Source organism: Medicago truncatula, chromosome 5 (genome assembly GCF_003473485.1).
Source record: "Medicago truncatula cultivar Jemalong A17 chromosome 5, MtrunA17r5.0-ANR, whole genome shotgun sequence".
Lineage (NCBI taxonomy): Eukaryota > Viridiplantae > Streptophyta > Magnoliopsida > Fabales > Fabaceae > Medicago > Medicago truncatula.
Window position 1 is genome coordinate 40,366,484 of NC_053046.1, and position 54,663 is coordinate 40,421,146.

The following is a 54,663-nucleotide window of genomic DNA, read 5'->3' on the forward strand; positions in this document are numbered from 1 at the left end:
TGGATACCCTCCGACGCGCAACTCTAGAGACTACTTTTTTAAACTAGGTACGACTAGAATGGACAGCCCTTAAAAGATTTAATCACATGTTTTAATTAATCAAATTACAAAAGAAAAAAGGTTTAGAGGAAATAGCAAATGGAACGTATATTTATATATTTCGGATAGAAAGACTTAAGGAAAATATATCTCTACTAACTCTCAAATCGATAATGAAAATATAAACTATTTATCCTTTTGAATCATGTACTATCCAATCACATTATTCCCAATGCATTGCACTGATAGAGTATAATACATGAAAGAACAGAAAAAAATAATCTCAAGAATAATTCATGTGACTCAAATTCTTGAAGGGATTAGAGGAACATTGTTCAGTAAATAAGCACTTGCAGCAGTAACTCCACTTCCAAGCTTGACCGGGTAACCCACATCTTTGAGTGTCATCTCCACACTAGACAACCCAAAATTTGCAATGATTATAATTTTTTTTATAAACGACAATTTTTATATTATAAATTCTTGACATCGCCTAATGATTTTTTTTAGTTTGTCCTTTGATTTGTTAAATTCATGCACTAGTATAGAGAACACCTTCAACAATAGGTTTATGCTATTATGATTCAATAAAAGCTAGCTTATGCATTGGCAATAGTTAATTTAAATTATCAATTATACATATAATTATCAAAATTCAAATATCCATCACATCAAGTATTTTAACAAAACTACTATGCCCTAGATTAAGTGAGTCATTTGTCCATTTCACACATATTAAGAAAAATGTATAAATGAAAAAGAGATAAAAATGATTTTAAGTGCTTTCGTTAAGTATTGATGAATTCTCCACTATCATAAATGCAAAGTGGAATATATTGAATTGAGAGTGATGAAAGTAATATTAATTAGAGTTATAATTGAAAAAAGTAATTAATATTGTATTGAAAAATAAAATGAGTTTTTTTTTTTTTTTGAATCAGCAAATTTTATTAAAAACCATATCCCTATTCAAGACGAACAAAGATCGGTAATTCAGAATACAAATCACAGGTGTCGTATATAGACAGAGCACCCGAAAATAACCATCATAAAGACACCCCTCCTCATAACACTTAGTCAACCCTACCTTCAACACCCTTGAGGACAACACCCACTAAAATAAAGATCACCACCTAAAACAGACTCTATCACGAAACGACCACTGAAAAACGGTATCCATAACCAACATCGCCACTACTTATCCCAAAATAACACCCCTCTTAACGAATCACCATGTCCTCAACACCAAAGCTGAGCCACTATTCAAAAGATCAATCAGCTTCCACTACCTCACAACCTCTGGTCCACCGAAAGAACACCAAAAAAGCTCAAAACCAAATGCTTGAACCAAAGAACTGACTTCCGATCTCGAATCAAAAGTGATCGGCCCACCAGACCACATGATCAAATCAGAAGGGCACCCCAAACCGTCGGTTCACCAGAGAAACACTGTCGCCAACCAAACAAGATTGCAACTAGACGCCAACTCCCGATCTCGAATCAAAAGTAACCTGCCCACCAGAATCCAGCACACAATAAATAAGACAGACGACCATGCTTTGCGGTGGTGCAAAACATCAATCAAAAAGGAAAAAATGCTCAGCTTGAAGAACACACCCTCACAACACCCTAAAACCCCTTAACAACCCCAAACTAAAACAATAGCCAGCGACACCGAAAATGGACCCGAATAACTGAGGTGGCATCCAAAAGAAATCACCAACAACAACCACAACCTCCACGATCACACATCAACACCAGGGCCATCACCACCACCACCACGCCTCACCCCCACCACCAACACCAACAAGACAACAAAGTTGAAAGACTTCAAGGAAAGCGGCCACAACGCCATAGCATTCCGAAGAAGCAGCCACGAAGAATATACCCACAAGCCAACGATAGAGCCAAAACTACGCCGCCAAACCGCCTCACCAAGAAAACAGACAGCAACACAAAACATATATATAGGAAGACGAAACACAACTACAAAACATAGGCAACGACGCCAGTTTGAAGCAGAATCACAACCTAAATCAGAGAAATGCAGCTGCCGGTGACATGGAGAAAACATATGTCGCCGGAGTAAACAACCAACCCCATGAACCTGCGGAACTGACCGAATGGAAGCTGATCTCAGCAACAAAATCACCAAAACCAGTACCGAACGTGAAAGCACGTGAGACACCCAGAGAAAAAAGTCGATATATACCTAAAACCACAAAAAAAAAACCAAGCAACCAGCACCACTACCCACCGTGTATGGCCGTCGGAAAGCTGGTGACAACACCACCAAACAGTAACACAAAAACTTAAACAACCCAAAAAAAAAAAAAAACCAAACGCTGGAGACCCACAGAAACAAAACAACAATCGACGACACCAAAGCCACAAAAGGGTTTTACGACAAAACAAACAACCAAAAAATAGAAAGAAAAACTGAAACGAAATCTGAAAACAGCAATAGCAGCAAGTCTCAGAGACCCAACAGAACGATAGAAACCCCAATCCTAAGAGACCCAAACTCGAATTCAAAGATACAACAACGAATCTGAAACAAAAACACAAAACACAGGTTCTCTCTATCTTGGAGTCACGTGAAAATGAGAACAAGAGAATGCTAGGGATTATGTATGTGGCCTTAGAAATTATACCTTTTGGATGGTACCATCGGGGGAGGCGTATGAATATGTGTGATATAAAAGATATCTATCTATTATTATTGTTAGGGTCTTGTTAACGAGTGCCTCCGGACTCCGGGGCACTCTTTAAGGATTCTAAGAAAATAAATTATTCTATAAAAAAAGTGAAACATTTCAATTTCCAATGCGCTAATGACATAAATTTTTAAAATAAAATTACTATTTAAACGTCTTAAAAAGTACCCCAGGATACTCGTTAACATTTTCTTTATTGTTATTAGGGTCTTGTTAACGAGTACTCATGGAGCACCCTAAACATTCCAAAATAAATTTCGGTGTATAGTTGAGATTTTTTGTTTTCATAAAATTTGATGCTACAAGATTCTCACTATCTTGGAGTCATGTGAAAATGAGAACAAGAGAATGCTAGAGATTATGCATGTGGCCTTAGAAATTATATATTTTGGATGGTATCATTCGGGGGAGGCGTGTAAATATATGTAATATAAAAGATATTTATCTATTATTATTATTATTATTAGGATCTTATTAACGAGTATTCCCGAAGACATCCTATAAACATTCCAAAATAAATTTCGGTGTATAGTTGAGATTTTTGGTTTTCATTTTATTTGGTATGGAGAACATCAAACAAGGGATGGAATCACACCGAGCCATATAAAAAGAAAGTAAATCCAAAGAACCATAATGACTCATCACCACTGCTGAATGTGTCTAAGTTTCTCATTTGTCAAGTCTCCAACCCCACAAATCACGTGTAGCCAATCTTCTATATTATGTCAATCTATGACTATGGTTTCATTTTTAGGATCGATTTTTTCTGAATGTGTTAATAGTCATCCTACATATAGTTGGAAGTCATTTAATTCAAATCAACTACTTAATTCTAAATTACTGCGATATGCATGTATTAAGAATTTTGCAACTTTAACCTCTTGTTTGGGTTCCGAGTAATTTGTTATAGTTCACTTCTAACAAGGGACAAATTTATGAACACTTTATTAGGTGTTTTTTGTGCTATACTTAATTTGAAATACAATTTTTTTTAACTATAACATACTTTTCAGAAAAATTATAAATTTGAAGAAATCGGGAGTGATGGATATTTCAAAGTGAAGAATTGCCAAAAAAAAAAAAATCTAATAAAATGCACATAAGTTACCACAACTACGTCGAAATATAATTTCAATGGTATCATATTGCTTTATAAAAAATGCATGGATTTTTTTTCCCAAATTTATGAAAATATTGAAGACAAGGTCAAATATTTCCATGGGTTACAACATTGTACCTTATACCTTAGAAACAATTGGAGACTATCAAATTTTTTCACTGTATCTACTTTGGTTTATTACATGAATAAACTTATTTTATTTAAGTAGTAATAATTTAAAGTATTGATGATCTACCTAAAGATTGATATGATCTACCTACAGTAGCTCTTTGATGAAACTAACGTGATAGTTTGGTAAATTTTTCAGGTGTGATCTGCAACTAGAGTTAATAACTTCAAATTCATTATGTTATGCTTTATCCACTTAGAGCCTTTAAAAAAACCTAGAGTGTCTACTTCGTATGTACACAATGGTTTTGGATATGGACACACAAATTAAAGAGAGATCGAACATAATTCTCATTGCTCAAGTAATAAAAATCCACCATCACTTAAACAAACTTCCCAAAGAAAACGAATAAAATTCATGTACTATCCAATCACATTATTTCCAATGCATTGCACTGATATAGAATTAATACATGACAAAACAGAAAATAAATAATCACAAGAATAATTCATGTGACTCAAATTCTTGAAGGGATTAGAGGAACATTGTTTAGTAAATAAGCACTAGCAGCAGCAACTCCACTTCCAAGCTTAACCGGGTAACCCACATCTTTGAGTGTCATCTCCACACCAGCAAGACATCCCAAAAGTTGCAGCTAAAAATATATAACATATGAAATTATTATAATTTTTTATATTATACATTTTTAACATTGTCTAACGATTTTTTTATTTGTACTTTGATTTGTTAAATTCATGTAATAGTATAGATGACAACATCAACAATAGTTAGTTTATGCTTTTATGAATCATATTATCCGTACCCATAGGTATCCATTGACATCCCTAATTTATGATTCAATAAAAGCTAGTCTATGCTATTAGATAATTGAATAAATTAATGTCTCTATCTAAAGAAATATGTGACAATGATGGATGTATGAGAAATAAATAGTTTACCTCATTTAGATGGCCAACATGTCCTATTCTGAAAACTTTTCCAGCAACTTTGTTCAATCCACCTCCTAAGCTTAAATTGTATCTCTTCCATGCCCTACTAACTATTTCACCACTGTCAATGTTAGGAGGAACAACAATAGCAGTCACACTTGCACTATACCACTCCTCCTTTTGGCAACAGTTCTTCAATCCCCATGCCTCTACTGCAAGCCTACATTATAGTAGATAAGACATAGGAAACATAATAAATTCAAGTAATAGAAATAAGAATTTTTTGAGCCGCATAAAAAAAACTTTGACCAAATCTCTAGTCAATGTGCGATTTCAACATATCTCTCTTGCTCAGAACTGGACATTAAGTATGAAAAATACCTGGTTGCTTTGGCTAAACGCTTGTGCCTTAAAATCACATTTTCAAATCCTTCCTCAAAAACCAAGTCAAGGGCTGCCCTTAGACCATAGAGCAACTGAATGGAAGGAGTGTATGGCCAATAAGTTCCCAAGTTGTAGCATTTCAAGTAACCATTCCAATCAAAGAAAGATCTAACTGATGTAGCAGATTTTGTAGCCTCAATGGCTTTAGGACCTGCACATACAATTCCCATTCCTGTAGGAAGAGAAAGAGCTTTCTGAGAACTCGTCACTACCACATCTACACCCCATTCATCCATGCGGAAATCAAGAGCGCCGATTGAAGACACCGCATCAACAATAATGAGTGCTGGGTGCTGGTACTTGTCTGAGTAAAAAAAAAAAGTGAGGATAATCACTTTGTTTAAGATAAGTAAAAAAATGAAAAATATACGATAATAATTAAAACTACATGCTTGAAAACTATTGATTGGAAAGGATGATACATAGTTTTAGACAAAAAAAATTGTCCTAAGATTATGTCATACATGTTTTAGACTTATTTTGAGTTGAATCATGAAATCATTGCCAAGTCAAACAATTGTAATGAGACCACAAATATAACATTTGAAATCAATTATGTTACACCTTATTGCAATGCAAATATATGACTATATGTAGACACTTCATGTGCACACAATCAACAAGGTATTAAAAATTTGGGTATCACAAATATATGGAAAATTTCAAAGTTTCACCAATGCCAATAATCAAACAAGCATGATTTAAAACTTAAAAATAAGACAATGTTCCGACATATTCAAATATCTCTCAAGATATAAACATGCAAAGTTATGATGATGACTAAAATATTACATAATAATTTAATAGCAATCATAATTAGAAGTATTCTCACCAAGGATTTTTCTCACTTTAGTCAAGTCATTTGTGACCCCTGTTGTTGTCTCATTGTGAACAATACAAATTGCCTTTATGGTATGTGTTTTATCCGAAGCAAGTTTTGATTCTAGTGCATCAAGATCGGCACCCTGTCCCCATTCACTTTCTACAACATCAACTTTAAAGTTGAGCCGTTTTTGTTGTTCAATCCAAAGCAAGCTGAATTGGCCAATTAGAAAAGATACGGTACGATCCCCAGGAGACAATGTATTTGTCAATGCACTCTCCCATGCACCGGTACCTGAGATGAAAAAGAAAAATAAATGAACGATCATAACATAAATTATAAGTGTTGAAAAACTTATCTATAAAATTAACAAAATTTCAATATAATTTATGAAATTGAAAGTTTTCAATCATACCAGCGCCTTATTGACTTTGAGTCGGTCAATAGAAATTGTCCGATACGGATTAATGTGATCAAGATTTTTCAATTTCAATCTTAGTAGGATGTGTTTAAGTCCTCGATGTAAAAAGGTAAAAGATCTAGTCAACTAGAAAACATTCTAATGACTAAGGAAATATATTAGACTAACATCAACTAAACTATTACAATGAAGTAATATATAAACAACTTAATGAACAATTTGACAAGTCCAATTATACAATACCAGTTGTGGGGATGAGAAATGGAATTCCAGAAGTAGTCTTGAAAATTTTCTTGACATCATCAAGTAAAGTTTTTGTCAATGTTGTTATTGCCGGAGTACGATGGTTCTCGTTGTTTCTATTCATCGCACGAATAACATGTTCAGGGATGTTGGTAGGCCCAGGAACAAAGAGATGATTTCTTCCAGGTCCATAAGCAAAATCCATCTTCCTTCTATGCTTCAAATCTCAATCTTCAAACTATTTCAATTCAACCAAAATATAAAATCCATTAAAAATAAATATTTATCATATTAATTACAATGATCCTTGATATCATTAATCGCTTTATATATAAGAACGATTTTATGATTTCCAAAACTAAAATTCTTTGTTGAAGAAAGCTCAAATTTTTACAAAAAGAAAGAAAGAAAAAAAAATTGTGGTTAGAACAACCTAGAATAGCTACTATGACATGTCACAATTTCATGTGTTATATGGACTTGCTACTAAATAAATCTCCAATTGTAAAATTCAATTTTGGTTCTTAATAAACTATCTCTAAGTCTACATGTCACATAAAATATCTACCTATGTTTCACAATAAACTTGGATTCTTTAATCTGGGGATCGCAGCTTTGACCCTAATATTGTTACAAACAAAAATCGGTACCAATGTAACTTTTTGTTTACAATGATTAAAAGTGGTAACAGTGTGATTTATAAACAAGATCATCATCTACATATATCCTCAAAACTTGAATTTTTCAATTCCAAAACATTTTCTATTGGAAAGCGAATAAGATGATAATGAAATGAGAATTACATAGACACAAATGCATGACAAAACAAAACATAAAATACATGCATATATATCAAATAACACGTGATATTTCTTTTGTGTACAAAATAAGTACATGAGAAAATGAGTGTAGGTAAGTGGCGGCGGAAGAAGAAAGGAAGATAGAGATGAGAGTACCTATCGCCCTATTTTTTTGTTGGTAGAATGAATGAATGCCTTCTCTCCTGTGATACGATAGAAAAATTAATTGTATGAAAAGGGAGAGAGAGAGAGAGAGAATGAGTAAAGCCTCTTTATAATATGGATGTTAAACAGATAAGTAACGTATTAGGCCAATAAACTCAATTTATTTTCAAATTTCCTTTAGGAAGAGCCTCCTATTATGCAGATAGGATCCTTGTCCATCATACGTGGCTTGTTACGAGAAAGAAAGAAAGAAAAAAAACGGTCTTTTACCATTTTTGAACTGTTTTTTATGAGGTGTTTTCTTTCTTTTCTTTGACTACAATAAGTTTTATTTGTTAAAAAACTATAATGAAATGAAAGAGGCGGAAAGATAGGATCAAATACCTCATATGCAGCTCATCGATGTCTATCTATGAGTAATTAAGACTCCAAATAATAAACATTAATGACACTCCTAAAGTCCTAATAAAAGATAATTTCAAATAATCTTTTCATAATACTTTTCATTTTCTAAATAAAATAATAATAATAATAATAATACTTTTCATAATAACAACTAGCGAAAAGACAGGCCTCACGTCGTCTTTCCGCTCTTTTTATTGCGCTAACGTTTTAATGAAACCAACAACGATCTTTATTATACAACTATTTATTTAAGAGTATAATCTATATTTATACTATATGACAGTCAATCATTTGTTATTTTTAGAGTCTTTTTATGATACTTTTGAGTTCACAAGCAAGCTTAAGCAGCAAGAAAAACAAGAAAAAACTGAAGAAACTTGAAAGACGACATCGTGTCACGATTGTTGAAAACGTGTCACAATTTAAAGTACAGGATGAGGTTTATTCGATATTGGTTAAAACGTGTCACAATGTCTATTTCGTAACACGATTTTAAGAACATGTGAGATAAAAGAGCCACATAAACAAGGAGTTTTAATTGATAGGTGGTATGAATATAAAAATGATGAGATAGGCACTAATGCATGGGCCTATGTCACGTAACCTAAAAGGAGATGCATGCAATGTTTCTAAAAAAAAAAGTCCACATGAGGCACATATAAAAAGGAGTTGTGATATTTGTACAACCATATCTAACAACTTTGATGATAATTTTTATTTACTCTATTTCTATTAATCCAAAACAATAGAGAGAGAAAAAGGAAGAGAGAGATTAAGAATATAATGTGAGTATAAGAGAGAAAGTTGTCAAAAAATTGTTAAAAAGTGGATGTACATATATCATTTCTCTATAAAAAGCGGAAACAGTGAAACAAATTCACGTTTTACGGTTTTGGGAAGAAAAAGAAGCCACACGCGTCACGAGAGAGGGGAAGGCACATGAACATAGAAGAACTTCATCAACAATAGCGATTGGAATTAATTTAAGGAGCAACGTCGACAACGACGAAACTCTATCGATTTATTTCTTTTACTATGTTTATTGTGAATGATAATCTAATTTTTATTCAATTCAATTGTTCTTAATGCTTTTTATATCCTGATCAAATATAAATATGATTTAATGAGAACAAATGACTATTGACCATAGCTTTCGACCTAGATCTAATTGAATTGTTCTAATAAACATGGTTAGTCTAGGAATAGATAATCGTTTGTTAGTGATATTAGGTTAATGTGCTTAAACCTTGAAAGATTATTATACCACCTAAGGAATTAGGGGTTGTAGTTTAAGAAGAGGGTCTTAACTCAAGGGATTGATTATGACTATTTTGTTAACTATCGTGCAACTAGAGAGAATCATTCATAAGAATACGTGCATTATATCAATTAGGGGAACATTGATGATTCGAAAGATCTGATCTCATCTCTCTTCATATTTTGTAACCAAATCTATATTTTCTAACTGAATCTTTATTTTATGTTATTTAATTTTATGCAATCAAATCAAATCTAAACAAAATAATTTATACATCCTAAATATTTAATTTATTGCTAAATTGAGATTAATACAGTCTTCGTGAATACGAACTTCTTTTATTAATTCGATGCATTTTTAATACACCCGTAAAAAATCTATCAGCTGGGTTGAGACTTTAGAATGTGTCAAGTTCGATTTTTTGTATTAGTTTAAATAAGCTACTTTAAACAAAAAAAAAAAAACTATCTATATAATTTCAAATAGCTGACTGACAAAACTCAAACACATTAAACATAGTTAAAAATCGCACACAACATATTAAATATCTATGCAATCTTTAACTATCAATAGGTAATTGATAATTTTTTCTTATAAAAAGGTGATTGATAATGTTTTTTCACTCAACACTAAAATAATATAAGTAACAAAACATAATAACAATATTACTAATTTTTGAATTTACTTTAAAATTATACCCCTAAGTAATCCACTAGAAAAAAATAAATTAACTTTACTCGTTGAAAAGAATTCAAACTTTTGGCTTCTTAAAAGAAAGAAAGAACAATCCCAAGACTTCAAGTTATGCAAGCCAAAAAGTATGTTTTTGGAAGGAGCAAGTTTCAGCTAGTGATTCAGTTTCGAGTAACAAGAATGATCACTCCAACCAACAGAATTCAAGAGATGTTAGGAAAATTAAAATACCGTGCTTTATTGTTACTGTTCTAAAAGGTTGCTATTGACGAACTTGGTATCCGAAATAAATACAAGATAAACAAAACTAACTCCCTAAACTTGAGAACCCCTAAAACAAAAACAAAAAAAACTAATTCGCAAGACTTACTCAAACTGAAAATTTAAATTAAAAGATAATTGCAAAGTGCAAATCTAGTTTAATAAAACCGTTAAATCGTTCCTTCAAACAAATCATAAAATCATAAATGAATCAAGTGATCAAGCTCAAACAAAATTTTCCTGGTGGACGAATAGTTCATCATATACTTACGTTATGGTCGAACTCCATATTACTAAAGTCTTATTCTTCTAAGAACGAAAGGTTGACAAAAAAAGTCATGAATGCGATCTTTTATTATCCAAATAGATTTTTGGTTTGACCATTTAGACTTATTCTTGTGTGATTCAATCGCCCGGTTATCTTGGGGCGTATGTATCATAGCTTAACTAAATATATATTTTTTAACAAGAGATTAACTTAATGTGTTAAAATTTATTGATTTAATAATATAAAATAGATTTTGACATTTTTTTGAAAAAATAGATTTGCACATGATACAAGAGTAATTTACTTATGCAGACAGCTCCTAAAATTAGACATCTTAAATTGCAAGAGAAACCCTACAATACAAACGTGAAATTAAATTACACATTTACACCAAAAGATAGACCTCTACCTCTTTAATAATGGTAGGACCACAACTAGCCATGCATGCAGAATGTGAAAGAATAATTCCTTAATTATACGAGTCTGGCTTTAAAGATGATCACTCTGGCTAACATTGGGTAAGTGAATGATATGTTTTCTCTTTCCCATATTGGTTAAAATTGACAAATGAACTTTAGAAAGGTTTGGTCGACTTCTCAAAAAAATTCTTTATATCTATAAATTGTTAAACAAAAAGTTGCTTCAATATGAAGAATATCTCTACATTACCTCATCTTTAAGGTTTTCGAGTTTGAGTTGTGAATGAAAAATTGTGGTTGAGGGAAAACCTTACTAAAGATTGTTTGACAACTTCCTAAATATTTACTGTAGGTTAAATTAGTGGATACTTTACAACAATAACATGATTATTATTAGTTTTTTTACAGACAACAATAACATATGATTATAAGAAAGTATGCTCATGTAAAAGAATTAATTTCTATCTCCAACACATACACACACATCCACATGACATGAAAGCAATACCACTGTTATGAATTTTGAGGAGGGTTTTAATTAGAGAAAGGTCTTTTCATCATGTGGTACGATATTTTTAGAAAATTTCGGAAAATTAGGACGACTGGAGCAAAAGGGAAACCAATTTTTTTGTGAATTGTGGCTAAATTCAACTTTCGTAAAACGTGTATCACATTTTTTTATCAACAAAACATGTATCACGCATACAATTATTTTGTGAATTGGTGTTGGTCTAAATCACTAACAAAGGGTTGGAATTTTATATAGTTTATTTTTTTTTATGAAATTTTATAACTTGAAAAGATATCAACCTCATCAAACAAGGGCGAAAGCAACCATAAGAATTAACGAGCTAATATTCAATTTAGTTCTTGAATGTGTAATGAGCAGCCACAATAGTCCTTCAATGTGTCAAAATAGTCATTGATTGTGCACTTTGTTAGTCAAAATAGTCACTGCCATTAAAATGTTTCGTTAATATTGTCATATTAATCATTCAAATACTTACTTATTATCGTATCAATCTTTAAGTATTTAGTTGCTATCAATTCAGTCCTTATATGAAAAAAGTTGTTGTGATATTGATGAATTATTTGAATGTTGAAGACTATTTTGAGGAACATGGTGCACAATCAGAGACTATTTTAAAAAAATTGTACATTAAATGAGTACTGTGACTCTTTGTTACACATTCAAGAACCAAACTGACTATTATTCTATTGATTAGTTGAGTAAAATAATACTTGTTTTGTATGAAACTGCGGATTAGTATAGATGATGCTAAAATTAGTTAATTAATCATTAATTAATTTATGTGTTTAGCACGCCCCACGTCCCCACATATATATATATATATATATATATATATATATATATATATATATTAGGTGATATTAAAATTAGTTAATTAATCATAAGTTTTTGATTTTTTTTTTAAATGAGTCTTTGGTATTTATTGTAATATATACATTTATTTTTAGACTATTGTAATATGTACATTTATTTTTTTATATTTTTGATCATTTTTATTTGACTAAATAGTAAATAGTACTACAACGTGTAATAATTTATAAGTTGATTTAAAAAAAAAAATTATACTTTAATTGAGTCGAGATGTTTTTTGTTATCTATTATTTTTTTGTGGTCAAAATGGAAGTAACAGATGTGGGTGCATGCGTTTAAATACACATAGGATACGAGGACAACATCAAACTTGCCGTCCACAATAGCATGAGCTCGAATACTGACTGAATTTTTTTGAAGTGAAATGATATTTGAACAATCACTTTTTGATAATTTTTGTGACAACTTTCTCTCTCATACAGACATTGTTCTTCTACTTTCTCTCTCTATTGCTTTGATTTTTGCGTCTCTCTCTATTGCTTTGATTTTTGTATCACTACCTAAATTTCTTTGTATAATGTGGTTGTCCAACAAATTGTCACATAAAAAAATTGTTCAAATAACATTGCTTTTTTAGAAACACGGGTATGAAAATGGACACAATACAACTATACTCAAAAGTATCCGTTGCCATCCCGATTTCAAATAAAAACCATCTCTCAACGAATTTATCCCGCCATGACTCACCTTCATTTAATATTTGGACCAATTGCCGGGATGGTCAATCGGGATGACATCAACCACACGTCCACAAACTGTAAAAACCGGTTGACTCAGCAAAACCGATGAGTCAAATTTTACGATATACATGCAGATTAGTGCTGACAGCGGCGTTTCCCAAAAGCATACTCATAATAATCATGTGCTTCCTATGCTAGCATGTCACGTAACGTACAAAGTTTGGAGGATGACTTTTCATTTTTTATTTTTATTTTGGTAGGAAAATGCACACAAAGACAGCTTGTTGTGCCAAAAGGATGACAACTAAACAAAATTCAGCAACGATATTTCTTTGAATGATCTTAATTCTTATCCCACCAACCGAGCTATCTCCAAAGGACAGAAACAATACTATTTGAACTTAAAAATGTAAAGGAAAGAAAATAATTGATATAAAAAAAACTAAAACGGATAATCTACAGATGCCAAAACAGTTGCAAAGAGTCACTACCCGCTTGGGCACAAGCATTCTATTAAGGATTTAGCTCCCTCTAAAGTGTGTAGTTAGTGAAATAAGTAAATTAATGATCGATATGCTTTTTTTACACTAATAGTCGATATGTTAACTACTCATAATTTGTGTTATGCGTGCATATAATACTGAAAATACTGGAAACAGGAAAAATATGAAGCTAAATGCTGGAAAAACATCAGGCAAGAATCTGAGAATTTATTTTTCTTTTACTATCCACTAATGAACCCACTTAAAAGAGTTGTGTAATCTTGCACATTATAGCTATAAATATCACAAAATCAGATACAATTCTGGCTGCATCAACTAACATACTTTATGGATTGAGCAGTTCAGTCCAATAAAATTGCAGAACTGACAATGTATACTTTCCTAAGTATGTCTATAGCAAGTGGGAAACCTTTCTTTTTAAGATTTTTCGTATGTAAACATTTTGCTAGGCTCATATTCAAGGGTAGAGAAACCAAAAGGACAAAAAGAAACAATTGGCAAGATTCAGTTTCATCTTGCAGCAAATCGTCATTTGCTTCGACCACCTTGTTCAAGGACATAAATCCCAGAGTTGAGATATTTCTCAGATCCAGTTCAGGACACTACCAAAAAGGGATCTGCAGATCTTATTCCCGTGGATGGAAAAAGAATTCCAGAGAATGTACAGTAGCTGCAGCTGAGTAAATGCAGAGTGAAAGCCGGCCACCAACACTCTAGTAATCTGCCGCTGAGATCCCACAAAACTGATTACTTTACTCTCCTTAAGAAAAACCTTGACTTGAAGGAAACCCACCAGGTTGTGTCCTAAAAGGTTTCTCGCTGACCAACCGTTTGTCAGATGGTCCAGCACCAAGGATCCCAAGTGAATTAGGATCGGTAATCCGGATTCCATTACTAGAGGTTCTTTGAGGTGGCGGCTGACCCTGGAAATGATCCTCACTTTCAGCTCTTCTTCTTCGTTTCCACGCCTCAGATTTTCCTGTATTATTATCAGGTTCTGACATTTGGTAGTTAGCCATATTTTTAAATCCTCTTTGCCTCTCCATGTGGCGATGGAACGGGTTTCCATTTCTGCTAAATGAGGCAGAGGGACCAACCCCACTATCATCTTCTTGTTCCTGTTTAAGTTTGGAATATATTTGATGGAGCCTCTCCCCTGAAAGATGGGAAAAGGTGGATACATATTTCCACAGTCGTACAGTCATTCCTGTAAATAAACAAGGGGAAAAAATCAATAATGTAGTAGAAACTGGAGAACCCAAAAAACACAGGCCAACTCCTATCCTCTGAGGGAATAGGGATATAAGAGACCAAGAATAAAGATAAAGTACTCCCGACACACCAACAAAGCAGAAACCTTTCTCACGTGGCAAAACTAGGATATCAGAATGGAGAGAGCACTTACTATCTTGCTTATACGGTTCCACTTCATTTTCCGACACAATTTGATCAATTCTTCGTCCAAGAAGTTGTAAATAGTTGCGTATTTTTGAAAGAACCTAAAGTGAACATGGGGAAGTAAATAAGGTAAACATGTTTCAAACAGACACAATAAAAGGAAAGAAGCTTACAGGGGTACCTTTTCTTTTGGAAGATTAGCACTAGTTGTCTGCAATCTGTGAAGACGTTTCAAAGTTTTCATTTCTTCAACCATCACATCTTGACACCATTCCATCCATTTTACCTCCTTAAACTGCTCATATACTTCCTCATTGTCGGACATTTCACCTTCCTCTTTTACAATAGGCTCAACCTTTCGGGGTTTCTGAAACCTATCCTTTCTCATTTGGACATTAACAGAACCCAATTTTTTTTTCTTCTCCTGTCCATGCAACAATGAGATATTCATCATATGTTCTTTCTCTTTCTTGGAAGGCTTCCGTGCAACTCTGCTATTTGCATTTTTTACCCCAAGAACAACAAGTTCCTAGACCATAAGAAAAATGAAGCAATTATGGCAAGTGACAAGCAATAGAGATTGATTCAGCAAATAACATAGTATCCACCTATACATGAAAGAGCAAAGAAAGTGTCGAGATATGGCAATTAGTAGGATAAAAGGTAGAATATTGATCAAGATATTCTCTGCTCAGTAAATATTATTTTTTCAATGTACATATCTGTAATTAGATTGATATAGGACAGATTTAATCCCTATAATCAAGGGATCCTCTTTGTACAGTTTCATCATTACAAATACAAAATGCTGAGAGATAATCCCTTAAACTATGTAGCATCCATTCATTATTTCTAACTGAAAGAACCATAATGCTTAGTAGGAAGCAGATCGTTAATTAGTGAACGTGGACTAGGTTTGGTTCAATTCAAATCATAATCCTGATCTACCCATACTTACTATCTTTGATCACTGGAATACACAAAATAAGTGTTCATAACAGAAAGCTTCACATTTTCTTTGGTAGGCTAAATAACCAACATTTTGGGGAAAAAACTTAATTCGCTTGGTAAATATATATATATATATATAATTTGCATGTCCTATGAAGACATGTTTTGCAGAAAATATATGTATGAATGTATGTCTAAAATTTGAAGTGTAAAAATACTTGACCTTGAAACAAAAAAAGACAAGCATGTAGACATTCATGTAGACACAATAGAAAACTGAACCAGAAATCTATTGTCTTGGATTAGAAAAATTAGTACAATATTCACAATTTGATACCAATCTCATACAGAGATCACACTAAAGAAGGATAAAAGCAGGGAAAGGAAATTATAAAGATAGTCAAGACAATGAAAGTTCCAAGTCCTCACTCAATCTGATCAACCAAATTCCCTTCTCTTCCACTACATTTTGCCAAATCTACATTTGAAATACTGTAGTACAGAGGGTGTTTTGTTTCAGATGGCTGATCTGGTACAGATCAATCTCTGTTTGATAACTTCTAACAATGACATTACATAAGACTCTAGAAATATCAATGAAATTGTACCACTCAACCATACTATAATCTTCCATAAACTGATAATATATTTATATTACCCTCAATTCATATCATGATCTCCTAGCTATTCTGTTGCTCCAGTGTTTCTTATTTCTAGTATATACTATAGTAAATTGAGTTCTAATCCATGTGAATTATCATGTAAGAAACAACGTCTCAAAAGTAACTATCAGGTCTAGCAGAAGAATGGGAAGCTTGTAAAGGCAGTTAGAAATACAGAAATTAAGAGGAATAAATTAGCAAATTCGTAAATCGTAAATACAAATAAAACAAGACTGCTTAAATTAATATTCATGTGATAGGCATACTTGTTCCAGAAGGGCATTAGTACGGTCTCTCAAATTTGGAGCTCGTGGCAAGAAAGTTTCATGGTTTTGGAGTTCTACAGGTGCTATTTTTTTCATGAGGCCAAGCCTTTCATCTAATCTAATCATTTCCCAATTACCAAATCCATGGTAATGTATTCCAAGAAGCAATCTTGCATCATCAACTGTAAAAAAATAAAACATTAATTGCAAAAGAAACAATGAAGTCACTTGAAGGAATGCAGAAGACAAACTACTTGGAAGGTACACTTACTTTGATTCCACCCACAACCTTTCGACCAGTTTGAAGGCTTGAGATACGATAAAACACGGAACTGTGCAAGGGGATCTTCATACCGGCTAATGCGCTTTGCTAGGAGTTGAAGCTCTTGGACACGGGTAACTAGATCATTTGCTTTCACAGGGACACCAAAAAAATCTAGCACAGGTCCCTGGATGCAGTATTACATGTTAACACCATCCAAGGAAGTAATAAGAATACATATTGCTGAAATATTTCTGATTTACTTTCCTTTATCTTCTGCAGATATTTATTTTTGTAATTAATTAGACATAGGCAATTATTCTTATCCCTGTAATTAAGGAGTCTTGATTATGATCCTATTGTTATAAATAAACAAGGCAGAGGGTTGAGCTCAAGCAAATCAGTTCACATCAAATAACCATTTGCACACCAGATTTAAGAGAGTTTAATGTTATACAAACCTTTGTATCCAGATTTCCAATTTCCACAGCTTCTGAACAACCATCAATTAGAGCATTGAAAAGTTCAATCTGTGCTTCAGGTGGAGCCGCGGCAACTGCACCACCAACGTCAGCAGCAATTAAGTCGATTTGGTTCTCATTCCCGTATTTCATAACCTGGCCATTTAATTGGGGATGATCATACAACAGTAAAAAAATTATTGCCATGGATAATAACAAAAATGAAGCATGTTTATGACACATACACAAACAGCACACACATGCTGGTAAGTCAAAATATCATTATGAAAGAGCCAAGTGATTGAAGAAAAAGACAAGGGTATCATTAACTCAAAAAAGATGTAAATGCAACATCAACAAACCATTGACTGACCCACAAGGAGGAACAACAATGAACTTTTATCTAAAAATAAATGGAGCAAGGAGACAATTTATTTTAGGGAAACAACGGGGCCAAAGCCCATTGGGGAGACTGCTTAGATGCTGACAAGATTTAGAACACACACTACTACAATATATAAAAAAAACGTGCAAGTGACCAAAATGCCCATGTGATCTCTATGATAAACAAGAAAGTCACTTTCAAGGTAAACTGGTCTCCATGATGTCCTGGAGTAATTTTGAGCCAACATAAATGGAAACGTAAATATAAGTTATGCTCATGTTTGAATTCTATATTAGCAACCAAACAATCTCAGACATAAGTTTAAGACTCAGTGCCACTTCAAGGTTCAGCCTCATATCTCGGAAGCTTCTCTGATCCCAGCTTAAGACAAAAACTGAGTCTCACATTCAGTACGCCAGGTAAGTAGAATGTGGAAATTCAATTATTTAGTTCTCGTCTGCTCAATCACATCCCTACTCTTTATAACACACTTTTCATTTGTCAAAAAAAAAAAACACACACACACACACTTTTAATGTTTAAATGCTGATCCCATAGCAACTAACTACCTACTTAATCCTGAGATGGCGGGGAGAAAATATAAATGAAAATGGGATGAAGATTCCCAACAATATTATCAAGGAAATGCTTAGATCTCAAAGATTAGGTCTTGCCAAAAGCAATAGGTTTTTTTTTTTATAGAAATATAACACTGAAAATTGTTAGAAGTGGTAGAATCTTACTGCACGAGAAAATCGGAGTGCGTCTCTTTTTGATAAATTCCCATATGACCAACTTCTCACTTGAACAGAGGCTCCATCAACCATTGGTACTGCAGGAGCCGAATGCTCTGCTCTGCGGCGTTTCTGAACTCGTTCAGGTGGCTCAGGTTCCTTCTTTTTCCTTTTAGTACTCCTTTCAGATGGATCAGCCTCGGCATAGCTTTTAATATTTCTTGCAGAACGTGGAGCAAGAGCTTCCTGAAAGAAACATTAAAGATAAGGCAAGTACAAGAATAACATGTTAAGCATCAACTCAAACAAACATTACATAAACCATAAAAACTAAACATCATTACAGACTTTTTGTAATATTATATCAATAAGAAGAAATAGATTAAACCTCTGCTTGGAATGCAGCATCGGGCTTTATCCAACGACTCCAGAAACTTGCATCATCTTCATCATTGCAAAAATTAGCAACCTGCACATAAAGAAGGAAAACCAATTTGTTAATTCTACATCCTGTCGAAATCCTTCTCCATCCTGGAAATAAAAAAGTCATTGCAAAAAAGAAAGCCATATCTTACCTTAAATGCACTTAATAACTCATTCCCTTGTTCATCTTCATCTGTCTTCTCTTCAACCTTCTCAGCTCTTTCAAGAATCTCATCTATATTCATACCTAAGAGTCGTTTCTTGCTTTCTTCATCATTTCTTTCTTCCTTAAAAAGCTCTTCCGCTCCAAATCGTAAGATTGCAGACAGCTCGTTCTGTCATTTATGAAGAAAATGATTGACACTAATTATCAAAAAAACTAAAAAGGAAAACACCAAGACTTGAATGAAATGATTCAATGCAATCTATACAATACAAATAGAAGATGATGCCACCTTAGTAGTTTGGGTTTTGTCATCTAAAGAGATATGTAGTATGATGCACACATGCTAACATACAATTTCAAAAATATCTTACTTTATCAAAGTAACTTCCTCCTTTTTTGACTTCTTTCTTCTCCAGTCTACCTTCTGCATTCAGTTTTTGAATCACCAAGTGGTCCAGAACCTGTAGAACACATTTGCGTGAAAAATGATGTAAAATTGTTGACCTCAAGGCATGTCCACAAGCAACTGAATCTATGTTGTAGGAAAATATTAATACCAACCATACCAAAAAAGATAATACCAAAGTTAGACAAAAGAGTAAAACCAAAACAGCTATCGGATATTCAATGATTCTGAACATACCATCTTCTTCTTAGCACGCTCCAGAATATCTTCTTCAACACTTTTGCTTGTCACAAATCTATATATGTTGACAACATCTTGTTGCCCAATTCTATGAGCTCTACTCATTGCCTAAAAGGAACATAGAAATGATGGTAAGTACCTAGGCAGTTAGATGGTTAATAGTGAGATAAAATCAACTGAAATACACCTGCAGGTCATTTTGAGGATTCCAGTCTGAATCAAATATAATGACAGTGTCTGCCGTGGCAAGGTTGATACCTAGACCTCCTGCCCGTGTTGAAAGAAGGAAGCAAAAATCATCACTACCAGGTGCATTGAAATGCTCCATTGCCTGCTGTCGCAGCTCAGATTTTGTGCTCCCATCGAGTCTTTGAAATTGAAACCCTCGAAGTGACAAATATTGTGCCAATATATCCAACATCCTAACCATCTGCAATACATATCTTATAACTTAGCATTATCATAAACTAATGCTTAAAGCATATTACATTAAAGCAGACTAGAGTACATAGAAGAGCATCATCAAAAGTCATAAGCTATATGATTTTAACAGCCGCCTCTCCGTGAACCTTGCACAATAATGAAATCTTAACATCAGCATTTTTATTATCACTAGGTTTTCTCCTACTCACTTATGTTATTTTGGGTCATGTACCTCTTCAGGTGGGGGAAAATAGGAAACAGGTAATGTGCACCACTTTCAACCAGGGAATCTTTTGCAATTTTTCTGATATTTCCTGATATTTGTGGTTTGAATTCATAAATTCTTTGAGGGGTTCTATTCAAGTGATTCAAAGGGGGCTCTATCTCGTGATAAATGTCACCTTAAACACCAAAGTTGATTCACTACATCACTTGTACCGCATGATATGTTGAGGAATCGACTACCTTAGCAAGTATAAAAACTGGATGGTAGTAATAGTTGACAATCTGAAATATTTTAATTTACATCACAAAATTTACCCGGTCAATTAGATGGTTGAGAACAACTTATCATTTTAAAACCCCAGATAAAGTTGATGATAATTTCAACAGACAAGCATATAACACAGCCAGAAATATCCAAATTCATCGAATCCTCTTATATGTAATTGAATTAATTAATGACACACAAAAGTGTGATCTCACTAATCCTCCAGAGAGCCAAAACCACCAAAATATAATGAAAACAATAAGGGTCCTGCTAACATGTAGCCTAAGGACACATCTTGAGGAATCAAAAAGTAGAGATTTTACATTGAAAAAAATCAAATTTTGAACTATTAAGGAGTTGAATACACCATTTCCAAAAAAAAAATTCTTAACAAGTGCCTTTGGGGCATTTGTTAACATTTGCTAAGCAAAAATTGCATGAGTACACAAGAAACAATTGATCGTCTCCAAAGCAACTAAAAAGACCATCTAGTACATCAATTTCAACTTTCAATAACAAACCTGGGAGAAAATCAGAACGCGGTGCTTGGTTTCGTGCAATCTAACAAGAAGCTTATCAAGTATCACAAGCTTCCCACTGCTAAAGACAATTCTCTCGAGTTTACTGTTGTCACTACCTCCAGAGTCCCCACCATAGCCATGGTCAGCACTTTCAAATAGGAAGGGATGGTTGCAACACTTTTTCAGTTCTACCACAATATTTAGAAGAGAAACCTGATTTTTTAGGAGGAAAGGATTTAGTAATATACATAATTATCTGAAATCAAATTTATCAAAGTTTTGTCAATCCAACTGATAACATACAGGTGCATCATTTTCAGTCAACTTGTTTCTCTAGTTGCATAAATTAATAATTTAAAATTATTAGTTTTTTATGTTCGTCTATTGGGAAAAATCCAAGTCCCGCATTGGATAGATTGGACCCTTGACAAGAATAGGAAATGTTAATGAGTGCCCTAAGGGCATTAATGGCATTTACTGTTCCATTAGCCATCATAGTGAAGAAAGCACAGAGTATCCTAGTACAGATAATCGCTAGCAACACAAGATAGAGATGTAACCTGATTCCCACGAACTCCTTTGTTTAAATTTTGGAAGTTACGTTCCAAAATCCACTTATAATACCTACATGATAGAAATCAGTAGCCAGTATAAATATTGTGGACTAAAAGGAGTAGCTTTTTTTATCTAAAAAAGAAAATCACTTACTGTTTCTGAAGAGGAGACATTTCAACCCTAAGGATGCGCTCAATTTTGGGGGGTAAAGATTTCTCTACATCTTTGATAACTCTTCGAAGTATGTGTGGTCTCAATTCCATATGAAGATTTGCAAGCTAGCATATAATAATATATGCACATCATTAACAGTGAAAAGAAAAATTAAGACCGTGGAAAATCTAGAAGCAAAAAAAGTAAAGGATAGGATTATCAAACTCGGGAGTTGATTTGTAAACAACGGCAAGTTGTTTACGTTTCTCAGTAGGGAAAAGAGTTAACTCAAGTATAGAAGCATTTCTGTACGCAGAGAATAATGTCCTTTGTTTAATCTTTGCAAGCACCCATGTTTCATTTGATCGTTATGGGGAGTGCAAATGAAGTTAGAAGGACTGAGGGGACATTAATTGGCACCCGTGAAAGAACCCGTCCTGTCCCTTTTTCATATTTTTAATATTAAAAGTAGTTAATTAGGCCTTTATGGAATGTATTCCACCTTCTTGTTTGCATCTTCATATTTTAATTAAGAAAAACATGATATACAATTTTTTTCACAAAAAAAAAAACTAGGAATAATTTTGGCATGCTAATTTTATATAGGCACTTGAAATTGTTGAAATTTGGGCCTAACTCATCCTTACAAAACCGGCTTTTAAGGTGAGGAGTGCCTCCACACTTTATAAACTCTTATTTTCCAAATAAACCCCTTCACGCCCAGCACTAATGGGCTTGGTGTGTGGATAGGTAGGTGGCCCGAATCGATAGGCTCTGATATCATGTTGAAATATGGGGTGTAACTCATCCTCTATGAAGCACGGATACAGACACGGACACGTCGACACTGCTAATAATTTGAGAAAATCATATAATTAGGTGTAATTATATGTGTTGGTGTCGTGTCCGACACGACACGTGCCCGACACCGGGATACGTTTAATCCAAGGAGTGTCTATGCTTCATAGCCTATCCTTACTAAATCGGCTTGTAAGGTGAGGAGAGCTTCTTCTTGATAACATTTTATCAAGAGTTCTATCTATCCAATGAGGCACTTAGGTATTTCCTGATACTATATATATATATATAGTATTTCATAGACTCTTATGAGTCGAGTCTACATACCCTTGACGTGTCTACGTAGACTCCCAAATTTCACAGCCTTGGTAAAGGGCCCTTGATTTGAATCTGGATATTTCTTGTATTGTTTACAAAGAATTGTGCAGATATATATTATAAGCACGCAGACAAGAGAAAGTGTCAAGATCCCTGAATTTTGGGATCAAATCAAACAGTCTACGCTATCTATGAAAGTCTATCATATATCATAATGGAAAGAAGAAATAAATACTAATTATGATTATGATATTTTATTTTATACCTCATTCTCATGGAAAGAACTCAAATTCTTATAGTTTTGAACAAACTCATCCTTGCTCTTGAATTTGGTAGGATCAAGGAAGTGGAGCAAAGCCCTATAAAACAGGAAGAGTGGGGGGAGAATGTTATACAAAAATGAAGAAACAGAAAATAAAATATCAGGTAGCAAAAATAAAACCTATTCAGAAATCAATAGAGTACACACATAATCATGAACCACAAATCAAAGCCGTCTCCAAAAAAAAAAGACAATTCCACAGGGACAACTCAGAATTTTAGTTTCTTCTCCTCATTCACCTACCCTACGTCATAAGGGTAAATGTTAGAGTAAGCTGACTTGTTTTATACCAAAGCTCTAAGTTGAGCATGAGTAAGGGATGGCAAAAAAATCCGCACCCGTGGATATCCGCGGATAAAATCCGCCACGGGCACAGAGCGGATACCTTAATGGATATCGATGGATAAAATAAACGGATTTTTTAACTACCCGCTAATTAATGGATACGGATGCGGATTTAATGGTATCCACACCCGCTATTAAACCGAGTAAATTACATAAATAATCTCAATATCATTCAACTTCCTAAGAAAACACCCTAGGTATTGTGAGTGTTATCAGTTATTACACTCCTTTAAAAGGAAGTGGAAGTGGTTGGGATTGTTGAAGTAAGAGCTTTGTTTTTGTTGAATATGATGAGTTGTACTTATGTTTTTGTTAAATCAAAGAACTTTATTTTTATTAAATGTAAGGGACTTTATTTATGTTTTTGTTGTGTCAATGATCTTTGTTGTTATTGTAATGTATGAATATTATGTTTTGCTAAAAAGAAAAGAAATTGCATGTGAAGAACCTTTGTTTCTAAATTTTAGCTAAAAAAAATTAAACAATTTTTTATTTTATTTTTATAAATGTTATCCATGGATATCTCAAAATCCGCGGATTACCCGCTAAACGGATATCCGCACGGATATGGAAAGGGTACGGATTTCATATTTATCTAACGGAGCAGACACGGATATCACACTATCCGCATCCATGGATATCCATTTACATCCCAGAGTTCCTTTAGTTTTATGAACTAACAATGGTCAGTCAGCGTAGTGTTAGTTAGGATCAGTTGAGAATAACCACATACATTCACTCTAAGGAATTCACACATCAAGAATATTGAAGTTTCAGTTGCAGCTATCTCTCTTAAGTCTTATCTTCCCTTGCAAACATTCTTTCTATTTCTCTTCGGTAATCAAACTCTAAAAGTGAGCATGCACAAAGATGCAGCATAATATACACAGCAATGAACATGTGGATATGAACAAGCATGTAATAGCACCCTTGAGGAATATCAATGTTAACTCTTTCAATATTGTATGCAGATCAGTTAACCATGTAAGCTACATTAAATGAATTAATACAAAGGAAGGATATACAAATAACTCGTTAGTTACTCGGTTATGCATCAAGTAGGTAATTATATGCATGTTCAGCTGCCACTAATAGAGAAAGAGAATCATGTGGGTGGAAGGTACTCTACATTTACTTATCCATACAAAAAATATTAAGAAATCTAACAAATCCACGGAAGATTTAAGTTTACGATTAACATGTCTTCTAAAAAAGGAAAATATTACTATTACCATAGCTCTTCAACACTGTTTTGTAAAGGAGTACCGGTGATGAGCAACTTATTCTTGGTGCTAAATTCCTAATGAGCATCACAAAAAAAAAAAAATATTAAAAAAAGGTTTACCTCAACAGCATAAACAATAACTCAACATTAAATTGAGGAAAGTTACATACTAAAAGTGATGTATACAACTGTGCCTCGCTATTTTTTAGTCTATGAGCCTCGTCTACCATCAGATAATTCCATTTGATCTTGGAGAGAACAGCCTTATCTTTCAAAATTACTTCATATGTAGTCAACAGTGCATTGAATTTAATTGGTTTACCAGGCTTTTTGTCATTATAAAACTCATACTGTTGACAAACCTGTCATAAAGATTCAAATGCAAAAAAAAAAAAAAAAAAAAAAGAATTAGAGACAAAAAGACTAGCTGTGATTACAGATTACACCATCTGCATGTAAATCACTATAAACAGCAGTATGAGTCTATGTTTATTAACTTTCAGCTATTAAACACTGGAACAAAACAGATCATTTCAATTGAAAGATGTGTGTATCAGAACTGCAACTACTTACTGAGCTAAGAAAATTACAAAAATAGCCAAATTATCTTCTCCAAAGACAAACTAACTCGAGATCACCTCATTTTGTGATCTGTCAGATTTTATAACTATAAATTTCTTTCCACATAGCAAAAAATAACAAAGTATGATAAATTCAACACATATGGCAATGTAGCATCAGTATGATGGAAAAAAAATAGCACTCGAAGAAATTCATTTCTAAAGCTACATCTTATCCTCCAAAGCTTGGACTTTGAAAATATTCCTAGAAGACAGGATGCGTACTGTCTGACAAAGTACAAACATATAATGATGGTGTGCATGTTCTTAAACCATATTGAAGGGTGCTTCCCAATTCCACCAGCGCATAAAGACTAGATAAGTTGGATATAGGAGCTGAGTTATTACTTTAGAAATTTAGTTGTAAGGGACAGTGAAGGAATAGTATAGCTAAACCTAGTGCAAGCTCGTGAGAGCCTTCCCTTACTCTAGCAAACCCTTGTAACTAACTTTCAAAGCAGATAGAACAGTTGTAACAAACTGACTGACAAGTGTCAGTCAACTTTGACTAGCAACCTGCTGTAGCAGGTCTAGTGCTAGAACCTATATATAGTTGACTATCAGTTGTAATCATTACACAATCAATTGAATACAGATAAGATTCCAAGAGAATCATGAGCAATTTGCATAATCCTAACAGAGCACCCTTTTGAGGTTATCTCATTCAGCATGCATGTCTGCAGTCTAATAAAAGTTGCTGAAAAATATTACATATCTGATAGATTTTCTAGTTTCATTTGCATATGAACTGAAAACTCATAAAGAGATGTCTCACCTCTCGACTTGCTCGAGTACCAACATATACAATAATATTCATATCAGGAAGCCACTTCCTGAATTCTTTGGCCCAGTTTGATAAAGTAGACAATGGCACAACTACAAGAAAAGGGCCATGGATTTGCTGGGCATTCTGTATAAGGAACATAAATAGTAAATACATGTGTTCATTACATTGCAAGGGCATTTGTAACCAATCAGATAATTGATACTGTACCTGTAGAAAACCAAGCATCGATACTGATTGAACAGTTTTCCCAAGACCCATTTCATCAGCTAAAATGACATTTGTATCATTTCTCCAGCTTCAAATGCAATAGACATAGTTTTAGAAGACCAAAAAATAAAAAAATTCAATACAAACATACATGCGTACCTGTTAACAAGAAAATTCAAACCCTCAAGTTGATAATCACGGAGCTTTCCACCCATCAACCACTCAGGCTGTTCCTCAAGCTTCCGCAAACTTGCTAAACATCACAGACACGGATTAAGATCAGAATTTAAAGATAACATTATATAATATTTAATATATGAACCGAAGAAACTAGATTATTGTCCATACTGTCCTAAAAACCAAATAACTAGTAAAAGAAAATAGGCTTCAGAAGACAAAGGGATATGAAAGGAAACTGTAAGAAAATGCAAACCGCACCCCCGGGAGGAAAAGGAAAAAATCATTTAACAACTTCAATGTGAGCAAAATTATCACAATTTAGAATGGATATATCAAATAAATTGCTACTAATCTAATTTCTAATTAAAAAGTAAGACATGTCAATTTTGCCCAAAAATAGAAAAAGAAATGGAAAAGAAAGTGTTAGGATGCCTAATGAAATGTAATGGAATGGTTAATCTATCAATGTTTGGATATTATAATGATAGAATAGATAAAAAGACTTGTTATGTGCTAATTCCATTCCCCACGAAATGGAAGGGGAGGAAAATGCAGTGTATTGCAGATAAGTGCACTGTATACATTGAATTTGAAATCTTAGAGGGAGTGCAGCCCTACACAACCCACTCTGATTAGGTGGATTAGCTGACCTACTTTTCAAAAATAATTAAAAAGATACAGAAAAACAAACAATACACCATTTGAAAAGAATTGAGCACAAAATGAATAACGATTTTCATACATCTTTTTTTTAGAAAGAAAAGAGATACAATGGTTGGAGTATTTTGTGGTAACGATAGTCTATTATTTTTACGGTAACTTCGCCTCATCTTGATTTCTAAAGCTTACAGCTTTACGCTTTAGCAGGGTTATGGGTTTTCAAACAATAACTTCAAAGAGCAACACATTTATCAGTCTTTAAATACGAATCACCAACTTTGGACTAGTCGATGAGGGTCCAAACAGAGAGGGCTGGCGACAGGCGGCATACCACTGTGAACGTGTTACATTGCAAGTTGGCGGCGAGAGATGGCTGGCTGTTTGTGGCAGACAGCGGCTGTCGCGAAGGCTTGCCATGAAAAAAAATGGCTGGCAGTAGTTGGGAAAGGGCGCGCTTATGTGAAGGAAAAGGGAGCCATTTAGTTTGGGTTATGTTTTCTAATGTTTCTGTTTATGTAATCTGTGGGAAACAAATTAAAATAATGGTTGACCAACCTCAACCCAGCTCAAACCCGTCTCATCTCATAGGTTGAGTGGGATTGGTATTATCGATTGCGGATGGCAGACGGCCAAAAATCCGCCAATTCCACCATAAAAGGCATGGCTCCACTATCCTTCACAAATTGGCCATGGCGATTGTTAAAAAACCTCCCCTGCAATCTTCCACGGCTGCTATTTTATCACAATAGGTGGCATGGGTCCAAATAGCAGGTTAAGGTGGGTCCTACTCTCTTCCATTTTTTTTTGGAATCCGACCCACTGGTGAGCCGGATTGGCTCAGAGGGCACACTTCATTTTGAGAGCTCTAGCTCTGATTGGGCTAGGTCTTCAGAAGTTGAGTGGTCTCAAAGGTGCTTTCTTTGGTGGGGTCTCTAAGAAAGCGGCAAAAAGCAGTGACACACGACCATCTGTACTGTTAAGGTTACTCTTAAGGCAATGAGAACTGCAATGCAACAAAGGAAAGACAGGTTTTCTCTGCAATTAAGGCGGAAGACTCTCCCTGATTCAAAGCTCTAATACTAGCTTGAGAAAAAAGTTAATTGTATTCCACTTGATTGAAAAATTACAGAGTAGATACACTTTTTATAAGCTATAATAAATTTATCCAAATTAACAAGTTACAAGAAAATAAAATTTAAATAAATAAGTATAGTAGTATACAATCAGCCCCTAATTATGGTAATTACAATAAAGTACAAATCCTGATCTTTTTAGCATTGAAAGTTAAGTTAGTTGGGTCTCAGCATCAGGGTCAGGGTAAGCCTCAAAACACACAAAGTGCTTACAAGGGTACTTACGATTACTAACCAGCAAGATCCTCACATTGGTAGCAGGATTTGAATTCATGCCCTTGTGGGGTATGATTCACATCCTTACCAAGTGGACCAACATCCGTCGACAATAAACATCTTAACTATGCATATGACCCCACACAAACCTAATAAAACCGAAAAAATATGTACCTTTGCTCTTCTTGCGCTGGGAATCTACCACCTTTCCTTGAACTGACATTGCAACCTCTCGAGCCTGTTGAAATACGTAAGAATAAAAACTTTATGAAATATTATCCCAACTATCATATATGAATCTTCCTTATGCATCCATTACACACCATAAAAAAACATTAATACAGCAACCACCACAAAGCATATTGCTGATGGACATAGACGAGAAACCTCGAGACTACCACCAGGTCACCATTCTAAGCACTAATTTCAACCAAACATGCTTAACACGGGGCTAAGATGCAGTGGAACCCAGCTAAACGAACGAAGATATCTTATTACAGAAGAACAAAAATGCAAACAGTCAAATATGAAATCCAAGTTGAGAAAATCTATCAAAAATTCAAACTTCTTTATTGGGAGAAGATTACTCCAAGAGAGTTTGATATAATATCCCTAACATATGATATACTCCCTCCGTCCCATAATAACCATGTCTTTTGTTCATTTCACGCATATTAAGAAAAATTGTATAAGTGAAAGAGAGAAAAATTGTTGAGTGCCTTGTCAAGTATTGGTGCATTCCCCCATTATCATAAATGCAAAGTAGAATATATTGAATTGGGAGCGATGAAAGTAGTATTAATTAGAGTTATAATTGAAGAAAAAAAAAAGTAATTAATATTGCATTGAAAAGTGGAATGGGTCAATTATTTTGGGACATTTTTTTATTTTGGGACTTTTTTTTTTGCAAATGGCTCAGTTATTTTGGGACGGAGGGAGGAGTATCCTAAAATTTTCAAAATCATCAAGTCCTCATATCCGTATTGTTTCATACCCAATTACACGTTATACTCGGAATCATACTTCTGCTTCCTGAGTTCACTACAAATTTCTACCTCATTGTAGCCAAGCCTTCTTAATTTCTACATGCTCAATACATGCCAAATAGTCTGATAATAACTACCGTATTGAATCCAGTCAAATAACGATTAAACATCGCAAAACCAGCAGTATAATGAGAATAACTAAATAAATAAAATAGGTAACTACCTTATACTCATCGATCGAATGTTGAGCAAAAGCGATATCAATGTCCTTTTCCCTGATACAATAAATAAACAAACAAAATGTGAGAACCACAAGGTAATATTAATACATAATAAACATCTAATTACTGCACAAGTGCCTGCTAAATAAGGACTTAAAACTCTAAACTACTGTGTAAATACAGTGCATAGATGTTCTACCCATCCTCCTTTCTACTCCCTCCGTCTCAAATTATTTGTCCCTTTTATAATACCAATACAACATTTATTATTTTTTTCCACTAACATGCCCTTATTTAATGTTTTTCAATCATCTATAACTACTCCACTAACTATAATTAATAAGAGTGTTTTATTAAAGGATACATATTTTGCCATTAAAATCATCAACGTTATTAATCATTTCCTTAATAACCGTGTAAAATTCAAATAGGACACCTATTGTGAGACGGAGGGAGTAACATGAAGACAACGGATGCACAGAATGTACAATAATAAATGTACAAAGTTAATGTAATGTACCAAGTCACTTCAGCATAAGATAGTCCTTGCCACTTGACCAGGTATTCTGGGACAACATTGCCAGAATTATCTTTACTTATCCTATCTGCAATTATTCTTTCCACCTGAATATGCAAATATCCAAATTTATCAAAGATTTCAAGAAAAAGCGAAGACAGTATTTAATTATGCAAAGCAGGAAGGGAACCTGACTGTTCTGCCTGATAATTTCTAAATCCATCTCCTTGCTCACATCATAGACCTCAATCTGCATACAGGAATAAATAATGTTTAAAAACTAAACACAAACTCTAAGATATCATGTACTAGTGGTCATTTATTTAACTGATAATGTCATGGTAGAAGAGTGATCTATAACATTATAAGGTTGAAATGTATGGAAAACTCACAAGCAAAGAGTATGTATATGTTCAGCCAAGCAGGACACATCAATAAACATTTTATTTCATGATTCAGCTATAGATTGAGCAATAGGTTATAAAGAAAATAAAGTAAGAAAACAAAATAAGAAGAATAAGCGGTAGAAAATGCATCAGAAAGTGAGGGTGACATGCCAAAGGGTCATCCTACACAATGTATGGCCCAATTAGATAGACCTTTATTCAAAGCTGATTGCACTAAAACAAGTAACATGTAAATGAACTTCTGTATGCAAACTTCCAGTAACAAGTGAACTGATAAACAATATCCTCCAAAAAAAATCAGCAAGGTCTTCTGTGGTATTTATTATAATATCAAGATCTATAAAAATGAACTAGAGCGTCTAAAACTAAGTCTTCTACCAGCTGAACACAAATATTTACCTCCTCTCTTGAGATTGCTCTCCGGTACCTGATGTCCTCCATTATTTTCTTCGTATAATTTAAAACCTTCTTAAAGCCACTGAGCTGCAATTTCATATAAACAAGAAGTGTTACATTTCATCCAGAAAGAAATGAAGAAAAACCTCCAAAAATCAAGGACAATTAAAATAACCAAAATAATAAGGGTTATTATGATAAAAGAAGAGAGGGAAACAGATAATAGAAACAGTGTAACATTGATTAATGAATGCTTAATAAACAGTAAGAATATATCATACATTTTGTAGCTCTGCGAAAGACTTCCATTGACAGTGCAAATGAGATTGCCCCTTCCATTTTATCAAAAATTCAATCTCATTCCAATCAAATTCAGAATCAAACAAGTGACTCATTAAAACAGGCTCTGTCGATCTATTATTGCTTTGAGCGTCTTCAGCTGTGCCCTTCAGCTGATGCCAAAGCACCTTTTCAATAGAGTCACCATCATCCTCTTCAATTTCTTCCTGGAGAATATTTAAAAGAATCAAATAATTAGAGATAATTTATAAGTGTAAATTAAGTAAAACGTGGTATCAAAGTCATTTAAGTAAAATTCTGCATTCGCACTACCAAATCATTCCCATATAAACAAATAATATAATAATCTAGCTCGGGACGGGAACCAAGACGTCTTACCCCACACAACAATATAAAACACTAGAACTAAAGAAGGCACCTAAAATGATGGCATATATTCACCCTTTACACAAACAGTTCTATAATGCTATTGAAATTTCCCTCTTTAGCATAAGGCCCGTCAAGAAATCGACAAATTTTATGACTGAGATCATGCCAACACTACCAAAAAATAAATAAAAAACTTTAACTGATAACAAACAAAAGATCACGGTCTTTCACCAAGCCATTTGCAATATACTAGACTACTCATAAGATACAACATTTAAATTAATAAGCCTTTCTTCAATATCGTATTCATTCTCTGGGATCGGTTTACATATTTCATGAATTTCTCTAATCTAAATAGGATTAAGAGTTTAGTAATAATCATGATTAGTTTCCTTAATTAACTCTGGTTAGAAGCCTTGTATATTAGCATAAATAAGGGTTGTGGCTACTGCTTAGACTGTTGCATAACGAAAAACCATAATCACAATTCAAAGTCTATTCTTTCTCTTCCCTCCTCCTTTTTCTAAAACCCTATAACTTCAACATGGTTACACAGCAGTCTCATCCACCTTGACCTGTCTCATCACTATTACACTGCCAAGTTCCCTAAAGTCTATAAATTTAGTAAAATCTCAGTGTCTCTGATTATTTTCTTCTTGTCAGTCATGCTCAAACTTCGGCCACCATTTTTATCTCAAGTTCTCTCAGTGGATTTTCTGTTTGCCACTTCTGCAATTTATCTCAAATGCCTTAGGTCAGTTGTCCCAGCATCATTTCCTTCAAAAACCTCCGCCGTTATTATATAAAGTTGACACCAGCTATCCTAAATGTAGTTTGGCCTCAGGTACCAAATGAAGTTAGGCCTCGTCATTGCAGATGATGCTTGACCCGACTATCCCTAAAAACATCTAACCCTGGCAATCCCAAATGAAGTTTGGTCCCGACTATTCCAGATTAGCAAAGAATTAGTTGTGCTTCATACTAGACTCCAATCACGAACAATACCAGGCAATTTCTCATGTCCCATTGGTGAGTCGTGCCATGATGAATTATCCAGTAGATACCCCTAAGTTGCCTCTCTGACCATGTTTTGTATAGCCCGTGTAATATTCTCCTTTTCAAAGTTTCATTTGTAACAAGCATGTATATTAGTAAGGTTTAGCTTGAGGGAGTTTTCTAGCATACATAAAAATATCTCATAATATTTGGGTTGTATTTTAGAGTAATTAGAAATCAGAATACAGTACATTATAGCTTAGGATTGGTTTCTATGTCTCATGATTTGTTGCCATACTTAATTAGGATTTAGAGTGCAATATCGGGTGGGGAAGGAAAAGGAAGATGAGGGTGAGGGTGAATTATCATGAATAATTTACCTGTTTATTTAGGATTAGATTAGATGCCTGGTATTAGTATAAACAACGGTTAGTTTTTGGACTTTTGCATTCAAATCATAATCACAATTCAAAGTCTTCATTTTTTTTTTTCCCTACTTCCCCTATCTAACTTCAACAAGAGTGAAAACAAAATGAAATATCAAAATGGTAGGTAACTGATTAATCATTAGTTTATCACAATTTAGTTCCACTTAGTGTTAACAATTGCGTAAAATAGCAGGGTTATATCAGTGGAGCAGCTCGCAATGTGGTAAGTTTTGCACTGGAGAAATCGAGAATAGAGGTGTTATCACACTGCCTTCAAGAGAGCCTATTGAAATGTCAAAAAAATCCCTCATAAGTTTAATACTTTAATTGGCCTTTTTTATGGGGTGGTAAAGGGATTGCGGCCTTCAAATCAAATACCATAACATCTATAAAGAATTTAGAACTAGCTTCTTTGCATCTGTCGTGTTTTCCTCTGTCTATCTCGTGATATCACAATTCTCTCTGCCCCACTCTACATGTCCGGCGATTATTTCTTTGAATTTCTAGAAATTTTAGATTGTCTACCACTACATCTCTTGATATTCCCAATCACAATCTGCTTCCTCCATCATTCTTTTTTCCTTCTTCAGAGGTCAGTTTCAGTCCTGTTTAAGACCTTTTTATTGTTAATTATGAATGTCATGAATTTTAGTATCTTAATTGTTTTTGAGAATTTATATGTAAATGTGCATTACATTAACTGTAAAAAATTCAGAATAGCAGTCATCCCACTATCTACTATTCGGTCATAGCACCTTGGGGTCAGTCAATCCACTAACCGGGAATAATAGCACTGGTTCCAATTTCTAAAATGTTCTAGCATATTGAAATCAAAACAGTTGAATAAAAAATACACGTTTTAAGATTTCAGGTGCATTCAATCAGACTTTCCAATACCTACAAATACATTAACCTGAACCTGCAATTCCTCATGCACCCGCCACAAAAAGAAGAGTCAAGACGTCTTAGGACGGCCAACTAACAAGGGGTTGTAAGAAGATACTAGTTACAAAAAAAATTGGGACAACTGGTTTGTTAGTCCTTGGTGACTTCCTAATTTGGAACAGCATATGCTACCTGTTTGTTCATTTGATTGGACTCAAACACTTTGAATTCTAGGGACATCTCTCTACCTCTCAAATTCAATTCACATAGGGTAGATTTGTTAGCCCCACAATTAGATCTACTAATGATTGCTTCAATGTAGGTGTCTCTTCCCTCTGTTCTTTCTAGTAAAACTTTTGTTTTCCACCGAATAACAAATGTAAATATCCTTTTCAAATAAACCCATAACCTCCTAATATAATATACTGCCAAAACTTTTGCCCAAAAAAAAATGTCTACGCAGTAGTCATTTAATATGAAATCTAAAACAGCCTTTGGGTACCATATTATTAGATGGTGACATGATGATTTAAGCCTTATATATGTGAGAATTGAAATAAATAAAATGCAATGGGTTTTAGTAGACAAATAAACCCCAAAATATTTACACTGAATAGAGACACCCAGAAAAACAAAGTATAAACTATGTTTCAAACATGCATGATGTAGGATTTACCTTTTGAGACTTTTTCTTCTTCCCGTCATCAGCTTCTTCACTTCCGTCACTTTCAACATATGATATCTTCCTAACAGCCCTACTAGAAGTGCGAACGTCACTGTTGTGCGCAGAAAAACTTGTGGTTACAGAAAAGCGGCTGTTATTCTTCCGAACATTGAAACTTCTCTTTCTTGTGCTTTTAAAATCGTCATCACTAACACTGTCAGAATCCTCTGTTGTAGACTCGTTGTCTTCAAAAGATGATTTTAATCTTCTTTGTCTGCTAGATGCAACACATGCTTTGCGATCTCTGGTAGATTTTATATTTTTTCTAACCTTACCTTGTTGCCTTCCCTTGCCTTTCTTAGTATAGAAAGATTCGTCATCATCAGAAACATCTAGGCTTTCATCACTGTCATCATTTTCATCCGATCCTTCACCTTCCCAATCTTTATCCTGGAACAACAATCAAACCATCTAATACTCAGAAACATCCACTAAAATACAAAATGCCTATTAACTCTGAAACTAACAATGAAGCAACGTTTGACCTCAAACAAAAATATACAACCTCTTAATAGATAAAGGACCATTATTACAAATGATACAGAACTTGATAACAACAATAACCACAACAAATGAACAACCTTTTTTAAGGTATGGCTACTCTCAACAGGCTCAAAATCTGCATCATCGGGATCATCTTCTGCAAGGTATAGGCAAAAAGATGCATCATGGGAATTCATCAATAATTAGTGTACTAGGTATCAAGGCCTAGACATTATCAGCTAACTTTAAAAGTAGTACTCCATGCATGAGAAACAATCTTTTATGCAAATTCAATGCTTAACATACCGTCTACTTCATCCTCCTCTTCATAATCAACATCACCATCACCATCATCATCTGAAATCCTAGATTTCCTACGCACAGGTTTTTTCACAGAAGTAGATTTCTGTTGAGGCCATGAATTCCGTCCAGTGGACTTTTGAATCCCATTATAATGCAATGAGTCACTTTGATCTTCCCCATCCTGCTCATAATATTCATCGGACAACATTTCTTCTGCAGGAACATCAGAGTGGCTTCTCCGGCCTTTACCTACCTCCTTTTGTCCATCATCATCTTCCGAGTCTAGCCTGCCTGTTTCTCCATCCACAGAATTATCTTCAGATCCCCCTGCATTTTTATAGTCTGATCCACTTTTGGATTCCTTCCCGGATTCAAAACCATTTTGAGGACACGATGGTTGGCAGTCCTTCCAAAATGTCGAACCCCACCTTCCAACTGTAGATGCTTTACTACCAGAAGCCTGTAAGTTGGATTCTCTCAAACCATCTCTATCGTCAGCTGTTCCCTCATTTTGCAGTCTACATGCATCATCTGGCCCACCATCACTCTCATATTGTGCCTCCAAGTTCATGTCGAATTCTTTCTCGCTAGAAGTTCCATCAGTATATTCATTACCTACTGATCTATGAATATTATTAGCATCCTGCCCTAGGCCTTTATCTTCCATGGCACCATGTGAGACTGTATCATTTACAAAGTTCCTAAAGAAAGCCATCTTTTGACATACGACTAAATTACAATTATACTTACTTCAATCACCTCTACAAGAGTGATTAATAATAATAAAAAAGTGACATGAATCGCGTGCTGCTTATGTTATCTACAGTCTCAGCAAAAACCTGAACAGCAAAGAGTGATAAATGATCAGCATGATTCAAAACTATGCTCAATATTGCACGATGCAAGTTAAAAATAACAAAATGAAAAGCTAACATTACAACCCTATGTCACAGAGACACCTCTGATCAAAGGCATGTCCGGTGTCCGACACAGATATATGTGATTAAATTCGATTAATTTCTCAAATTTTTTACTGGTGTTGACTCATGTCTGTGCTAGTGCTTCATAGTTACAATCCCATAAGTTAAAAAGGACATAGAAGAAAATCAGGTGAACCAATTTACAACCTACACAAAATTAACCGGTTTCAACAATCAGTGACAACAGTAAGTTGAAATTCCACTATAAACCAAGTAGAACTTGGACCTAATTAGGTGAATTCCATTTTAACTTTGAAATTATAGGTTAAATACGGTTCTATCTGAATCAAACCAAGTTAAAGAAGCAGCTACATTGATGAAGAATTGTAGAAACTGGCTCAAAAGAGTGTTCTGGTTCAACGGTCAAAATCTAATTGAATTAAAACCAATTTTATGCCAAATTCGAACTGCAACACCGAGAAATGCACAAAACCAGGACAATCTAATCAAAACACGTTGATTTCCGAAAATTTCAGGCAAAATTGAATCGGAACGGATCAATTAGCAGACTCAACAAAGCTCGTCACTAAAACCCCTTGGAAAACACTTAAAACCAAAACTAAAAGCTAACCTAAATCTGGAATCGGAAACACAATTCAGAAACGAAATCGCTAAGCAAAAATCGAATCCATGCGGCGATGATTGAAAAAATTGAAAAACCGGCGCTCACCTTCACAAACTAGACAGAGCGAAATGAAGTTCCGTTAATTTTGATTTGAATTGAACAAAAACGACGAACGAAGGTGCACAGGTTAATAAAATAATCGTGCGCACAACGTCGTCCGATGAGGAATCGTCGGAAACTGAATCGCCGGCGAAGGATTTAAATAGGAAACGAAAATCGGCTGTTTTTGGTGGTGGCGGTGGTGGAGGTGAAGTGAAAAACGAGATTGGAAATGATGAAGTGGCGTCGGCGGAGGCGGAGGGATTCGCCGGTTGCGGCGGCGGTGGTTTGATTGGGAAAGTGAAAAACGACGCGGTGTTTTGGATTAACCGACGACGGTGTTTAGATGAAAGGGTAAGAGAGAGAAATGAAAGTCTTTAAGGAGAGCACGGGAAAATAATAATAATATTAATAATGAGAGGAATATTTTGTTTGTTTTTTTCGTTTATACCTATTTTTCTTGGGCAAAAAATGTGTCTAAGAACACTTGGGCGTGTATAGTAAATGATAGGGTACCGGATTTAAGGACACCATTTTCCAATCTTAAATATGCATTCAAATATACATCTTAAAATTCTCTTAAAAAAAATACACATCTTAAAATCGTTATTAATAACGTTTCGACTTTTACATATATTATACTTTATATCTACCAATTAAACTGAATTCATATAAACAACATTTAAAATTGTTATTAGTTTGATTTTACACATGAATAATGAGTCACGACATCATACAATATAATTAATCATGCATTTGAACTAAATTAACCATCAAAATTATTGTCAAATTTTGTTATGCCAACATAACAATTATATTAGGCATTGTTTGCCCTTTTTCAAAAGTTTGATTTTCATAGAAATCGAAAGTTGATAATATTATATAGGTATCTTATGTAAGAATGAAATGAATATTTATCAATTATTGAACTAAAATAAACTATTCAAATCAAAAGACCTAATTTTAATAACACCTGTTCCTTTTCACACTCAATCAAATCATAATCCACCTTCTCATCTTTTCCAATCCACGATCTTCAGCATCAGAGTTTACTATTGGAGCCGAATATCTCTAAATCAGCGATATTTCTAATATAATCAACAAATGTTTTTCAATCTCTCTGAACATGATTGGAGATTATGTTCAACGTCTATGGTTGTTGTATGTTTGGTTGGTCTATCCTTCTTTATAGTTTTATTTATCTTCTCTTTCCTTCGATCCAACCGACACCAACGTCGGCGATCCATCCGACACCGAGTTCCACCCACATCCTTATCCTATGATGCCACGATGTCTAACGATCATTATGTCCTCTACATTGTTCCCGATGGTGGAACTGACTGGAGATTCCAACACTGATGATGACGACGAAAGAGCCAATGATAGAGGGATCCATGAATGTGATTACTTTTCCAATCTTTGAGAAGACGAGAACGGCGAAGGGTTAATGAGATTAAATTAAGTGTGCTTGGAAACATGTGTTATTAAAATTACACCTTTTAATTTAAACCATTTATTTTAATTTAATGGTTGACAAACATTCATTTCATTATCACATAAGATACTTATTCTCACTATAGTTTTCCGTCTTCAAAAATTTGATTTCTCATCCCTTAAAAAAAATTTGGTTTCTCATAAGTGAATTTTTTTTTATCCACCCCTATTCCCAAAAAAAAAAAGAAACTTTTGACCCCCTTTTCAAAATTATATACCAAAATGACCTACTTTTGACGTTCTCACATCGAGATTTGTTGTGTAAAATGGTGATCAAGCATTCTCTTGGTCATAACAAGTAATAAGGTGGTAAATACATTCCTTCAAAAAAATCGGTAAATACATATCGTTTGCATGAAAATCATGTTAACGATTTCCACAAAACATACAATCAATCATTTTAACCAAACCAACGAGAAGAGAAAGGTAACGAACGTCATCATGTATCAAGAAATTAGAGTTTTACAAAGTTTAATAAAAAAGATTTGATAAAATGGGCCGTCCCAATCAAAGTGGAGGTTTGGCTCTCGTTGTAAAGATGAGACTTAATAAAATATAAACCCATTTTTTTTTAAATAACAACATTCTATTTAACTTGCAAATAACATCCATAGACATAAAAAAAATTAGTCATCATTATAACTAACACAAAAAATATGCATAATCTAATCAATAACATAAAATTTTCTGACTGTTCTTGGTAAATTATGCGGTGTTGAAATTGAACTATAATGTTGAAGCTGAATCACTAAATAAAATCAAGAGATGAATAGAAATTAAAAAATAAAATTCCAAATTAACAAATTAGCAAAGAAAAAGAATTAATTAGCAATTAGAAAATAAGAAATAAAATTATGTGAACGGAAATTAATTTTTGATAATTTTAGGTGTTCGTGAGCAATTATTAGGCGCTTAAAAAGCAATTTTAAACAAATAATTGGGTGAGGGTCATTGGGTCTACTTATAATAATTTTTTTGGAATTCTGCTCTTTACCCAGAATATTTTGCTCATTTCCAAAATAAAAGTTCAAAATGCCCTTACGTGATTTAACATGCGATAGTACTTCCCTCATTTCCAACCTATACTACCATTTCCACCTATAAATACCCCTCCATACTTCCGTAATTCCTCACACCATATCACTTTCTCCCCCTCCTCACTCTATCCCTCTATTTTTCTTCTTTCTTTCTTTTTTCAATATTTTATTTGGGGACAAAAGTGATCAAACTTCTTCGGGATAAAATAGTGAGTAACCGACCTGGGGAAGTGATCAACCCTAGGGATAAGTTTAAATCTGCTTTTTTTACTCCATAAACTTTTTACCGTGGGTAAAAAGATTTTTCTTGGTGTATAAAAAAAACCAGATTTAAATTTAGCTCAAGGGTTGATGATGTATTTTTCCCATGAAGACTGCTCATTATTTTACCCCACGAAGATTGATCACTTTTTATCCCCAAGAGGGAGAAAATAAGTAGAATAAATTAGTAAATTCGAATAAATTATTGTATCAATTATTCTGTTGTATGAATTCTATTAATAAAATGAGATATTGTTATATGCATCAATTTTGTTTATTCCTTTTTATTTTATATTTGCTTTTATTTTCTTATTTTATATTTAATGAATAAATATTAATTTAGTTCATTTTATTTTATTTATATTTGTATTTATTTAATGTATAATATTGAATCAATATTTATTTTAAGTTCATAAATAAATTAGAATACAGTAAATATGTAAATAAATTAACTTTAATAAAGTGAATAAAATAATTTAGAATAAAGTAAATAAAATAATTTAGAATAAAATAAATAAAATAATTTGAATATAGTAAATAAATTTTAAAAAAGTAGCCACTATGCGCCACTTAACTCAGCGTGAATTAGAATAAAATTTGTGTATTGACTAAATTCGATTAAAGTTATGTATTAAAAAAATTGAAAAAAAGGCCTAATGGAAAATAATTTAGTGCTTATGTTTTGTATGCACTAAATGCAGTCAAAAAACAGTAAAAAAAACGTGTAAAACTCAATAAAACCAAGGTTGAATAACCGACCAAAGTCCAAAAAACGTGTTCTTGAGTTGTGACCACTTGCCAAACTGGCGTGAGTTAACTCACGCGAGTGTTAACCTGAGCGCGAGTTAACTCACACTAGTGTTAAACCTTGCGTGTGTTAACTCACGCTAGTGTTAAACCTGGGCGTGAGTTAACTCACGCTACTGTGTCCGGTTGTTCATTCATTTTAATGCATTGTAAATGGTTTTTACACGCTTTTGTTAATTTTTTGCATTTATTTTATGATTGCATATTGAATTAAAAACTCGAATAAAGTCAATAAATAAATTAGAATAAATTCAGCATGAATTCGAATAAAAATTCCAAAAAAAAGGTGTTGAGAAAAATACAAAACAAAGGGGAGACACACAAAGAGAGAGAGAGCATGTGTGTTGAGAAAAATGGCATGAAGGGGTATTTCCTTTTGCTTTTTGTCTTTAATATTTCTAATTGATAAAAGAAAAAAACTAAACAATTTTTTGTGGAAATTCTAGACAAGTAGTAAAGGGAAGCCAAGCCAAGGTATGCATTCATAATTCAACTTCAATCTCAATCCTAAATTGTATTGCAGTGTGTTAACAGTAATTGAATCCCCTCTACCAACTATAGTTTTATTTTTTTGAACAGGTCCAACTCTAGCTAATAAATAGTTAAACAAAATCTTCAAAATTCTCAAATAACACAAACTAGCTAGTTAGGAAAATTAACACCTAGCCAACATGAACACATAGATACAAGTCACACCTTATTCTTTATTTCTTCTTTCTCTTATTTATAATAATTTCCTTGATGACTCACTCATTACACTTGAAATATATTTGGTTGCTTTACTTGTCCTAGCATTTCAACCACTTCTCTCATGGTTGGTCGTTCCACACTTTGTTCCTCAACACAACACATAGCTACAAAGAATAACTGCATTGCTTCATCTAAAGGAATATTGTTATGTAACCTCCCATCAAGAATCTTCACCACACTTTCTTTGTTCCAATCAGTTTTTAACTTGGTCCATTGAACAATATCCATTCCTTCTTCACCAAAATCTCCCACTGGCCTTCTCCCTGTTAAAAGTTCTAGTAGCACCACCCCAAAGCTGTATACATCACTTTTCTCATCCACTTTCAATGTGTATGCATATTCTGTAACATAACATAATTCAGAATCAGTTTACATAATTGCTTCCTTTCACAATTTAAACTATAATATCTATATGCTTTTGGTTATTGTGCATATGTTAGCTACTAGAGATATGATATATATTAGTGGGTTATATATAGTCAGAAAAAGATGGTTGTGATTTGTTTGGGTTTGAATATAATTTTATGGTTTCAAGGCATGCAAAAGAACAAACCAAGCTTGGTATAAGAAAAGCAAAAGATTGAAGAATTTTCCTTTGTAAGTGGAGCATTTACTAGTCTTGGAATTCACGTACATGAAGGACATAATGTGGTCCCAGATAATGGCAAGAATGTGCTATTTATAGTGGTGTAAAAAGGGAATGTTTTGTGTCAATTAAAAATAACAGAAAAAAAGTATATTCATTACCTTCATATTGACTTTTTGACTATGAATATTTATCTGATTATTAAATGGATCCAAAATAATCATAACTAATGTTGATTTGGACTCACTCATTCTACCTGGTCAAATCACTACAGTAATCTAAACAATATTTTCGGGTAGCTTAAGCTAGGCAATAATGTGTCCATAACTTCTACTTTAAATAGTTTTCAATTTTCAGTCTAACTGATTTAAATATATATCTATATTTTGAATATCAAAATTAAAAGTACCTGGAGCAATGTAGCCATAAGAACCAACAATGGAAGACATGCATTCAGAAGTCCCACCAGTATCTTGCAGCAAGAACTTAGCAAGTCCAAAATCAGCAACATGAGCCTCAAACTCAGAGTTCAACAATATGTTATTTGACTTAACATCTCTATGAACAATCAAAGGACAACAATCATGGTGCAAATAGCAAAGTCCTTTAGCAGCTTCAGTTGCTATTTTCACCCTAACATCCCACTCAAGAAACCCCCCTCTTTTCCCATGCAACACTTCACCTAAACTACCATTTGTCATGTACTCATAAACAAGCAAATTAGTGTCTCTATTTGAACAAAATGCTAACAACTTCACAATGTATCTGTGCCTTATTCTACCAAGTGTTTTTATTTCAGCTGATAAACCATTATCATAAGAACAACCTTTGTTAATTCCTAATAACTTTTTCACAGCTACTTTTTCTCCATTTGGCATTGTTCCTCCATATACAACACCAGCACCTCCTCTTCCTATGATGTTACTTTCCTTTACACATCCTAAGATGTCTTCACTTCCATATTCAATCTTCTGAAATGCTGTTAACTTCCATGGATTTGAGTCCCTCTTAATTCCTTTTCTACCCTTCATGATAGCAAATGTTGCAAAAACTAATGAACAAACCAAAAGTGCTAATGCAAACAGAAGCTTATACTTTGCAGGAATTCCAGGTTTCTCACCACCATTTTTCTGAGACTCTAATGTTTCTGATGAAGATTTGTTGCATGGATTCAAATCATATCCACATAACTTTGGATTACCAACAAAGGATGTAGAGTTGAACACTGAGAATTGTCCTATTTCAGGAACTGAGCCAGAGAAGTCATTATGAGAGAAATCAGCTGAAGTTAAGCCCTTAATAGAACCAAGTTCCTTTGGAAGTGTTTGGTTTAGGTAGTTCCATGAGACATTAAGATAGTTAAGTATGTGAATTTGAGAAACCTGAATTGGAATAGGACCTGATAATTTGTTCTGACTCAAATCTAAAAAGGTAAGTGAAGAACATTTACCTATTTCAATAGGAATAGTTCCTGAAAAGTTGTTGAAACTCATATCCAACCTGAGAATGTTCTTCAACTTTCCTATATCTGAAGGGATTTCACCTGAGAATCTATTTCCATGAAGAAGCAGAATCTGCAAGTTTGGAAAGTTTCCAATAGAATTTGGTAGTGATCCGGATAAACGGTTGTTCGAAAGATTTATCTCTCCAAGTTTAGAAGTGTTTGTGTTTGTGATTTCTTGTTGTGGAAGAAAACCACCAAGCAAATTGTTTTGAAGTTCAAGAAGTGAAAGTTGAGGCAAATAAAGAAAACCCTTTGGTATTGAACCTGTTAAATAGTTTTGTCCTAAACGAACTCTTTGAAGTGTGTAACATTGACCAAACTCATTAGGCAAAGAACCAAACAAAAAATTGTTAAGCAAGATTAGAATCTTTAACCTTTTTCCAAGACATAAAGATTTAGGTACTAATCCAGTGAGTTTATTTGTTGATAAATCAAGTTCACTCAATTTACCATTCTTTCCAAGCTTAGAAGGAATAGAACCTGTGAAGTTGTTTTGCCAAAGCTTTAACACTTCCAAATTTGGTAACTCAGAAAAAAAAGATGGAATTTCACCATAGAGTTTGTTGATGAACAAGTTCAAGAGTGTGAGTTCGCGAAGATTTGAAAACTCATTAGGTATGTTTCCATTTAACTCATTGTTTGACATATCAAGAGATTTCAAACTACTAAGATTCCCTAATTGAGGTGGAATTGAACCATTAAGTTGATTGGTTTGCAAGAAAAGTGTGTCTAGTTTGTAAAGTTTTCCTAGCTCATGTGGAATTGAACCTTTCAAACCACAGTTTGCAAGATCAAGATGAACTAAATTAACAAGGTTACCAAAATGAGGTGGAATTTCACCATCAAACTCATTGTAATAACCTAACAAAAGGTGTGTAAGATTAGTAAGATTTCCAAGCTCAAAAGGTATGAAACCTCTCAAATCATTACCTGCAAGAGACAAATAGTTAAGCTGCAACATGTTACCATATTTTGAAGGAATTTCTCCATAGAAAAAATTTCCTCCAAAATTCAAGTACTTGAGTTTAGGTAACTCAGTGACACCAAGAGGGAGTGAACAATTGAACTCATTATTGTAAGCATCAAGAACTTCAAGCTCTTTCAAATGAGAGAATTTCCAACTTAGATTTCCATTGAACATGTTGTTGGATATGTTGAGGAATCTCAAGTTTGATAGTTTTGTGATGGAAGATGAAAAAGTTCCAGAAACATTCAAGTTTGATATATCCAGTGACACAACAGAACTATTGTTTGTGTCACATTGAATACCATACCAAGTAGTACAAAGGGACATGTAGTTAGAGATATTCCAACTTTTTAAAGAAGTTTTGGATTCAAAATCCTGTTTGAGAGAAACTAAGATAGAAGCTTGTGTTTTCAAAGACATAGGAAGTGATGATGATGAAGAAACAGAAACAGAAAGAGTAAGAAAGAGGGTATATAGTACAAAGGTGAAACTAGGAGTATCCATTATTTGTGGAATAACTAGCTTAGAAAGTGAAGTTTTAGAATATGATAAGAGTTTATAGCACTGAATATGCAGAGAGAGTGAGAAGAAGAGTTCTAGGAAGAGGTGACACTATAAATCTATAATCAATCCCTTTTCTTTCTCTTTCACATTCACATACACATTACTTTGATGTCATCTTTAGCTTTTAGAAAGCAAAAGCAAAAGTAGTGTTTAGATAAAAATGCATGACCAACAAGGACTGTTTTATAGGCCAGTTTATTTTTAATTTGGTTTAAATATGCTTTTTTCTGCTTATAAATATATAATTCTTTGCTTTTAATTCTTGTAATTTTTTTTTTTTTGTCTCTAAAGTCTAGCTCAACTGACAATACCGATATTGTTAAGCTGGACATTTTCATTCGGGTTTGAACCTTAAACCTTGTAATTACGTGTGTTGTTTGTCACTTTGTCTAGAACAAAATAATTTTTTTTTATGGGAGAACAAAATAAATTTTTGTTCTCGAAAATTTTCAATTTTTTTATTTTTGATCTTTATTGTTTTCTTTTAGTCTCCCCCAAAAAAAAAATATTGAAATTACTCTGTATAGTATGTAAAATATTTTGATTTTGGCCCTTTAAAATAAGAGCTAAAATTCTACCAAAATAAATAAAAAAGAGCTAAAATGAGTATTGCAATTTGCATGAACCGATTTTAATATGAAGAGGACTAAAACATAACATTGATTATGACATGTTTGATTACTTTCAAGTAAAATTGATTCTACTTGAAGCTATTATAATTTTTTTTTGAAAACTCGATATCCGATCTAAAAACCGACTAATTCGAGATGACCAATCACACTGCGTACTTGCTTGCGGGAACCCCGTTTAAAGCCGGAATAAACTTCGTATGGACTTAACCCACCGAAACTGATACAAGAGGAAATCGAACCTAAGACCTTTACTTGAATAGATTTGATGCTATTTTACTTGAATATTTATCCTTGCATATATCTCTTTACCTTTAGCTCTCTTTTACAAAATCAATTTTAAAAAATTAATTATCGTCACCACATAACCTAACATACACTACAAATAAAATTCATTTATCTGTGAGAATTAAAAATATATTTAAATCTTTTTATTTTATTTTATTTTATTTTATGTTCTATTGGTTTTTGAGCCCTTAAGCTTTATCTGATTTCATAAACCAAGTCCACAAGCAAAGTTGAATCAGATATAGAATCTTCATTTGAAGTAGAAGATATGACATAGCATACAATCTTTAGACCATATCACAAATACCAATCATGGGTAGGAATAAATTGAAAACAATATGCATGCTGAGTGTACATTTATTTTTTTATTTCTTTGCTTCTTAATAAGAGGAGGAAGTGGTGGTGTCATTACCCAACGGGTTGCTTTCTTATTATTCACAAGAATATATGAAAATACTAAGGATGATGATATCTATCCAATTAAAAGTTTTATTAGATAATTACTGGTCCATTATAAAAGTTCTAATAATACTATGTCATTAATCATCTTTCAACAAGCTTAAATTATTGAGCATCGGTAGTTTTATACTTATCCAATTAAAGGATGATGATATCTAAGCAAAGTATTGCATATGTAAGATTAATAGAGTTTAGATACACTAATATTAAAAATTATTTGCACGATCATCCAATCAGACCTCATTGCATTGATATTTTTTGAAATACACTAGTACAAAATAGCATCATGATAAACTCTGATTTGATAACCATGTTCCAAAGTTTTACAGTATATCACATTAATAAGATTCTTATCATGTCAATTTTGTATGACACATGAAAATAATTTTTGATTGCATCACTCTTGTTTTTAGGCTAATAATTAGACCCTAATCCCAATTTTAAATGACTAATTAGAATTTGAGATATGCTGATCACCAAACCATTTTGTATAATTTTCAACGAAAAATCGTACTATCATACTCTTTTTTTTGACGACTCCTCTTATTGACACTTTTTAATATGTCCTATGGTGCGGTGGAGTGGAGGGTGCATGGAGACACGTAAGCACTCCAACATTAAATTAATGTAAGAAATGAGTTTAAATGTGTAAAAAATGTAGGAAAATTTATCATATCTTGAGTGTGGCACTGAATCACCCTTATATAAAAAAGAAAGGAGTATGTGAAATGCGGCACTCATAGATGGATTTTTTTTTTCTTTCTCGAAGGGATCATAGATGCATGCATGTTTGTGCACTTGTTTTAAAATGTACTAATGTTACAACTTAATTTCATGATAGGATGTGATTAGATTTTGAATAAAGAAAAGTATATTCTTAGTGCATAATTATTCATTTTTCGTGTTGGGTGCATAATCATTTTATAAAATCTTATTATAAGGTAAAATTCATATAAATCCAAATAAGGAGTGGGTACCAATATTAAATAAGAAATGAGATCTCTGTACAAAATTATACACCTACTATATGCACTAAGAAATGGTTCATAGAAGAGTGTATTAAACTGCTAAAGAGTAATATCATTCTTTGTACTAAAAAAATAGAAAGTAATATCCTTCGTTTATCTTTGATAAATAACCCATTGTTTAGAGGCAGCAATATAATGAAAAAGAGAATCTTTATGGTTGAATAATAAGGAAATAATTAAGGATGCATGGAATGATAAAACCTAGGTAAGCACATAAACTCCACATAACCTAGGTCCCCTGAATCCTTTCTTTCTTTGTAGTTAGTGACTCAGTTTCATTTCATTTCACAATAAAGTTCATTAATAATCCAAAAAAATAAAATAAAAATTACAATGTTATTCCAGAGGAGCTAGCCTCTTTTAACCCTCTTGATCACTTTACTACACCGTTTAACGTGAAAAAGAAAAAGCAATTTAAAGTCTATTTGATTCTTCTTCTTTTTAGAACATGTTGGGATCCTTCATATATTCGTTCCTATTGATCTTTTTCTCCAAAATGTGGACCAATTTGAATATTTCCTTGATTCCTTCTTTTTCCGTAGTATAATAATAAGTGTGTGTTTGGTTTTGGGATGCGATGAAAGAAATTATTTTTGAATAATTGATTTTACAAAATTGTTATTCTTTAAATATTATATGTTTGTAAACATTTATGTAAAAGTCATGCATTGAACTTAAATTATAACTTTGAGTGTAAAAATCATGTTTGAAGGTAAAACCTATTAATTTTAAATTTAATTTAAAAAGGTCTAATAGTGCAGCTTGTTTCCGTTTGTCTTCTATTCATGTGTAAGTAATATTTGATATATATAAAATTTGAATTTAAAATCAATTCTACTCAAAACAATTGAAACATGTCAAAATTACTTATAAACCTTTAAAATCAATTTTGACTCATTTAATAGTGAAATTAAACGGTCACATTTATAAATAAAAAATTACTTTTAAGGTTCATTGAATACGTAATGTATTTGGTATATATTATAAACCAAATACATTTGATATTAAATGAACCTAAAAAATAGTTTTTTGTTTATAAATATGACGAAAGAGAGTATATACAAGAGCAGTTGAACCCCATATAAAATTTTAGTCGCGAGAATATATTTTTTGAACTTAAACATGCAGTATTTTATTAACCAATTGGAATTTGGTCAAATGGCAGTGGTCTTTGCTTGACTTCAATTGATTATTGAAGGTATGATTGTGGCCTGAAAGAGTACTGATTAGAAAACATGCTGGTCCCATTCAGGAAAATTCCTTGTTTTGTTTTGGGTGATGGTGTTAGGCCCCATTTCTAGGACTACATTAACCCACTAAAAACAAGTACTTTAGTATATGGGTACACTTTCTGCTTCACTTGTGATGAATTGAAATATTGATTTCCAAAATCATGATATACAGTTGTACACATGCACAATGAGATATCACAATTAATATGTATAAAGGAAGGACCCCAATTAAAGACAGTACCATGTACAAAATAACATTATACAAGAAGAAGAGATGGATGGACTTTCCACACCCTCATGTTTATCCCACTGAACAAGAGGTTAGGGCACAAGCACGTTTGCAGCTGAAACTGAAATTATATGCACGGATATAAATATAAATGCAGAGATATCATATGTATATGTTCAATGTCACGTCCTATCCAAGATTCCTAGTTTGTGGCCCTTACTTTATGTGTATAGGTATAATAGAGTTGATGTCATTTTATGTAACATCAATGCATTGTTGGTATATATGGCCATGTCATGATTTGGTCATGTTTAATCAGTTTTGGTCATGCTATGATTCCGTTAAGTGCTGAATTCTTCTAATAATATCGTGGTTCAATTCATGATTAAACTTGCACACATTGTGATATTTCTGCTCAATACATAATGTGAGTAAAGTTTCTACACATGATCATCTATCCATGGATTTACGTTCTACACAAACTTAGTGGTCCAATCTTTTATGAAGGTTGAATTTTATTCAAAGATAATTTCACGTGAGTACAATATGTGCTTCATAATATTACTCATCCACTTAATTGGTTATCCCATTTTAAAAACACTCGGTTTTGGTAATTTTGAAAGAAAAAAAATCTGAATGTTTTTTCTGATATTTTTAATTTTTTGAAATTAAAAATGGTGATATATTATATTTAAATTGAAGTTTTTAATGAGTTTTCATGTAATTGAAAGAGATCAAACAATAGAGAAAGAGATCAAAATTGAACGATTTTTAAAATAGGATGATCAATTTTGTGAGTGAATAAAAATAAGAAGATCAAAACTGTAATTAAGCCAAAATATAATTATGATAGGATTTTTTTAATTTCTTTTGAGAAATCGAGTGAATCACTACCCTACGAATTTATTATCACCGACTTGTAGACAATAATAGTGTGGAAATTAGGATTAGATATTGAGAAGAAGGGGTTATGAAGAAGTTAAAGAAGAGTTCCAAGTCAATTTCAGCTTATACAAGAAACTATTGGTTTAAAAAACTCAAATCTCACGGAGAATAAAGATAAAATATTACAGAATCTAATGAAAAGAAAAAAAAGAAATATATGAGTTTTATTTTTTTCCAAAAGAAATACACGAGTTTTATTATGATTTTATATTGGGTTCAATACTCATTCTTGCAAAGCAGATTTGATAAGTGATGAGTGTCATTTTTATAAACTCATTTAAGATTTTATTTTTACTCTATGTGGGATTGGAGTTTTTCTCACCACAAACACCCAAAGATATTAAGTTTCTTGTATGGATATAAATGATGGGTGGTATAACAAACAAGCTCGGATATCATATTAAATTTTTAAATTGTTACAAAACTGACATGTAAGCTAAAAGTTTTTTTTTTTTTTTTTGACGAAATGGAAGCTAAGAGATGTCACTTATAAACTCATTCTAAGCCTTACATTTCATTTATGCGAGACTTTGATTGTTTCGAATAATTTTTGCATAAAGATATACACATTTTTCTTATTGGTTCTCTCAATGCGTTTCAATCATCTACGGTTGTAGTATTTGTTGTAGTAGCGACATCCAAATCATCCCACCTCTTTGTAGTTGTTGTGAGAATCTAATCTCTTTCACTAGATCAATCTATATTGGTAAGATGAAGATATTTTATGTAAGCTAGTGTAATAGATATATTCAATCATATTATAAAAAAAGTCTAAATTGTATATTGTAACTTTTTCAGATATGATTTTTAGCTGTTTAAAAAAATATATTGCAAAATAACAAAGAGAATTCTTGTAATTTTGTTCTTTCTGCCTGTTTCATTTTGTTTTCCATAAATAAGGGTGTTACAGTATAGTTCAACATGAAGGCCAATTGGCCACATACGACGTGCAAGTCATGGTAACTACATTCTGGTGATACATATCACGAACCACCTTGTTCCTGCTAAAGCGCCAACGCCCTCTACCTCTTTGAGCATAACCAACTTCATGATATTTATTGCATAGGTGATTCCACCTATCTCGGATTACACGATTTGAGAGGAAAAGAAGAAGAAAAATACGTTGGAGAGAAGAGAAAAGATGGAGTTTTTTTTTATTTTTTATTTTTTTAAGTATTTTTTAATTGTAAATAACAAATAAAAAAAGGACTTTAAGAAGGCACCCTCAAGAGGAAATTGGTACATGGTTAATTCAATTATGATGTTATTTATTTCAAAATGCTAGTAATCATATTTCATGTAATTTTAATTCTAATGTTAGCAATTCTGATGTTAGCCGTTAGTAATTTAATGTTTATTAATTTTTAACGTAATCCAAGCCGTATTAATTTATTTTTTGGTCTAGTAGCCTAATGATTGAAGCTCACACATTTAAACGTGGAGAAGTGGGGTGTCCGGGGTTCGAATCCCGACCCCTGCATAAAATATGCAAAGTCAAGCTGTATTAATTTGTATGTACATATCATTTATTTAATTTTTGTATGGGAAATGCTAACCGGTGCTCCGGGGCACGGGTTAAGGATAATAAAAAGGGAAATTATATGTTAATTATTGCATTGACAATTGTTTAATTAATCCATAAATAAATCAACAAAACTTCCTTTTATGGTAAGAATTTCTTTTTTTTTTTTGTATGTTTAATCAGTGTCCCGGGGGCATCAGTTAGCATGACCCTTTTAATATTTATGATTTTTTTACTTATTAATAAAGTAATTGAATTAAAATTTAAATTGAATCAAAATTAAGTGAAGATAAAAAAATACAAATTTATGGGGTCAAGTATGAGTTGCTTATTGTAGTTACCATTAGAGCAGAATTCATTGAGATTGATTAAATACAATGTGGCAATTTGGACCCACAAAAAGTAACTCAAGCAACCAAGATATGTTCTTGGAGATGCTCTAAGTGAGTTGTAACTTGTAACAAAAAAACTAAACTATTTTTAATTTTGATTTTTTTCTATTTTTTGTTTTGATAATTAAATTACAGAATTTTTAGATATCTTCTTAATTTTAAAAAAAATCTGAATGTTTTTTCTGATATTTTTAATTTTTGAAAAAAATATTTTTTTTTTCAGATTCCTAGGTGAAAAAGGATCTATGCAGATTCCATTACCTTTCATAACTGCAGTATAAATTTTGTTATCGAGATATAGTGGAGTCATACCTATTTTTTATGAGTTACTAGATGGAGTCATACCTATTTTCTTTTATTTGGGATTTTTTTTAAAATTTAAAAAATCAAAAAATAAATAAATACCCATTTGCAAATCATATTTCCGATATCAATTCTCTATAGCATTTAGTAGTTTGATTAATATATAATTTAGCATTACCTGCATGAGCCTAGCTACTTTAGGATGCAGTCATGTAGATTTTGGTAGAGTTTCATCAGATTATATTGTTGGTGGTCCTCCAACTTAATAACAAGAGAAGGTGGCATTTCAACATCTGAGGAATCCAAAAGTAACTCATCAAATCATCGACTTTGAATTCGGGAGGAATTTCATTTATGTCGAGACCAATAAATGGTTCTTGATTCCCAGCTATGAATGAATATTCTTCTGATTCAAGTTATGATTATCTTGGGTATGTATGATCAGCATTAGTGGGACATATCCAAGGAACACTCACATTTCCACCCGCTTCAACTTGTGTAAGTGTGTGTTTGGTTTAACTTTAGATAGAATTGATTATGATTGATTATGAGAGAATTGATTTATGTTTGAATATAATAATGCAGAATTGATTAAACAAACTGAATGTTGTTTGGATAATTTTATTAAAATTGCTTTTGAATGTATAATTACTAAAATGGACATAGCTAAATAGAAATTAATAAGTGCGATATAGTTGAGGATAATTATGTACACAAAGTATGATAGGAAAAATAAAAGATAAAATGAGCCAACACTACCTCTATAGATGCATAACAAGTATTCTTTCTTTTGATTGTATAAATTTTCATCATGAATATATAAATTTTACATAACAAGTGTTCATTTTAAACTAGTGTTTAAAATTACATTCAAACACTTTACCATAAATATTTAAGTTACTAACCGCATAATTTTCATAAAAAATCACTTTAAGCTCTAAGAGACATTTTATCAAACACATATAATGCAATATTTTTTTATTTGTAGAAATTCATAAGAGATGTTATATTATGCAACCAAACAAATTTTATAAGCATTGCAGCAAAGAAAAAAGGTTAAATTTAATACAAACAAGTAAGCAAATCAAAGTAAAAATCACTCAAAAATGTCAAATTACCTTGTTGTTGTTATCTTTTGAGCATAATTTTTCCTTTTTGTTGTTCTCTTGAGCACAATATTTGCTAGCAGGAGGTGGTGTTGTTATATAACCTAATAGCAATAAATTTTTAGAGTAAATTTGTGAAGGGTGATTGAGTTATAGCTAGAGAAAAGTGGACAGTGGAGTGAATGAATTTAAGGTTTCAGGTAGAAAAAAGCAAATATGGTTGAAGAAAGGGTGATAAAAATTGATGATAATTAAGAGGGTAGTTATGAAATTGATAATAGTTTAATGTAGAATTGATTCTACAAAAGTCAAAAGTTAGGATTTGTAGCTTCATGGATAATTGTTTTTGGAGGATAGAATCAATTCTTAAAAGCCAAACCAAACACCATTGAAAATTCAGCTTTTCACTTTTGAGGGTTGTAGAATCACTTCTTGGTGGTGAAAAGCTGAACCAAACAGGCTCTAAATATATCAGATGAGAAGAAGCCTTCGCCCAGTAAATATTTAAATAAATTTTAATACTTGTTTAATTTATCATTTAAACCTGAAATAATAAAAATAATATCGGGGTAAAAAAGAAAATTCTACATGATCAATGGATTTTCTAAGAAATTTGATCGATGTACAAAAAACAAAGAAAAATTGAAATGTAGTGGATAAATTAATTGAAATAAAAAATATCATACTTAGCCTGATCCTTACTTCAGTGTCTCAACGTCAGCAACAATCTCTGCATCACCTGACCTGAGGAGAAAAAAACAAAATTAATTTCGTAAAATTATTTGAACACCAGATATCGATGGAATAATTAAATATTTACTTATGCAACTTATCCAAACACTATAATGAATAAAGTGGTGGGGGTAAGAAAGGA

At 32.9% G+C, this 54,663-nt stretch overlaps 3 protein-coding genes across 3 annotated transcripts; all 3 read right to left on the reverse strand.

Moving 5' to 3' along the window:
- Positions 1-4,347: 4,347 nt before the first annotated feature.
- LOC11423326 (serine--glyoxylate aminotransferase) lies at positions 4,348-7,957 on the reverse strand. The gene is made up of 6 exons (XM_003617248.4): positions 7,823-7,957; positions 6,867-7,104; positions 6,212-6,496; positions 5,317-5,683; positions 4,945-5,155; positions 4,348-4,640 (listed from the first exon to the last, which is right to left on the reverse strand). Exons 2-6 carry the CDS (start codon positions 7,069-7,071, stop codon positions 4,503-4,505), a joined length of 1,206 nt encoding a protein of 401 aa, XP_003617296.1. The 5' UTR covers positions 7,072-7,104; positions 7,823-7,957; the 3' UTR covers positions 4,348-4,502.
- Positions 7,958-13,916: 5,959 nt separating this feature from the next.
- LOC11435417 (protein CHROMATIN REMODELING 5) lies at positions 13,917-38,096 on the reverse strand. The gene is made up of 31 exons (XM_013598901.3): positions 37,693-38,096; positions 36,046-36,881; positions 35,838-35,896; positions 35,209-35,646; positions 31,836-32,060; positions 31,558-31,641; positions 30,942-31,001; positions 30,755-30,858; positions 30,237-30,288; positions 29,202-29,265; positions 26,998-27,091; positions 26,839-26,926; positions 26,620-26,754; positions 25,395-25,586; positions 25,232-25,299; positions 23,598-23,691; positions 22,217-22,341; positions 22,069-22,132; positions 21,509-21,721; positions 20,262-20,504; positions 20,072-20,182; positions 19,800-19,889; positions 19,415-19,597; positions 19,228-19,308; positions 18,849-19,085; positions 17,721-17,876; positions 17,269-17,446; positions 16,998-17,179; positions 15,300-15,647; positions 15,126-15,219; positions 13,917-14,927 (listed from the first exon to the last, which is right to left on the reverse strand). The coding sequence occupies exons 2-31, from the start codon at positions 36,755-36,757 to the stop codon at positions 14,482-14,484; spliced, it is 5,220 nt and encodes a 1,739-aa protein (XP_013454355.2). The 5' UTR covers positions 36,758-36,881; positions 37,693-38,096; the 3' UTR covers positions 13,917-14,481.
- A 3,643-nt stretch (positions 38,097-41,739) lies between these two features.
- LOC11431479 (leucine-rich repeat receptor-like serine/threonine-protein kinase BAM3) lies at positions 41,740-45,795 on the reverse strand. The gene is made up of 2 exons (XM_003617251.4): positions 43,031-45,795; positions 41,740-42,376 (listed from the first exon to the last, which is right to left on the reverse strand). Exons 1-2 carry the CDS (start codon positions 45,594-45,596, stop codon positions 42,039-42,041), a joined length of 2,904 nt encoding a protein of 967 aa, XP_003617299.1. The 5' UTR covers positions 45,597-45,795; the 3' UTR covers positions 41,740-42,038.
- Positions 45,796-54,663: the final 8,868 nt, after the last annotated feature.

Coding starts and splice junctions, on each gene's coding strand:
- LOC11423326 (XM_003617248.4), bottom strand. CDS start 7,071: ATGGATTTTGCTTATGGACCTGGAAGAAATCATCTCTTTGTTCCTGGG. Junction 5,684..6,211: donor TAAAGTGAGAAAAATCCTTG/GTGAGAATACTT, acceptor TTTTTTACTCAG/ACAAGTACCAGCACCCAGCA. Junction 4,641..4,944: donor ATGTTGGCCATCTAAATGAG/GTAAACTATTTA, acceptor ATATATTTTTAG/CTGCAACTTTTGGGATGTCT.
- LOC11435417 (XM_013598901.3), bottom strand. CDS start 36,757: ATGGCTTTCTTTAGGAACTTTGTAAATGATACAGTCTCACATGGTGCC. Junction 20,505..21,508: donor GCGTTCTGATTTTCTCCCAG/GTTTGTTATTGA, acceptor TATGTATTGCAG/ATGGTTAGGATGTTGGATAT. Junction 17,877..18,848: donor CACTCCGATTTTCTCGTGCA/GTAAGATTCTAC, acceptor TTAAATGGCCAG/GTTATGAAATACGGGAATGA.
- LOC11431479 (XM_003617251.4), bottom strand. CDS start 45,596: ATGGATACTCCTAGTTTCACCTTTGTACTATATACCCTCTTTCTTACT. Junction 42,377..43,030: donor TTATGGCTACATTGCTCCAG/GTACTTTTAATT, acceptor GTTATGTTACAG/AATATGCATACACATTGAAA.